Here is a 72,089-nt window from a genome sequence, read left to right as displayed (position 1 = left end):
TTTTTACCGACGCTTCATCAAAGATTTTTCAAAGGTCACTCGACCTATTACTCATCTCTTCGGAAAGGAAGTTCTATTCGTCTTTAATGAAGAATGTGTGCAAGCATTCAACTATTTGAAGGAACAGCTCACACATGCACCCATCATGATAGCTCCTGATTGGAGCCTACCATTCGAAATCATGTGTGATGCGAGCGACTTCGCAGTTGGAGCTGTACTCGGACAACGGAAAGATAAACACTTTCATCCAATCTATTACGCCAGCAAAACCTTGACCGGAGCTCAAGAGAATTATATCACCACGGAAAAGGAGCTACTAGCTGTAGTTTTCGCCTTCAACAAATTTCGTTCCTATCTTATCCTATCCAAAACTACGGTTTACACAGATCACTCAGCCCTTAAATATATATTCACTAAGCAAGACGCAAAACTAAGACTCCTATGATGGATCTTACTCCTTCAAGAATTCGATATTGAGATCAAGGATAAGAAAGGAGCAGAGAACATCACAGCAGACTATCTTAGTCGTTTGGAAAGTCCAGCGATGGAACAACTTGCTGAACAAGATATCAGAGATAAATTTCCGAAAGAACAACTTATGAGTTTAGGACAAGCTCACATAGGATCGCAATTCACTGATACTCCTTGGTACGCTGACATGGCCAACTACCTAGTTGCCGGAGTAGTACAAAAGGGAATGAGTACATCCCGAAGAAGGAAGTTCTTCAGGGATGCCAAGTACTACTACTGGGAAGATCTGTACCTGTTTAGAATTTGCCCTGATAAGATAATCAGGAGGTGCGCAGATGAAAAACAAGCAGCAGGGATTCTTCACCAATGTCAGCACAGACCAACTGGAGGTCATCATGGAGCAAACTTAACCGCAAGAAAAGTCTACGAATCAGGATTTTATTGGCCGTCTATATTTCGAGATGCGCAAGAACTTGTAAGGCGTTGTGACACATGCCAAAGGCAAGGTATTATCTCTATGAAGAATGGGATGCCTCGGACTAATATCCAAGCTTGCGAGATCTTCGATATATGGGGATTAGACTTTATGGGGCCATTCCCGAAGTCTAATGGGAAAGAATATGTCCTCGTAGCAATAGATTACGTCTCTAGATGGGTCGAAGCCCAAGAATTTCCAACCAATGATGCCAAGGTCGTCACCAACTTCCTGAAGAGACTCTTCTACTGATTTGGAGCTCCCCGCGCTATAATAAGTGATAGAGGCACACACTTCTGCAATTCCCAATTTATGAAGGTGATGCAACAATACGGAGTTACCGACAAAATGTCCACTGCCTATCATCCGCAGACTAACGGACAAGCAGAGGTCACCAACAGAGCACTCAAAAGAATTCTAGAACGTACCGTCGGCCATCATGGAAATAAATGGGCCGAGAAACTAGACGATGCTCTGCGGGCATTCTGAACTGCTTACAAGAATCCTCTAGGAACTACACCCTACCGCATGATCTATGGAAAAGCATATCACCTTTTGCTGGAACCAGAATATAAAGCTCTCTGGGCACTGAAGACCTGCAACTTCGACCCCTCAGTTACCGCCAAGCATCGGAAGATGCAAATGAATGAACTCACTGAATTAAGAGATCAGGCATACGAAATGTCATACATCTACAAGGAACGAACGAAGCTGACACATGATGAAAAATTGATTCCTACAAAGTTCGCTCCTGGAGATAAAGTTATGCTCTTTAATTCTCGATTCAAGAAGTTCGCTGGAAAATTCAGATCAAGATGGAGTGGCCCATACAAAGTTATTCATGCTTTTCCACACGGATCCATGGAATTAGAAGGACCTACTGGCAACTTCAACGTCAATGGCCACCGACTAAAAGCTTATCTAGAAGACCACGACAAGGAGGATCACCTCTTCTCCTTTGATCCATTCTGAAGATCTGACAGGAAAAGTCGAGCTGTAACGACTTGATAAACAAAGCGCTCTTGGGAGGCACCCCTTGCTTATCCTTTTATTTTAATTTTCAATTTCAAATTATTTTCAGTCTACAAATATATTATCTCTGTGCACTAACCCTAACTGCCATACTTGCGCTTAGTACTTACAAGTTTGTTGAATGTATTAAGGCAAAATTCTAAGCTCAGGAGCTTCTTATTACATTCCAGTTCGCAGGAGGAGGACTCCCCGAGTTTACCTATCGAAGAGCAGCACATATCAGTTTAGGCCATCCACAAGATAGTTAGGTCCTAGACGTATGATCCTTGAGAGTGTTGAGGAGGACATTAGTACGGCACCACCAGCCCCTCCAGTGCGACGCTCCCGATGTTTAGCCTCGTGACCAGCTGAGTTTCCAGTGCTACCAGAGAGACGTGAGCCGCAGACTGTGATTCATTATGGAGCCACCTTGAACGATCCAGATGTTACTTGGGCAGTACTTAGAGACCAGCATAGACTTTATCGAGCTTTCAGAGCATACCTTCATCGTGAAGGAATGCCCAAGAGTACTCTGGGCCCTTCGTCATTCAGGCTACCACGTCGTACCCTCCGACACGACAAGCTACCCCCAGACGCTCCACTCCAGTCTCAGTCCGTTCAGTCGCTGCAGCCGCCGTTTCGACTCATGCTGCTCCCATCACGCCGCCTGTACTAGCTGTTTTGCCAGCCCCAGTCATGGAGTCGGTCCCTAATCGTGAGCTACCTGAAGGCTACCACTTAGTGACAGTGCCTATCTCAGTAGAGCCACCCATGGTGCAGGTTTTTGAGATTACCGGGAGCATCCCCGATGAGGAGCCATTTCCAAGCCTATCACACCTGGAGTTGCCATCGAACCTTTGTCTAGACACACTTTTGAGTCCTGAGCTGGATGTAGGACAGCCGCTCGAATATTTGCCGACCCTTGAGGATGACGATGATCTCTTCGGACCTAATGGATACTTCGCAGACTCTGCTCAGCACATTTGCCAGGATAGTATTACGTAGACTACTTTACTTTATTTAATTTTAGTTTTATCTTTTTGAAGCATTGTATAAAAAGTTATATATCTAGTGGAAATGCTGCCTTTCTCTTTTTGTTCTTCATGCAGAATTTTTATCAAAGAGACTGGTCCTTTCCAGCACTGGGAGAACCTGACCGTAGGAAAGCACAACACTAGGAGAGTAACCTAACCGTAGGGAAGTATTTTTTCCTCAAATCTCTTTCAATTATCATGCACTAAAATATCTAAGTGTGGGGTCATCCCCGTACCAAACTCAGAGATTCTAGAAACACTGCCCTTAATTTATTAAATATTAAAATATTCTATTTCAGATAACATTAGGGACAATGTTCTTCTAAGTGTGGGGTATTGGGTAAAGGTTTAAAGGACGAGTAACCGTAAAACGCCAAGGTTTTGAAAAATTCTTTTGTATAAAAGTGACTAGCAAGGAATATTTAGGTAATTTTGAAAAATTCTTACCTCGTTTTACCAAAAGATTCTATAAAATTGCTAGAAATCAGTTTTTGAAACATTTACTAGAACGGAACGATTAATCGAAAAACTCATGATTTACGTCAAAAGATTTCTTTCGATAAAATATGTTAAAGGCTACGCATGACCAAGCACGACCCCTACTCCCAAAAAGTGAGGACTTTTGGACCCAAAGTATCTGTATGACCCATCAAATCTACAGTACTTTGTCAATTCAATTGATGAGCGTGCCGGTGTACGGTTGAAGTTAGAACTTGGTTCTGACATTCGTTTCAAGGCCAATGATTAGTAAGTGCCATACGTGGTGCAGGTGTGCTACTCCTTCCGAAATCATTCTGAATAGAAAAGATAAAAAGCCATCCATTTTCGTTTTCACTCCACACAATTTAAACCAACCAACTCACACAAAGAGTTGATGAATCAGAAAAATTCACCCCAAATTCACTAAAAAAAAAACACACTACCCATTCACTTTCATTTCCCCTTTCCACTTATCAAAAGATCCAGAGATTAAAGAAGAGATAGATCGATCAAATTCGCTTCAAAAGCACTTGTTAAAAGATTCCAAACCCCTGATTGTGTTTGATAGGTCAAGAACCTATTTTCGGTGAGTAATCACTTCCTCTCTGGGCACCAGGAACGAAAGGCAAAAGTTATGAAGAAAGGGTATGCCATGAAAAAAAAATATGATGATGACAGAGCAAAGTCTCTAAATAAAGGCAAGAAAAACCCGAGAAAGATGCCCAAGGAAGAATTACCGGAAGAGCCAAAGAAAAATTCTAGACAAAGTCTTAGCAAAATCTGCTTCTTCCAAAGAAACTCTTAACAGATCCCAAGCTGTTCTATATCCAAAAGTGGATACTCTGAAGAATCGAAATCTATCAATTCTCTCTAAATCCAAAGATCTGGATATCTTTCACCATTCAATAAAAATTCTCAACCAACCCTCCAACCCGTCTTCCTCTTAAAAGAATGCCTAGGAAGAAGATCAGTGCTGTCCTTACTTAACCGGTGGAGATATCGATGCGTTACCAAGCCTATGATGAGAACTGTTACACGACTGGCTTCTGAGCGACAATACAATTAGATTAGGGCACCCTAAACACTTGAGTGATATGAGTGATCTGCTAAGTGAGGAGCCTGGTCATGTATACTCTACATCTGAGAGTTGGAAAGTACGTCTTTTTCACTATGGACGCGATTGAAATCTAGCGACCAAATCATCGAAGTTCGAAACTTTTTCTAATACTTTCTAAAGATGTGACGACTTTTGATGAAGGCATAATAAAAGAATCCACGGGTGGGCGAGGAAGAATCTATTAGAAGAAACCTTATATTCCAGCTTTTTGCTTGAGGACAAGCAAAGCTAAGTGTGAGGTTATTGATATCGGCCAAAAAGTCACCTTTTTACCCCCGATATTGGGCCCTAAAACCCATAAAGTTCCAAACTTTATTGCAAAAATAATCTTTTTGTCGGTTGATTTTGTAGATTAAGTAATTACAAAGACGATGCAAAAAGAATCGAGTAAAATGGAGCTAAAACGAAGAATCTAGAGCGAAAACGGTGAATGACAAGAAATCAAATTACGATCCATTGAACCAGGCAGCCAAACGGCTTGCCAAACAACCTGCCAAATGGCTTTCCTAACTCACAAATGGCCTGCCAAACGCCCCAGATAAACGGCCCCTGCAAACGGCTTGGTCTGGCAAAAGGTCCCTACAAACGGCCTGCCAAACGGCTTGCCAAATGGCCTGCCAGCCGTTTGCAGGCAAATTTCAAGTCTATTTAAAGGGCTCTCTCCATCCATTTAAACACACACTCAATTTGTAATTCACTTTATATTTTCAAGCTTTTTAGTTAGTTTTTAGTAGTAGCTAGCTTAGCTTTTATTTTCCGGAGGATATCCCGGCAAGTTCCTGCGATCTCGGGTAGAATTGTTCAGCCTTTTCAGGTTTTTATCTGAAACGCTTGTCTTTTATATTAAACATGTATTCTTACCTTTTATGTTTAATAATGCGTTCCGATATTACCATGATAGCTTAATTACTCTGTATGTTGCCGTGATAGAAGTTTTGGGTTAGCGTAATTATGTTAATTTAGTACGGTTACTGTCGTAATATTGAACTAGTAAGTCTGATAGATTTGTATGCTAGCATCTTAAGGATTGACCAACCTAGGTTGTGATCAGGACTTGTCCACCTATATGAACTTAGCTACTTCATAGGATTAAGACCCCTGGTTATACTGTATCTGAAGATTCTATGAACTCGGTATGGCTGGAGTTCTCGAGAGGCATCTAGTGCGCTTTTAGGACACAGACCTTAGGAATTGAGACATGAATGACCTAGTATGCCTATTGACTGTTCCAAGGAGACCTCTTAGGAGCTTTTAAGATCTAGCTAGTGCCTTGACTGTATGACCCAAACCTATTGCATGTTCTTGTTTGATTGTTGCCCTAGGATTAAGTCATATCAACTGTTTAGGTATCTGTTAGGTTTCTATCTGCTTTACTGTCAGTGTATCGACTGTAATGCTGTATAATGTTTGATTTGGTTTGATCTCATTAGTATGATGAAATGGTTGTTAGTTTTCATTTAAGGTTTTGTCTACTTAACCCGACGGACTCCTTCCGTTAGTGATCAGTGTTCAATCAGCACGACACGTTGTTATTCAGTTAAATAAACTGATAACGAGGGTTAGGATTAGAACTCAACTCACTGATAAACCTAGTGCTTTACTAAGTATAACCTCCGAGGTATAGTTACATTTCAATTATATAACCACGTGACATACTTTTCACTGCTCAACGAGAACTCCGAGAGTCTAGAGATAAGTAGGTCTGTGTAATTGGCTCATCTAACCAGATCTACACCATTCCAATCATAGCTTTAATATCAACATAATTACCTTTCCCTAGCTCAAACTAATATCTTGGTCAACATTTCCCTGATCTGCATACTCCGGATATCCTTCCACTTTATTTACTTTTCCTATACTTAGGATCTTTTAGCTTAAACTAACTACTATCCTTTATCTAGGTAATTCAACTAAAAGACAATTACCCACTTGATCTTCAATTCGTTAATCCATTCAAAAACACGACTCTAGGTTAACTTTCACCTTCTACACCTTAGAAAATTAAAAGTAAATTTAGGCCCCACACAATATAAATTAAACAAAACCCCTGTGTGCTACCTTGATCAACCAAATCTGACGTCCTGCGTCCTAACGACACTGCACGAGTAAAACCGTCCATTTCGGCCGTATATTTGGAAGTACATCAAGAATGCAGTTGACTAGTTAGGGTATACACATTGTGCTTGCATAACGTCTCTGAGTGCTGCATTGGCTTCATCACACATGAGGTAGCAAAGACTAAGCCTAGCGTATACGGTTGGTGATTTCACCATATCCCAATCGGTATAATGTATGTTATAAAACAAAACTGATGAATTGAAATGCATAAAAATTCAAATGCAAAGGTAATAATTATGTGGCAAATGTAATGTGTTCAAAACTGTGTTCTGCGCTCTCGAATTATTATCGAAATGAAACTATAGTCAAATATATTCGTATTCAATACAAAATTTTAAAACAAAAACAATAATAGAGTTATGAATTGAGAAATATCAAAAAGTTCCACTAAATAATTGAGCTATTAAACCAAGATGTTACAAAATGTGTAAGGATTTGTGGCTAGTGGGGTGATATTAACCTCAAAAAGATTCTCAAGGTACCTAAATATAATGTTACAAAAATAACAAGTATCAAAATGGTATTTAAATATGCATAAAAATTTAAATGCAAAGGTAATAATTATCCTAAAATCTGAAAGTTCAAAATTCCCTTAATAAATATAGCAAAACGACTTTTTCGGCGTTGAAGCAATTTTTAATGGCAGGAACTCTTTAGGAAGTCTTGCTCGTAGTGCCTTTATCTAGTCATCGTGCGAAAATGGATCCAATCTTCCACCAAAATTGTTTTTTTATCACATGTGCCACATAATTCAACATAATTATGTGGCAAACGTAATGTGCTTAAAAATGTGTTCTGCGGCCATGAATTATTATCGAAACAAAACTATAGTAAAATATATTCACATTCAATAAGAAATTTTAAAACAAAAACAATAATAGAGTTATGAATTGAGAGATATCAAAACGTGCCACTATAATATTAAACTAATAAACCAAGATGTCACAAAACGAGTAAGTATTTGTGGCTAGTGGGGTGAAACTTACCTCAAAAAGATTCTCAATGTACCTATATACAATGTTACATAAATAACAAGTATCAAAATGGTATTTTAAATATGCATAAAAATACAAATGCAAATGTAATAATTATCGTAAAATCTGAAAGTTCAAAATTCTCCTTTTAAATATAGCAAAACAACTTTTTCGACGTTGAAACTATTTCGAATGGTAGGAACTCTTTACGAAGTTTTGCTCGTAGTGCCTTTCTCTAGTCATCGTGCGAAAATAGATCCAATCTTCCACTGAAATTGTTTTATGACATGTGCCACATAATTTAGCAATATTATGTGGCAAACGTAATGTTTTCAAAAATGTGTTCTGCGGCCATGTATTATTATTGAAATGAAACTATAATCAAATATATTCGCATTCAATACGAAATTTAAAAATAAAAACAATAATAGAGTTATGAATTGAGAGATATCAAAAAGTGCCACTAAATAATTGAACCATTAAACCAAGATGTCGAAAAACGTGTAAGGATTTGTTGCTAGTGGCGTGATATTAACCTCAAAATGATTCTCAATGTACCTTAATACAATATTACATAAATAACAAGTATCAAAATGGTATTAAATATGTATAAAAATTCAAATGCAAAGGTAATAATTATCGTAAAATCTGAAAGTTCAAAATTCACCTTTTAAATATAGCAAAACGACTTTTTTGACGTTGAAACCATTTCGAATGGCTGGAACTCTTTGGGAAGTCTTGCTCGTAGTAGATTTATCTAGTCATCGTGCGAAAATGGATCCAATCTTCCAACGAAATCATTTTATCACATGTGCCACATATGTGGCAAACGTAATGTGTTCAAAAATGTGTTCTGCGGCCATAAATTATTCTCGAAAATAACTATAGTCAAATATATTCGCATTTAATATGAAATTTTAAAACAAAAATAATAATAGAGTTATGAATTGAGAGATATCAAAAAGTGTAACTAAATAATTGAACAATTAATCCAAGATGTTCCAAAGCGTGTAAGGATTTGTGGCTAGTGGGGTGATACTAACCTCAAAAAGATTTTGAATGTACCTAAATAGAATGCTACCGAAATAACAAGTATCAAAATGTTATTTACATATGCATAAAAATACAAATGCAAATGTAATAATTATCGTAAAATCTGAAAATCAAAATTCACCTTTTAAAAAGAGCAAAATGACTTTTTTGGCATTGAAATTATTTCTAATTGTAGGAACTCTTTAGGATGTCTTGCTCGTAGTGCCTTTCTCTAGTCATTGTGCGAAAATAGATCCAATCTTCAACCGAAATTGTTTTATCACATGTGCCACATAATTTAGCATAATTATGTGACAAACGTAATGTGTTCAAATATGTGTTCTGCGACCATGTATTATTATCAAAATGAAACTATAGTGAAATATATTCGCATTTAATACGAAATTTTAAAATAAAAACAATAATAGAGTTATGAATTGAGAGATATCAAAAAGTGCCACTAAATAATTGAACCATTAAACCAAGATGTCGCAAAACGTGTAAGAATTTGTGGTTAGTGGGTGATATTAACCTCAAAACGATTCTCAGTGTGTCTAGATACAAAGTTACATAAATAACAAGTATCAAAATGATATTTAAATATGCATGAATATTCAAATGCAAAGGTATTATTTATCGTATAATCTGAAAGTTCAAAATTCACCTTTTAAATATAGCAAAACGACTTTTTCAGCGTTGAAACTATTTCAAATGGCAGGAACTCTTTAGAAAGTCTTGATCGTAGTGCCTTTCTCTAGCCATCGTGCGAAAATGTATCTAATTTTCAACCGAAATTGTTTTATCACATGTGCCACATAATTCATCGTAATTATGTGGCAAACGTAATGTGTTCAAAAATGTGTTCTGCAGCCTTAAATTATTATCAAAACGAAACTATAGTCAAATATATTCGCATTCAATACAAAATTTTAAAACAAAAACAATAATAGAGTTATGAATTGAGAGATATCAAAAAGTGCAACTAAATAATTGAACCATTAAACTAAGATGTCGTAAAACGTGAAAGGATTTGTTGTTAGTGGGGTGATACTAACCTCAAAAAGATTTTCAATGTACCTAAATACAATGCTATATAAATAACAAGTATCAAAATGTTATCTAAATATGCATAAAAATACAAATGAAAAGGTAATAATTATCGTAAAATCTGAAAGTTCAAAATTCACCTTTTAAAAATAGCAAAATAACTTTTTCGGCGTTCAAATTATTTCGAATGACAGGAACTCTTTAGAGTGTCTTGCGCGTAGTGCCTTTTGCTAGTCATCGTGCGCAAATGAATCCAATCTTCAACTGAAATTGTTTTATCACATGTGCCACATAATACATCATAATAATGTGGCAAACGTAATGTGTTCAAAAATGTGTTCTACGACCATGAATTATTATCGACACTAAACTTTAATCAAATATATTCGTATTCAAAACGAGATTTTAAAACAAAAACAATAATAGAGTTATGAATTGAGATATATCAAAAAGTGCCTTTAAATAATTGAACCATTAACCCAAGATGTCGGAAAACGTTTAAGGATTTGTGGCTAGTGGGGTGAAATTAACCTCCAAAAGATTCTCAATGTACCTAAATACAATGTAACATAAATAATAAGTATCAAAATGGTATTTAAATATGCATAAAAATTCAAATGCGAAGGTAATAATTGTCGTAAAATCTGAAAGTTCAAAATTCACCTGTTAAATATATCAAAACGAGTTTTTCGGCATTGAAAATATTTCGAATGGTTGGAACTCTTTAAGAAGTCTTGCTCGTAGTGCCTTTCTCTAGTCATCGTGCAAAAATGGATCCAATCTTCCACTGAAATTGTTTTATGACATGTGCCACATAATTCAGTATAATTATGTGGCAAACGTAATGTGTTCAAAAATGTGTTCCGTGGCCATGTATTATTATCGAAATGAAACCAGTCAAATATATTCGCATTTAATACGAAATTTTAAAACAAAAACTATAATAGAGTTATGAATTGAGAGATATCTGAGACGACCCGTCCTAATCCATAAGGACGAATACAATAACATATGGTTACATTGTGAGGTATTTGACCTCTATATGACAAATTTTACAAACATTGCATTCGTTTTTAAAAGATAAACTTTCATTACATCGAAAGTTGACAGGCATGCATACCATTTCATAATATCCAAACTATAATTGACCTAATCTGTCATTTATCTAATAATAATCTTTATTGAACTCAACGACTTGAATGCAACGTCTTTTGAAATATGCCATTAATGACTCCAAGTAATATCTCTAAAATGAGCAAATGCACAGCGGAAGATTTCTTTCAAACCTGAGAATAAACATGCTTTCAAGTGTCAACCAAAAGGTTGCTGAGTTCATTAGTTTATCGTAAACAATCATTTCCATAATTTTAATAGACCACAAGATTTCATTTATTCAACAATCATACACTCGTAAGTGTTTAAAATTCATTCATACGGATTGAACGCCTGGTAACCGACATTAACAAAATGCATCTAGAATATCCCCAAACATATAAACATCGAAGTACCAAAGCAGTTCAAATTCTCTGACTAGGGCGTGTCAAAGCCCATAGATCTATCTTTAGGATTCACGTTAATTGGTGGCAATTATAATAAACACCAATTCTTAGGCTACCAAGTTCAACAAGGGCGATATCCGGTATAACAATTCAACCATAGAATGTAGTTTCGATTACTTGTGTCTATTTCGTCAAACATTTATAAAAGTGCATGTATTCTCAGTCCCAAAAATATATATTGCAAAAGCATTTAAAAAGGGAGCAAATGAAACTCACAATACTGTATTTCATAGTAATATACATATGACGGCATTAAACAAGTGCAACGTTGGCCTCGGATTCACGAACCTATATTAATTATATATATTTATATGTTGGTCAATATCTGTCTAACAATTTAGGTCAAGTCATAGTGTATCACAATCCTAATGCTCGAGATCGATATGCAAGAGTCAATAAAAGTCAACTTGATCCAAAATGTCTTCCAAAATCTATACATGATTATTATATAATTTAAATATTGTCATTTTATATATATTTAAATATATTTAACAGATTTTTATTAAAGTAATTAATGTAAATCATTTATGAATAAAAATTTATATTAAGGTTTATATATAATAAAAATATACTTTTATATATCTTAAGTAATATAATTTAATAATTTCACTAAATATCATAAAAATATAGTGGTATGTAATATTAATGTAATTATATTACGTGTGATAAAAATATCTTTGTATCGCATATTTACTTGATAAAATAATATCGTTAATAACAATAATAAATAAAAGTTGTATTATCTTGTAATAATAATAATTATTATTATTCTACTAATAATAATAATAACAAATATTTACATTTACTAAAGATGATATTAATTATGATAAAATGATAATTCTAATCATGGTAATCTTAATAATAACGTTACTTTTAATATTAACTGTAATAAATAATAATATTTTATAAAAATAATAATTCTATTCAAAATGATAATTTTTATTATTAATAATACTAAAATGATAATAAAAAAATGATGTTTTATAATAACAATGATATTTCTGTTAAAAATGATAATTTTTAATAAAAGTGATAGTATTGACATTAATGATTCTTTTAATAATAATAATAATAAAAATAATGATTACGATATTTTTATTTAAATCAATATCTTACAATATCTTAAATTTCATTTGTTTAATAGCTCTTAATCCTCTTTTATATCGCATGTAATGATAATAATATCAATCATAATAATTAGATGTTACTTAATATTGGTTTTAATTATAATAATACTAATAATAATAATATTATGATAATATTAATGATAATACTAATAACTATTTTAATGATAAATAATAATACTAATTATAACCTTAACGATAATAACGATAGAATAATAATAAAAATAACAATTTTTAATGATAATACCATTTATTAATAACGATAATGATAATAATAATAATAATAATAATAATAATAATAATAATAATAATAATAATAATAATAATAATTTGATAGTAATTATAACGACGATAATAATGACGATAGTAATAATAATCATTTTAACAATAACACAAAAATTCAGTTGGCTATAACTTCTAATCTGTTTATCGAAACCATTCGAGTTCTAAATGAAAAGTTCTTAATTTTTCGCTAGCTTTCCAACAACATGCATATCATATACCCTATCTCAGTAGCATATGTATCTAATTCAGGATTCAATCTAAACTATCTAACGATATTATTAAACGTACAAGCATGCATAATCCTATATACTCGAGCACTAGTCAGGGATACACTAATAATGTATAAAAGTTGAGTTATGAGTGCTCAAGTATCAATATTGTGATTCAATATTGCAGGAAAGGTACGTAGACGCAACAGAGACAATAAACACTAGATTGACCTTTGACTCACGATCATAACCCCAAGCAATACCCATAACCTCCATAGCTATAACCCATAATTTCCTTAGCTTTAACCCGCTCGAAAACCAGTTTTGACAATAATGCGCTCATGACTTTGTCGTTGTATTTTATGTATAATACTAATACTAATAATAACGCTACTGAAAATAATAAAATCAATATTAATAAGATTAATATTAATAATAATATTAATAATATCTATTTATTTTTACGGAGTGGTAGAAGAAATGAATGAAAACTGAATCCCAGAAACTGAATTCGTTCGAAATATAAAGATGTTATCACCACCTACCCCTCATGCACTTGCATGAGTTTATGAGAGGGATCTCATGCGAGTGCATAAGTCCCATATACAGCTTACATATGTAAAATTTGAGCTACCGACACTTTTTATAAATAATATTTAATATATAATATATTTAATCTTTAGAATTAATTAAATATTATATTATATTCTCGTGCATAGTTGATTTGTAATTTTAGCTCCGATGAATTGTACGTTTACGCTTGACTTGCGTACCGGTTTCGGTTTTTCAAACGTCCTTTCGTACGCTTAGAAAACTTGTACTTTACGTTTCGCGACACGTACCTTTATCAATAATTAGACTTATATCACCAATAATTATACTAATTGAAATTTAACTTATTCATTTGAGTATTTTGGTCATTTGCTTCTTCAAATCAACGCCTCGTTATTCATCAAAATATATTTAATAATATTATTTTAAATCAAAACATTTTATGACTAAGTTAATATTATATTTTATCATTTTGTAAAATATATATATATTTTCATTTAGAAATATGAATTTATACATATTATATATATTTATCTACTAATATAATATTTAGTTTTTCAAAACTAATTATATTTCAAAGATCATTATATATAATTGTTTGAATAATAGAATTTACTATGTCGTATCACGTTTACGTTTTTAAAACATTATATATACAATTTATAATACTAAGCTTTAAATGAGGTTATTCAAATAAATTTACCTTATAACATGTTTTAATAATAAAGTTCTTATTAGACTGAAAACGTTTTAGTACGTTTAAAACTAGATCGAATAGATATCATAATTCTGTTTTCCAAAGCTAACTATAATTAAGAATCATTTTGTTAATGTTTAAAAATGATGGGAATCGTCATATCATAAAATGTTTTAGAAAAGTAAAATCATATATGACACATAACAAATTTCAAGTTTCTAAACCGTTGTTTGTTGGTGAAACATAAGATAAGGTTCAATGGTTAAAAATCATTTTATGTAAAACGTTGATTTACTTATCTTATTAATATCCAATATCTAAGTTGTTCACACTACCCGATCTTACTTTTTCTTTAAACAAATTGAAAGGTACAATAATTATCTCACTAAACCAAGAGGAAATTATTGTAAAGCATGATTTAAAAATCGAATAGGAATGTCCAATAATCCTTGTCTAGTTCCCGTTAATTGACACTTTTGTTCTTACTTGTAATTCACCTTACCAATTATTCCGAATACTATTAAAATGAAATGATCTCTTAAATCACAGTGGGCCTCACAACAGAGACTCGTAATCATACCATGTATCTGATAAATTAATCATTTGATAATATCTTTTAATTTTCGTCTATAAACATATATTGAAACTCATACGTTTATGTAAAGTGTTATTCATCAAATACTTTGTCAACGTTTTCAAGTCATATAGTAATTTTATTAGTTATTTTCATATTAACCAAACCGTTAAATGTTTTAATAATATTTCACAATTTAATAATCACACATATGTATATATTCATACATATCTATTTACACATATTTGTTCGTGAATCATCGAGAGCAATCGAAGGGTAAATGAATACATGAACACAGTTCAAAGTTTTTGAGATTTTAACATTACAGACTTTGCTTATCGTGTCGAAAATATATAAAGATAAGGTTTAAATTTGGTCGGAAATTTCCGGGTTGTCACAGTACTTACCCGTTAAAGAAATTTCGTCCCGAAATTTGATTGGGATGGTCATGGCTGACAATAAGTATGTTTTCATGATGCATACGAGCTGAAAATTAGAGTTTTATCATTAGCGAGTAATATGGATAAAACAACTCGATTATGTAAAGAGTACGAGTGAAGCTATCACAAAAAATGAAATGAGTAAAGTAAGTTTCGTCATATCTTTTGACGTAGATGGGTTGGTTTTCGGAGTTCGAGAGATTTGGAGAAAATCTTCATAATAGGATTTGATTCTTCGGTAATTAAGGAAATTAGGATCCGCTTTAAATGCGATCATCCGTTTTGATTGCTTTGTCGAATATTTTACTATAAATCCACCCCCTTCGTTTCCTTACAACTCACACCTTCTATTCTTTTCCCTCAACTCCTACTTTAAAGCATTCGTTAATATGCTCCATCCCGTTCTGATTCTTGATATTCTCCTAACTTTCATATCTGTCATTCTTCTTTTTCATCTGTCACCGGAAGAATCTATTTACTTCTACTATACTCTTGGTTTTATAGTGTTTTTAGTTCTTCCGTGTCTTTATATTGCTATATGCATCGATATATACGGCTTGTAATTTCTAGGTTGTTGTTGAGCTTTATATCTTCCCTTATATTTTAAAGTCCCTGCTTCTGTCTTCTATAATCATTGTCATCCACAGTTAATGTTTTCTACGATTTGCTGCGATTTATACTCCAATTTCTATTTCGGAGCTTCATTCTTTGTTTTCTCTTCTTGTCATTTAGTACCGCATGTATGGTCCAGAATTCGCAGATATGAATTTCGGAATGAACGTAGTTAATGTTCTAAGAAAGAAATCGTAATGGCATGATCTTGATTTGTCAAATTACCAGAATATCCCAGAAAAGACCGAATCATCAAGAAAAACATTTTCTTGATATGTTTAGAGGTTAAGTAGAATACAAGAGTCATGTAACATGGCACATGATGACGTTATGATCTGTGAATCATCACGTTCCATTTAGAAACTCAGCATGACTTACTTTAATATAATCACGTTGATCAAGTGTCATTATATTATACTAACTCATGCTTCAGTTCCCATCACTACTTCAAAAAACATTCTTATTTTAGACTCGAAGGTTTCAGAATTTAGAAATTGAAATAATTTCTTTTATGATGTAATGCAGATAGCGTGAAGAGGTAAATGATTTCAGATAAGAATATTTATAGAAATATCTTCAGAAATATGGAGGATATTTATAATGTAAGATACGATGATATCTTAGAATTTCTAATATCAGAGGATGATGAAGAATATTTTCCGCAGGGGTTTAGAGTCAGGAGCAAGGTATTCGTTAATGACTTCAGCAGATACTGAATCATTTGGATTCTTTGAAGACAAGTTTAGTCTTTGTGATTTACCCACAGCCTCCTTCATACTTTGGTCAATCCGTTTTCCAGTTCCAAACCTTCTCTTTTTTTGAGCTTTGCCAGCACACTATTCTTTATCATCAAACTTTTTACTGTTAAGGTCGTTTACAGTTTTTGCTGCTTCATCAGCATTTTTCAAAATTTCAAGATCTAGATCGTAGTTTAGGGTGTTTTTCAGAAACTTCAAATTCGAAATATGTAAGTCTAGGAAATAGAAGTTGTATATTCACATATAACTATTGGCGTAGACATGCTGCGAGATTTCAAAATATTGATTGCTAATTCCTGATGATTCGTATGGTAATTCTCGTTACAAGATGCAGATGGGTACATGATAAGGTTTCCAATGAATAGCCACAGTAATTTTTTTTCAGAGAGGCTTAAAGATCAATGAAGTTGTTGATAAGTTTACTGTTAATGTGGCGAGATATAAAAGGTTCTCCGGTAATGATGACGAAAAGGCAACATATATATCAAGGTTATAGTAAGGTTGTTTCGACTGAAAAGTTGAAGTTGACTTGTTGGAGCTGTGACAAAACTGTCTATTTTGAAAAGAGATTGAAAAGTTATTTTTAGCTAATAAATGCCAAAGGGTCTGACACGGATACGTGTTAAACTATGATTTTGATTTCAAGAGTTTTTCAGATACATAACTGTGGGTAACATGTGGTTGGATCATCATCTCGATTGTTCATTATTTGAAGTGTCTTCAGGAATTTCGAAGGGGTTGAACACCGATTGAAATCGTTAATATACATATGATGTTCTAGCACAGTTTTGAAGTCAAAGTATAGCTTTGAAAGATGTAGGAATCTAAGAGTGATGATTTCGATTATATCTCGAATTGAATTCTGAGATTTCAAAAATCAGAATATGTAATTAGATTTGCATGAGTATGGTTGTCTTGATTTCTATACACGAATGTATATTGTTGTGAAAGTATAGGGTATAGTGGATGATTGCTGAATCAGATTCGAAGAATGTAACATATTAATTGTGAATTTATATAACTCTCGAGTATTACCTACCCGTTAATTTTTTTTTTTCACAAATAACATTTTTGTACAAATGAATTTTATTACAGTCTCTACGAAAATATATATGTATGTATATTTTCTTCAGATGTAATGTAGATTTAATGAGTTAATATTAAATTAACTCATTTGTTTTTCGGCTGGAATTAGAAATGAATAATCTCTAAAACTTTAGAAATTTCATAATCTTCGCGTAAGTGAAATTATGAATTAATACTTCATTATTCATTTTTATTGATATTTATTTGGTGAATGTTGTTGGTGCTTGTGGAATTCTTGTGAACTTCTCAAGATATGAATGATGTCTTCTAGAAAGTTTCGAGTATATCGAAAGTATAAAAACAACCATGTAATACACTTAGTTTATTATGAAACGGAATTCATTGAGTTGAAACAGAGATCGTAGTTAACGATGGTTAAGTTGTTAAAGAAGCATGTACATCTTAGCATATTAGTAATATGAATTTAACCGAGTAGTATCTACCCTTATTTAATTCATACATAATAGTTTAGTACGAAAAGATTTATTTTGATCTCAAAATTCATATATATAAAATATACATATAATTTCTTCAGAGGGAATGAGTTAATACTTCCTAACTCGTTGATACAATATACGCGTTGTTGATTAGTGATGATGTCCACGGTGATTCTTGAACTGGCGGAGCTTGTGATGTTATAGATACTACTGATTCTGACAATGCTGACGGCACGGACTGTGCTGACGATGCTAACAGTACGATTGATGCTGCTGGTAAACAAGTCTAGCTTGTAATTCGTGCACCACCCTTGTCAGGGTTTCTATTCTTCCTTTTATCATCTCGATTCACACATCTGATTTATGGTTAAGGCTAAAATAAATAATCTCCAAGACTTTAGAGATTACATAATCACCGCGGAATGTTTCTCCAATAAAGTTATGAATTAATACTTCGTCCTTTATTTTTGTTGGTACTCCTTGGTATCTATGGTGCGTATGACGTTGATGCACGAGGTACAGATTGTGGTGTTGAGGTGTGGGATGCAGATGTTGTTGTTGGTGGTTATGATGGTACTGTTGGTGTTGATGATGGTGGTACTGGTTATGCTGCTGGTGCTACTGCTGGTGTTTGTAACCTTTGCACCATATTCTCCAAAGCCACTACCCGAGCGCGAAGCTCGTTGACTTCTTCTATTACACCGGGGTGATTGTCGGTTCGGACGAGCGGATAAATAAAATCTAGAATTTGATGTAATATATAATCGTGACGAGATACTCTAGAAATGAGAGAGAAATTGGTGTTTCAGACAGGTTCGCCGGTAAGTGCTTCAGGTTCTTCGCCAAGAGGACAATGTGGTGGATGGAAAGGATCGCCTTCTTCTTGTCTCCAATGATTAAGGAGGCTACGAACCCATCCCCAATTCATCTAGAATAGATGATGGCTAGTTGGTTGATCCATTCCAGTCACACTGCTTTCGGAGTTTGAGTGGGATTCCATTTCGGAATCTGAGGGACGTGAACTAATGACGAATTCCATTTCGTACGATTGAATAAATGATTTTTCGAAATGAAATGATTTTTCAGCTATCGGGTGGTATTCTAATTACATAAAATATCTATATATATATATAGAGCAAAAGATTTCGTAGATTACGGAGGAATTTACGGAATATGTCAGGCAAAGTTACAGTAACAGATACGCTAAGATGTGGATTAGCAGATACGCTAAGATATGAATTTTGTCTATACACTATTCATGCAATCAATGCAGTAAGATGTGTCTAGACTAAGAATGATAAGTAGATAATTTCCTAAGGGTGATAAGCAAATAATTTTCGACTAGAAATGATAAGCAAAACTTTTTGTTATGCCGACACGGTCGAAGTCCAGACTTACTAATGCATCTTAACGACTATCAGTTAGACACACTAATGCAAGACCTGGTTCGCTAAGACCACCGCTCTGATACCACATGAGACAACCCGTCCTAATCCATAAGGACGAATACAATAACATATGGTTACATTGCGAGGTATTTGACCTCTATATGATAAATTTTAAAAACATTGCATTCGTTTTTAAAAGCAAACTTTCATTACATCGAAAGTTGACAGGCATGCATACCATTTCATAATATCCAAACTATAATTGACCTAATCTGTCATTTATCTAATAATAATCTTTATTGAACTCAACGACTTGAATGCAACGTCTTTTGAAATATGCCATTAATGACTACAAGTAATATCTCTAAAATGAGCAAATGCACAGCGGAAAATTTCTTTCAAACCTGAGAATAAACATGCTTTCAAGTGTCAGCCAAAAGGTTGGTGAGTTCATTAGTTTATCGTAAACAATCATTTCCATAATTTTAATAGACCACAAGATTGTATTTATTCAACAATCATACACTCGTAAGTGTTTAAAATTCATTCATATGGATTGAACACCTGGTAACCGACATTAACAAAATACATCTAGAATATCCCCAAACATATAAACATCGAAGTACTTAAGCAGTTCAAATTCTCTGACTGGGGCGTGTCAAAGCCCATAGATATATCTTTAGGATTCGCGTCAATTGGTGGCAATTATAATAAACACCAATTCTTAGGCTACCAAATTCAACAAGGGCGATATCCAGTATAACAATTCAACCATAGAATGTAGTTTCGATTACTTGTGTCTATTTCGTCAAACATTTATAAAAGTGCATGTATTCTCAGTCCCAAAAATATATATTGCAAAAGCATTTAAAAAGGGAGCAAATGAAACTCACAATACTGTATTTCGTAGTAAAATACATATGACGGCATTGAACAAGTGCAAGGTTGGCCTCGGATTCACGAACCTATATTAATTATATATATTTATATTTTGGTCAATATCTGTCTAATAATTTAGGTCAAGTCATAGTGTATCACAATCCTAATGCTCGAGATCGATATGCAAGAGTAAATAAAAGTCAACTTGATCCAAAATGTCTTCCAAAATCTATACATGATTATTATATAATTTAAATATTGTCATTTTATATATATTTAAATATATTTAACAGATTTTTATTAAAGTAATTAATGTAAATCATTTATTAATAAAAATTTATATTAAAGTTTATATATAATAAAAATATACTTTTATATATCTTAAGTAATATAATTCAATAATTTCACTTAATATCATAAAAATATAGTGGTATGTAATATTAATGTAATTATATTACGTGTGGTAAAAATATCTTTGTATCGCATATTTACTTGATAAAATAATATCATTAATAACAATAATAAATAAAAGTTGTATTATCTTGTAATAATAATAATTATTATTATTCTACTAATAATAATAATAACAAATATTTACATTTACTAAAGATGATATTAATTATGATAAAATGATAATTCTAATCATGGTAATCTTAATAATAACGTTACTTTTAATATTAACTGTAATAAATAATAATATTTTATAAAAATAATAATTCTATTCAAAATGATAATTTTTATTATTAATAATACTAAAATGATAATAATAAAAAAATGATGTTTTATAATAACAATGTTTCTATTAAAAATGATAATTTTTAATAAAAGTGATAGTTTTTGAAATGTCCCGTTCTTATTGATTAAAAACGTTCCATATTAATTGATTTCGTTGCGAGGTTTTGACCTCTATATGAGACGTTTTTCAAAGACTGCATTCATTTTTAAACAAACCATAACCTTTATTTCATCAATAAAGGTTTAAAAAGCTTTACGTAGATTATCAAATAATGATAATCTAAAATATCCTGTTTACACACGACCATTACATAATGGTTTACAATACAAATATGTTACAACAAAATAAGTTTCTTGAATGCAGTTTTTACACAATATCATACAAGCATGGACTCCAAATCTTGTCCTTATTTAAGTATGCTACAGCGGAAGCTCTTAATAATCACCTGAGAATAAACATGCTTAAAACGTCAACAAAAATGTTGGTGAGTTATAGGTTTAACCTATATATATCAAATCGTAACAATAGACCACAAGATTTCATATTTCAATACACATCCCATACATAGAGATAAAAATCATTCATATGGATTGAACACCTGGTAACCGACAATAACAAGATGCATATATAAGAATATCCCCATCATTCCGGGACACCCTTCGGATATGATATAAATTTCGAAGTACTAAAGCATCCGGTACTTTGGATGGGGTTTATTAGGCCCAATAGATCTATCTTTAGGATTCGCGTCAATTAGGGTGTCTGTTCCCTAATTCTTAGATTACCAGACTTAATAAAAAGGGGCATATTCGATTTCGATAATTCAACCATAGAATGTAGTTTCACGTACTTGTGTCTATTTTGTAAATCATTTATAAAACCTGCATGTATTCTCATCCCAAAAATATTAGATTTTAAAAGTGGGACTATAACTCACTTTCACAGATTTTTACTTCGTCGGGAAGTAAGACTTGGCCACTGGTTGATTCACGAACCTATAACAATATATACATATATATCAAAGTATGTTCAAAATATATTTACAACACTTTTAATATATTTTGATGTTTTAAGTTTATTAAGTCAGCTGTCCTCGTTAGTAACCTACAACTAGTTGTCCACAGTTAGATGTACAGAAATAAATCGATAAATATTATCTTGAATCAATCCACGACCCAGTGTATACGTATCTCAGTATTGATCACAACTCAAACTATATATATTTTGGAATCAACCTCAACCCTGTATAGCTAACTCCAACATTCACATATAGAGTGTCTATGGTTGTTCCGAAATATATATAGATGTGTCGACATGATAGGTCGAAACATTGTATACGTGTCTATGGTATCTCAATATTACATAATATACAATACAAGTTGATTAAGTTATGGTTGGAATAGATTTGTTACCAATTTTCACGTAGCTAAAATGAGAAAAATTATCCAATCTTGTTTTACCCATAACTTCTTCATTTTAAATCCGTTTTGAGTGAATCAAATTGATATGGTTTCATATTGAACTCTATTTTATGAATCTAAACAGAAAAGTATAGGTTTATAGTCGGAAAAATAAGTTACAAGTCGTTTTTGTAAAGGTAGTCATTTCAGTCGAAAGAACGACGTCTAGATGACCATTTTAGGAAACATACTTCCACTTTGAGTTTAATCATAATTTTTGGATATAGTTTCATGTTCATAATAAAAATCATTTTCTCAGAATAACAACTTTAAAATCAAAGTTTATCATAGTTTTTAATTAACTAACCCAAAACAGCCCGCGGTGTTACTACGACGGCGTAAATCCGGTTTTACGGTGTTTTTCGTGTTTCCAGGTTTTAAATTATTAAGTTAGCATATCATATAGATATAGAACATGTGTTTAGTTGATTTTAAAAGTCAAGTTAGAAGGATTAACTTTTGTTTGCGAACAAGTTTAGAATTAACTAAACTATGTTCTAGTGATTACAAGTTTAAACCTTCGAATAAGATAGCTTTATATGTATGAATTGAATGATGTTATGAACATCATTACTACCTTAAGTTCCTTGGATGAACCTACTGTAAAAGAGAAAAATGGATCTAGCTTCAATGGATCCTTGGATGGCTCAAAGTTCTTGAAGCAAAATCATGACACGAAAACAAGTTCAAGTAAGATCATCACTTGAAATAAGATTGTTATAGTTATAGAAATTGAACCAAAGTTTGAATATGATTATTACCTTGTATTAGAATGATAACCTACTATAAGAAACAAAGATTTCTTGAGGTTGGATGATCACCTTACAAGATTGGAAGTGAGCTAGCAAACTTGAAAGTATTCTTGATTTTATGAAACTAGAACTTTTGGAATTTATGAAGAACACTTAGAACTTGAAGATAGAACTTGAGAGAGTTCAATTAGATGAAGAAAATTGAAGAATGAAAGTGTTTGTAGGTGTTTTTGGTCGTTGGTGTATGGATTAGATATAAAGGATATGTAATTTTGTTTTCATGTAAATAAGTCATGAATGATTACTCATATTTTTGTAATCTTATGAGATATTTCATGCTAGTTGCCAAATGATGGTTCCCACATGTGTTAGGTGACTCACATAGGCTGCTAAGAGCTGATCATTGTAGTGTATATATCAATAGTACATACATCTAAAAGCTGTGTATTGTACGAGTACGAATACGGGTGTATACGAGTAGAATTGTTGATGAAACTGAACGAGAATGTAATTGTAAGCATTTTTGTTAAGTAGAAGTATTTTGATAAGTGTATTGAAGTCTTTCAAAAGTGTATAAATACATATTAAAACACTACATGTATATACATTTTAACTGAGTCGTTAAGTCATCGTTAGTCGTTACATGTAAGTGTTGTTTTGAAACCTTTAGGTTAACGATCTTGTTAAATGTTGTTAACCCAATGTTTATAATATCAAAAGAGATTTTAAATTATTATATTATCATGATATTATGATGTACGAATATCTCTTAATATGATATATATACATTAAATGTCGTTACAACGATAAACGTTGCATATATGTCTCGTTTCAAAATCATTAAGTTAGTAGTCTTGTTTTTACATATGTAGTTCATTGTTAATATAATTAATGATATGTTTACTTATTATAATATCATGTTAACTATATATATAACCATATATATGTCATCATATAGTTTTTTTTTTTTTTTTTACAAGTTTTAACGTTCGTGAATCACCGGTCAACTTGGGTGGTCAATTGTCTATATGAAACCTATTTCAATTAATCAAGTCTTAACAAGTTTGATTGCTTAACATGTTGGAAACATTTAATCATGTAAACATCAATCTCAATTAATATATATAAACATGGAAAAGTTCGGGTCACTACAGTTTTGACATTAATGATTCTTTTAATAATAATAATAAAAATAATGAAAACGATATTTTTATTTAAATCAATATCTTACAATATCTTAAATTTCATCATGATACTCATACTCATTATTTCCTAATCGATTTGTTTAATAGCTCTTAATCCTCTTTTATATCGCATTCATAGTAATGATAATAATATCAATCATAATAATTAGATGTTACTTAATATTGGTTTTAATTATACTAATACTAATAATAATAATAATAATAATATGATAATATTAATGATAATACTAATAACTATTTTAATGATAAATAATAATACTAATTATAACCTTAACGATAATAACGATAGTAATAATAATAAAAAGAACAATTTTTAATGATAATACCTTTTATTAATAACGATAATGATAATAATAATAATAATAATAATAATAATAATAATAATAATAATAATAATAATAATAATAATAATAATAATAATAATAATAATAATAATAATAATTTGATAGTAATTATAACGACGATAATAACGACGATAGTAATAATAATCATTTTAACAATAATACAAAAATTCAGTTGGCTATAACTTCTAATCTGTTTATCGAAACCATTCGAGTTCTAAATGAAAAGTTCTTAATTTTTTGCTAGCTTTCCAACAACATGCATATCATATACCCTATCTCAGTAGCATATGTATCTAATTCAGGATTCAATCTAAACTATCTAACGATATTATTAAACGTACAAGCATGCATAATCCTATATACTCGAGCACTAGTCAGGGATACACTAATAATGTATAAAAGTTGAGTTATGAGTGCTCACGTATCAATATTGTGATTCAATATTGCAGGAAAGGTACGTAGACGCAACGGAGATGATAAACACTAGATTAACCTTTGACTCACGATCATAACCCCAGGCATTACCCATAACCTCCATAGCTATAACCCATAATTTCCTTAGCTTTAACCCGCTCGAAAACCAGTTTTGACAATAATGCGCTCATGACTTCGTCGTAGTATTTTATGTATAATACTAATACTAATAATAACGCTACTAAAAATAATAAAATCAATATTAATAAGATTAATATTAATAATAATAATAATAATAATAATAATAATAATATTACTAATATCTATTTATTTTTACGGAGTGTTAGAAGAAAAGAATTAAAACTGAATCCCAGAAACTGAATTCGTTCGAAATATAAAGATGTTATCACCACCTACCCCTCATGCACTTGCATGATTTTGTGAGAGGGATCTCATGCGAGTGCATGAGTCCCATATACAGCTTACATATGTAACATTTGAGCTACCGACACTTTTTATAAATAATATTTAATATATAATATATTTAATCTTTAGATTAATTAAATATCATAGTTGATTTGTAATTTTAGCTCTGATGAATTGTACGTTGACGCTCGACTTACGTACCGGTTCCGGTTTTTTGAACGTCCTTTCGTACGCTTAGAAAACTTGTACTTTACGTTTCGCGACACGTACCTTTATCAATAATTAGACTTATATCACCAATAATTATACTAATTGAAATGTAACTTATTCATTTGAGTGTTTTGGTCATTTGCTTCTTTAAATCAACTCCTTGTTATTCATCAAAATATATTTAATAATATTATTTTAAATCAAAACATTTTATGACTAAGTTAATATTATATTTTATCATTTTGTAAAATATATATATATTTTCATTTAGAAATATGAATTTATACATATTATATATATTTATCTACTAATATAATATTTAGTTTTTCAAAACTAATTATATTTCAAAGATCATTATATATAATTGTTTGAATAATAGAATTTACTATGTCATATCATGTTTACGTTTTTAAAACACTATATATACAATTTATAATACTAAGCTTTAAATGAGGTTATTCAAATAAATTTACCTTATAACATGTTTTAATAATAAAGTTCTTATTAGACTGAAAACGTTTTAGTACGTTTAAAACTAGATCGAATAGATATCATAATTCTGTTTTCCAAAGCTAACTATAATTAAGAATCATTTTGTTAATGTTTAAAAATGATGGGAATCGTCATATCATAAAATGTTTTAGAAAAGTAAAATCATATATGACACATAACAAATTTCAAGTTTCTAAACCGTTGTTTGTTGGTGAAACATAAGATAAGGTTCAATGGTTAAAAATCATTTTATGTAAAACGTTGATTTACTTATCTTATCAATATCCAACATCTAAGTTGTTCACACTACCCGATCTTACTTTTTCTTTAAACAAATTGAAAGGTAAAATAATTATCTCACTAAACCACGAGGAAATTATTGTAAAGCATGATTTGAAAATCGAATAGGAATGTCCAATAATCCTTGTCTAGTTCCATTAATTGACACTTTTGTTCTTACTTGTAATTCACCTTACCAATTATTCCGAATACTGTTAAAATGAAATGATCTCTTAAATCACAGTGGACCTCACAACAGAGACTCGTAATCATACCATGTATCTGATAAATTAATCATTCGATAATATCTTTTAATTTTCGTCTATAAACATATATTGAAACTCATACGTTTATGTAAAGTGTTATTCATCAAATACTTTGTCAACGTTTTCAAGTTATATAGTAATTTTATTAGTTATTTTCATATTAACCAAACCGTTAAATGTTTTAATAATATTTCGCAATTTAATAATCACACATATGTATATATTCATACATATCTATTTACACATAATTGTTCGTGATTAATGGAGAGCAGTCGAAGGGTAAATGAATACATGAACACAATTCAAAGTTTTTGAGATTTCAACATTACAGACTTTGCTTATCGTGTTGGAAATACATAAAGATAAGGTTTAAATTTGGTCGGAAATTTCCGGGTTGTCACAATATCAAAAAGTGCCACTAAATAATTGAACCAATAAACCAAGATGCTGCAAAACGTTTAAGGATTTGTGTCTATTGGGGTGATATTAACCTCAAAAAGATTCTCAATGTACCTAAATACAATGTTACATAAATAACAAGTATCAAAATGGTATTTAAAGATGCATAAAAATATAAATGCAAAGGTAATGATTATTGTAAAATCAGAAAGTTCAAAATTGACCTTTTAAAAATAGCAAAACGGATTTTTCGGTGTCAAAACTATTTCGAATGGAAGGAACTTTTTAGGAAGTCTTGCTCGTAGTGCCTTTCTCTAGTCATCATGCAAAAATAGATCCAATCTTCAACCGAAATTGTTTTATCACATGTGCCACATTATTCAGCATAATTATGTGGCAACCGTAATGTGTTCAAAAATGTGTTTTGCAGCCATGAATTATTATCAAAACGATAGTAAAATATATTTGCATTCGATACAAAATTTTAAAACAAAAACAATAATAGTGTTATGAATTGAGAGATATCAAAAAGTGCCACTAAATAATTGAACATTAGACCAAGATGTCGCAAAACGTGTAAGTATTTGTGGCTAGTGGTAAGATATTAACCTCAAAAAGATTTTCAATGTACCAAAATAAAAATGTTACGTAAATAACAGTTATCAAAATGGTATTTAATATGTATAAAAATTAAAATGCTAAGGTAATAATTATTCTAAAATCTGAAAGTTCAAAATTCACCTTTTAAATATAGCAAAATGACTTTTTCGACGTTGAAACTATTTTGAATGGCAAGAACTCTTTAGGAAGTCTTGCTCGTAGTGCCTTTCTCTGGTCATCGTGCGAAAATGGATCCAATCTTCCAATGAAATTGTTTTATGACATGTGCCACATAATTCAGCATAATTATGTGACAAACGTAACGTGTTCAAAAATGTGTTCTGCGGCCATGTATTATTATTGAAATGAAACTATAGTCAAATATATTCGCATTCAATACGAAATTTTAAAACGAAAACAATAATAGAATTATGTTTTGAGAGGCATCAAAAAGTGCCACTAAATAATTGAACCATTAAACCAAGATGTCGTAAAACGTGTAAAGATTTGTGTCTAGTGGGGTGATATTAACCTCAAAAAGATTCCCAGTGTACCTAAATACAATGTTACATAAATAAAAAGTATCAAAATGATATTTAAATATGCATAAAAATACAAATGCAAAGGTAATGATTATTGTAAAATTAGAAAGTTCAAAATTGACCTTTTAAAAATAGCAAAATGAACTTTTCAGCTTCAAAACTATTTTGAATGGAAGGAACTTTTAGGAAGTCTTGCTCGTAGTGCCTTTTTCTAGGCATAATGCGAAAATGGATCTAATCTTCAATCGAAATTGTTGTATCACATGTGCCACATAATTCCGCATAATTATATGGCAACCGTAATGTGTTCAAAAATGTGTTTTGCTGCCATGAATTATTATCGAAACGAAACTATAGTAAAATATATTTGCATTTGATACGAAATTTTAAAACAAAAACAATAATAGAGTTTTGAATTGAGAGATATCAAAAAGTGCCACTAAATAATTGAACCATTAAACCAAGATGTCGCAAAACGTGTAAGTATTTGTGGCTAGTGGGGTGATATTAACCTCAAAAAGATTCTCAATGTACCAAAATAAAATGTTACATAAATAAGCATTATCAAAATGGTATTAAATATGGATAAAAATTAAAATGCAAAGGTAATAATTATCGTAAAATCTGAAAGTTCAAAATTCACCTTTTAAATATAGCAAAACGACTTTTTCGATGTTGAAACTATTTTGAATGGCAGGAACTCTTTAGGAAGTCTTTCTCGTAGTGCCTTTCTCTAGTCATTGTGCGAAAATGGATCCAATCTTCAACTGCAATTGTTTTATCACATGTGCCACATAATTCAGCATAATTATGTGATAACCGTAATGTGTTTAAAAATGTGTTTTGCGCCCATGAATTATTATCGAAATGAAACTATGGTAAAATATATTTGCATTCGATACGAAATTTTAAAACAAAAAGAATAATAGAATTATGAATTGAGAGATATTAAAAAGTGCCACTAAATAATTGAACTATTAAACCAAGATGTCGCAAAACGTGTAAGGATTTGTGGTTAGTGGGGTGATATTAACCTTAAAAAAATTCTCAATGTACCTTAATACAATGTTACATAAATAACAAGTATCAAAATGGTATTTAAATATGCATAAAAATTCAAATGCAAATGTAATAATTATTGTAAAATCTGAAAATTCAAAATTCACCTTTCAAATATAGCAAAACGACTTTTTTTGCGTTGAAATTATTTTGAATGGCAGGAACTCTTTAGGAAGTCTTTCTTGTAGTGCCTTTCTCTAGTCATCGTACGAAAATAGATCCAATCTTCCACCAAAATTGTTTTGTCACAGGTGCCACATAATTCAGCATAATTATGTGGCAACCGTAATGTGTTCAAAAATGTGTTTTACGCCCATGAATTATTATCGAAACGAAACTATAGTAAAATATATTTGCATTCGATACGAAATTTAAAAAAAAACAATAATAGAATTATGAATTGAGATATATCAAAAAGTGCAACTAAATAATTGAACTATTAAACCAAGATGTCGCAAAACGTGTAAGGATTTGTGGCTAGTTGGTGATACTAACCTCGAAAAGATTTTCAATGTATCTAAATAGAATGCTACATAAATAACAAGTATCAAAATGTTATATAAATATGCATAAAAATACAAATGCAAAGGTAATAATTATCGTAAAATCTGAAAGTTCAAAATTCACATTTTAAAAATAGCAAAATGACTTTTTCGGCGTTGAAATTATTTCGAATGGCAGGAACTCTTTATGATGTCTTGCTCATAGTGCCTTTCTCTACTCATCGTGCGAAAATGGATCCAATCTTCAACTGAAATTATTTTATCACACGTGCCACATAATTCAGCATAATTATGTGGCAAACGTAATGTGTTCAAAAATGTGTTCTGTGGCCATGAATTATTATCGAAACGAAACTATAGTCAAATTTATTCACATTCAATACGAAATTTTAGAACAAAAACAATAATAGAGTTATGAATTGAGAGATATCAAAAAGTGCAACTAAATAATTGAACCATTAAATCAAGATGTCGCAAAACGTTTAAGGATTTGTAGCTAGTGGGGTGATATTAACCTCGAAAAGATTTTCAATGTACCTAAATAGAATGCTACTTAAATAACAAGTATCAAAATGTTATATAAATATGCATAAACATACAAATGCAAAGGTAATAATTATCGTAAAATTTGAAAGTTCAAAATTCACATATTGTAAAAATAGCAAAAATGCAGCGATGAAATTATTTCGAATGGCAGGAACTCTTTAGGATGTCTTGCTCGTAGTGCCTTTCTTTAGTCATCGTGCGAAAATGGATCCAATCTTCAACCGAAATTGTTTTATCACACATGCCACATAATTCAGCATAATTATGTGGTAAACGTAATGTGTTCAAAAATATGTTTTGCGGCCATGAATTATTATCGACACGACACTTTAGTGAAATATATATTCGCATTCAATTCGAAATTTTAAAACAAAAACAATAATAGCGTTATGAGTTTAGAGATATCAAAAAGTGCCACTAAATAATTGAACCATTAAATAAGATGTAGCAAAACGTGTAAGGATTTGTGGCTAGTAGGGTGATATTAACCTTAAAAAGATTCTCAAAATGCGTAAATAATTTTTTTTACATAAATAACAAGTATCAAAATAGTATTTAAATATGCATAAAAATTCAAATGCAAAGGTAATAATTATCGTAAAATCTGAAAGTTCAAAATTCACCTTTTAAATATAGCAAATGACTTTTTCGGTGTTGAAACTATTTCGAATGGCAGGAACTCTTTAGGGAGTCTTGCTCGTAGTGCCTATCTCTAGTCATCATGTGAAAATGGAACCAATCTTCCACCGAAATTTTTTTATGACATGTGCCACATAATTCAACATAATTATGTGGCAAACGTAATGTGTTCAAAAATTTGTTCTGTGGCCATGTATTATTATCGAAACGAAACTATAGTCAAATATATTCGCATTCAATACGAAATTTTAAAACAAAAACAATAATAGAGTTATGAATTGAGAGATATCAAAAATTAGCACTAAATAATTGAACCATTAAACCAAGATGTTGCAAAACGTGTAAGGATTTGTGGCTAGTGGGTGATATTAACCTCAAAAAAATTCTCAATGTACCTCAATACAATGTTTTATAAATAATAAGTACCAAAATGGTATTTAAATATACATAAAAATACAAATGCAAAGGTAATAATTTTCGTAAAATTAGAAAGTTCAAAATTAACCTTTTAAAAATAGCAAATCGACTTTTTCGGTGTCAAAACTATTTCGAATACTATTTCGAATGGCAGGAATTTTTAGAAAGTCTCGCTCGTAGTGCCTTTCTCAAGTAATCGTACGAAAATGGATCCAATCTTCAACCGAAATTGTTTTATCACATGTGCCACATAATTCAGCATAATTATGTGGCAATCATAATGTGTTCAAAAATGTGTTTTGCGACCATTAATTATTATTAAAACGAAACTATTATCAAATATATTCGCATTCACTACGAATTTTAAAAACAAAAACAATAACAGAGTTATGAATTGAAAGATATCAAAAAGTGTCACTAAATAATTGAACCTTTAAACCAAGATGTCGCAAAACGTGTAAGGATTTGTGGCTAGTGGAGTGATATTAACCTCAAAAAGATTCTCAGCGTACCTAAATACAATGTTACATAAATAATAAGTATCAAAATGGTATTTAAATATGCATAAAAATACAAATGCAAAGGTAATGATTATTGTAAAATCAGAAAGTTTAAAATTGACCTTTTAAAAATAGCAAAACGAATATTTCGGTGTCAAAACTATTTCGAATGGCAGGAACTTTTTAGAAAGTCTTGCTCGTAGTGCCTTTCTCTAGTCATCGTGTGAAAATGGATCCAATATTTAACCGAAATTGTTTTATCACATGTGCCACACAATTCAGCATAATAATATGGCAACCGTAATGTGTTCAAAAATGTGTTTTGTGGCCATGAATTATTATCGAAATGAAACTATTGTAAAATAAATTTTCATTCAATATGATATTTTAAAACAAAACAATAATAGAGTTATGAATTGATAGATATCAAAAAGTGCTACTAAATAATTGAACAATTGAACAAAGATGTCGGAAAACATGCAAGGATTTGTGGCTAGTGGGGTGAAATTAACCTCAAAAAGATTCTCAATGTACCTAAATATAATGTTACATAAATAACAAGTATCCAAATGGTATTTAAATATACATAAAAATTCAAATACAAAGGTAATAATTATTGTAAAATCTGAAAGTTCAAAATTCACCTTTTAAATATAGCAAAACAACTTTTTCGACGTTGAAACGATTTCGAATGGCAGGAACTCTTTAGGAAGTCTTGCTCGTAGTGCCTTTCTCTAGTCATTGTGTGAAAATGGATCCAGTCTTTCACTGAAATTGTTTTATGACATGTGCCACATAATTCAGTATAATTATGTGACAAACGTAATGTGTTCAAAAATGTATTCTGCGGCCATGTATTATTATCGAAATGAAATTATAGTCAAATATATTCGCATTCAATACGAAATTTTAAAACAAAAACAATAACAGAGTTATGAATTGAGAGACATCAAAAAGTGCCACTAAATAATTGAACCATTAAACCAAAATGTCGCAAAACGTGTAAGGATTTGTGTCTATTGGGGTGATATTAACCTCAAAAAGATTCCCAGCGTACCGAAATACAATGTTACATAAGTAACAAGTATCAAAATGATATTTAAATATGCATAAAAATACAAATGCAAAGGTAATGATTATTGTAAAATTAGAAAGTTTAAAATTGACCTTTTAAAAATAGCAAAACAAAATTTTCGGCGTCATAACTATTTCGATTGGAAGGAAATTTTTAGGAAGTCTTGCTCGTAGTGCCTTTTTCTTGTCATCATGCGAAAATGGATCCAATCTTCAATCGAAATTGTTTTATCACAGGTGCCACATAATTCAGCATAATTATGTGGCAATCGTAATGTGTAAAAAAATGAGTTTTGCGGCCATGAATTATTATCGAAAAGAAACTATATTAAAATATACTTGCATTTGATACGAAATTTTAAAACAAAAAAATAATAGATTTATGAATTAAGAGATATCAAAAAGTGCCAGTAAATAATTGAACATTAAACCAAGATGTCGCAAAACGTGTAAGTATTTGTGGCTAGTGGGATGATATCAACCTCAAAAAGATTTTCAATGTACCAAAATAAAATGTTACGTAAATAACAATTATCAAAATGGTATTAAATATGTATAAAAATTAAAATACAAAGGCAATAATTATCGTAAAATCTGAAAGTTCAAAATTCACCTTTTAAATATAGCAAAAGGACTTTTTTGACGTTGAAACTATTTCGAATGGCAGGAACTCTTTAGGAAGTCTTGCTCGTAGTACCTTTCTCTAGTTATCGTACGAAAATGGATCTAATCTTACAATGAAATTGTTTTATGACATGTGCCACATAATTCAGCATAATTATGTGACAAACGTAATGTATTCAAAAATGTATTCTGTGGCCACGTATTATTATCAAAATGAAACTATAGTCAAATATATTCGCATTCAATACGAAATTTTAAAACAAAAACAATAATAGAGTTATGAATTGAGAGACATCAAAAAGTGCCACTAAATAATTGAACCATTAAACCAAGATGTCGCAAAACGTGTAAGGATTTGTGTCTAGTGGGGTGATATTAACCTCAAAAAGATTCCGAGTGTACCTAAATACAATGTTATATAAATAACAAGTATCAAAGGGATATTTAAATATGCATAAAAATACAAATTCAAAGGTAATGATTGTTGTAAAATTAGAAAGTTCAAAATTGACCTTTTAAAAATAGCAAAATGAATTTTTTAGCGTCAAAATTATTTCGAATGGAAGGAACCTTTTAGGAAGTCTTGCTCGTAGTGCCTTTTTCTAGTCATAATGCGAAAACGGATCAAATCTTCAATCAAAATTATTTTATCACATGTTCCACATAATTCAGCATAATTATGTGGCAACCGTAACGTGTTCAAAAATGTGTTTTGAGCCCATGAATTATTATCGAAACAAAACTATAGTAAAATATATTTGCATTCGATTTGAAATTTTAAAACAAAAACAATAATAGAATTATGAATTGAGAGATATCAAAAAGTGCAACTAAATAATTGAACCACTAAACTAAGATGTCGCAAAATGTGTAAGGATTTGTGGCTAGTGGGGTAATACTAACCTCGAAAAGATTTTCAATGTACCTAAATAGAATGCTACATAAATAACAAGTATCAAAATGTTATATAAATATTCATAAAAATACAAATGCGAAGGTAATAATTATCCTAAAATCTGAAAGTTTAAAATTCACATTTTAAAAATAGCAAAATGACTTTTTCGGCGTTGAAATTATTTCGAATAGCAGGAACTCTTTAGGATGTCTTGCTCGTAGTGCCTTTCTCTAGTCATCGTGCGAAAACGAATCCAATCATCAACTGAAATTGTTTTATCACACGTGCCACATAATTTAGCATAAATATGTGGCAAACGTAATGTGTTTAAAAATATGATCTGCGGCCATGAATTATTATCGACACGAAACTTTAGTGAAATATATATTCGCATTCAATTCGAAATTTTAAAATAAAAACAATAATAGACTTATGAATTGAGAGATATCAAAAAGTGCCACTAAATAATTGAACCATTAAGCCAAGATGTCGCAAAACATGTAAGTATTTGTGGCTAGTCGGGTGATATTAACCTCAAAAAGATTCTCAATGTACCTAAATAAAATGTTACATAAATAACAATTCTCAAAATGGTATTAAATATGTATAAAAATTAAAATGCAAAGGTAATAATTATCGCAAACTCTGAAATTTCAAAATTCACCTTTTAAATATAGCAAAACGACTTTTTCGGTGTTGAAACTATTTAGAATGGCAGGAACTCTTTAGGAAGTCTTGCTTATTTTGCCTTTCTCTTGTCATCGTGCGAAAATGGATCCAATCTTCCACCGAAATTAATATATCACATGTGCCACATATCATCATAATTATGTGGCAAATGTAATGTGTTCAAAAATGTGTTCTGCGGCCTTGAATTATTGATAATGCTAAAAACGAACATATATTTCATTGCATTATTCCTCAAGAAAGACAAGCTTTTAGTTGCAATTGTTCTATTTACAAGTGATATTCGTTTAAATAATAAAAGGTGAAGACAAAAGACAGATTCGACGAATTGAAGATGCAAACGACCAAAAAGCTCAAAAGTACAAAAAACAATCAAAGAGGTTTCAATTATTGATAAGAAACGTCTCGAAATTACAATAGTACAAGATTCAAAACGCAAAGTACAAGATATTAAATTGTACGCAAGGACATTCAAAAATCCGGAACCGGGACCAGAGTCAACTCTCAACGCTCGACGCAACGGACTAAAAATTACAAGTCAACTATGCACATGAATATAATATAATATATAAATAATTCTTAAAAATTATATATATATTATATTAATATTTAAAACCGTCGGCAGACTAAGATCCAATTTGGAGTGAGCTGGAATATTAAACTCCGCGACTCGCGGAGTTTGAAGGCAAAAAGGGTCGCGAGTCGCGGAGCCCCAAATTCTGAAACTCCCTATAAAAGCAAACGAATTCTAATCGCAAAAACCAACATATATATCCATCCTCTCTATATCTATATGTAAATATTTATATTTATATTTTAATTTTAATTTTAATTTTAATTTTAATTTTAATCCTAATAATAAGGGTATGTTAGCGAATATTGTAAGGGTGTAAGTCGAAATTCTGTCCGTGTAACGCTACACTATTTTTAATCATTGTAAGTTATGTTCAACCTTTTTAATTTAATGTCTCGTAGCTAAGTTATTATTATTCTTATTTAATCCGAAGTAATCATGATGTTGGGCTAATTACTAAAATTGGGTAATTGGGCTTTGTACCATAATTGGGGTTTGGACAAAAGAACGACACTTGTGAAAATTAGACTATGGGCTATTAATGGGCTTTATATTTGTTTAACTAAATGATAGTTTGTTAATGTTAATATAAAGATTTACAATTGGGCGTCCCTATAAATTACCATATACACTCGATCGGACACGATGGGCGGGGTATTTATTTGTACGAATAATCGTTCATTTAACCGGACACGGGAATGGATTAATAGCCACTAGAATAATTAAAACAGGGGTGAAATTATGTACAAGGACACTTGGTATAATTGATAACAAAATATTAAAACCTTGGGTTACACTCAGTCAACATCCTGGTGTAATTATTAAACAAAGTATTAAAATCTTGTTACAGTTTAAGTCCCCAATTAGTTGGAATATTTAACTTCGGGTATAAGGATAATTTGACGAGGACACTCGCACTTTATATTTATGACTGATGGACTGTTATGGACAAAAACCAGACGGACATATTAAATAATCCAGGACAAAGGACAATTAACCCATGGGCATAAAACTAAAATCAACACGTCAACCATCATGATTACGGAAGTTTAAATAAGCATAATTCTTTTATTTCATATTTAATTTCCTTTATTTTATATTTAATTGCACTTCTAATTATCGCATTTTTTATTGTTATTGGATTTAATTGCACTTTTAATTATTGTACTTTTTAATTATCGCAAGTTTATTTTATCGCACTTTTATTATTCGCAATTTCATTATCGTTATTTACTTTACGCTTTAATTTAAGTCTTGTATTTATTTTTAATATTTTACATTTGGTTTTAACTGCGACTAAAGTTTTAAAATCGACAAACCGGTCATTAAACGGTAAAAACCCCCCTTTATAATAATAATATTACTTATATATATATATATTTGTATTTTTATAAAAGTAAACTAATATAGCGTTAAGCTTTGTTTAAAGATTTTCCCTGTGGAACGAACCGGACTTACTAAAAACTACACTACTGTACGATTAGGTACACTGCCTATAAGTGTTGTAGTAAGGTTTAAGTATATCCATTCTATAAATAAATAAATATCTTGTGTAAAATTGTATCGTATTTAATAGTATTTTTTGCTAAAATTTAATAGCTATTTTATATACACCTCGCATAACATCAAGTATTTTTGGCGCCGCTGCCGGGGAATAAATCTAGCTTAAAAGCCGGAAGCAACGCTAATAAAAAAAAAAGTTATTTTTAGTTTACTTTTATAAAAATACGTTTTTGTAAAAAATTTACGTTTTTTTTTATTATTCGAAAATATAAAAACAAAAATAAAAATATAAGTATTTTTAAGATTTTGTTAAATATTTAATTTTTATAAAGTTTCTTTATTTTTATATAAGTTTTATTTAAGTATTTTGTTTTTATTTAAAACATATAAAAAAAAAACGTCAAATTTAAAACTGTACCAGAGTTGAATTTTGGAACCCCGCGACTCGCGGGGTTTGCTGCTTGGAATACCGCAACTCGCGGAGCTACCCTACACCGACAGAAACCCTAATCTGCATTTAATTACGGGTAATTATTAATTATTATTATTATTAACCCTAGTTAATTATTATTATTATAATTAGTTTTACTTTTTATTTAATTTATATTTTAGTTAAAATAGTTTAATTAAATTGTAAAATTAATAGTTTTAATAAATAAATAATATAAAAATAATATTTTTATAAAAATTTGTAACTTTTTACAACTTTTTGTATATTTTTATATTTTGTTCCTTTTTAATCGTTTTAGCGTAATATTTGTATTTTTAGCTCATATTTAGTTTTAAACTTAGTTTTTGCCATAGTTATTTTTACTTCTAGATTTTTAGGCTTTGCCGTAGAATTCCTTAAGTGCTTTTTCTTTAGACTAAGATTTAGGTGCTTTAGAATTTTGCGATGCCTTTTTAAGTTTTAGTTTCTTTTTAAGTTATTTCTATTTGGGATTTAGTTTTTCCTGTAAGCTTTAATATTTTTAGACGACTTTTACCTATGTATCTATTATCATTCCAATTAGTAATCTCAATTTGCGATTATAATTTTAAGTTAGTTGTAGTAATAAGGTTAGGTTAGTCAAGTGTTTTTAAGTTTTATAAGTTTATTTTATTTTTCCGTCACCTTTTATTTTTCAACCATTTTTATTTTTCTACCTTTTTTCCGACGCGCTCTTTTTCTTTCTTATTTCTCGCTATTCTAGTTTTAGGACATAGATTTTTATTCTACTTCTTATCTAATTTTCTTAAAATTACGAAAATTTATTTTAAGTGGTTAAATTGATAGACATCAAAATTTTCTGGTTCGTAGTAATAGTTGGATTTGTACGTGGACCGGGTTATTGGAGCCAAACAGTCCTCAATTATATTGAGACCAAACGAATCCTGCCCCTCTGCTGCATCTTTTGGCTATTCAAAACGTGGGCAAAATCAGAAAAGTCTATTGATTGGATAACTTATTATAATTTTTCTTTCCTTTTAAAAACTAATAGGATATTCAGTGAATGCACCGAGCAAGACGTTCACCACCTTTTGTACGTTCACCACCTGTAACTAGATCAAGACATTTAGCAAATATTACCACCGTTGATTTTTCTTTAGAATCGTCATCCAGTCTACCGAGTACTCCAGTTCAAATTTCCGATAATCCATTTTTTGAACCCGACCTCACAATTGAGAATCCGGAGAATATTCAGGAACGATTCGTAGATCCTGAACCATTAAATTTTCCTCCGGAACCACCAATCATTCAAACAGAGATTGTTGAGGAACGAACCATTAAATCAGAATCCTCTAGTGATTCCGATTCAACAAATTCAATTATGGAGAATCTGGATCCTTTAAGTATGGAAGACCGAATGAGAGCTAAACGCACTGGCCAAGGTCACGCAATTACTCATCCAGACATTAATGCGCCAGATTATGAAATCAAAGGATAAATTCTACACATGGTGACTAATCAATGCCAATTTAGTAGTGCGCCGAAGGAAGATCCAAATGAACATCTACGTACCTTTAATAGGATCTGCACACTATTTAAAATCCGAGAAGTGGAGGATGAACAGATATATCTCATGTTATTTCCCTGAACTTTAAAGGGAGAAGCCACAGATTGGTTGGAATCGTTACCTGAAGGGGCGATTGATACATGGGACGTTTTAGTTGAAAAATTTCTTAAACAATTCTTTCCAGCATCTAAAGCCGTAAGACTTCAAGCAGAAATTGTTACGTTTACACAGAAGCCAAATGAAACTCTATATGAGGCGTGGACTAGATTTGGAAAGTTGTTAAGAGGATGTCCGCAACATGGTTTAGACACCTGTCAAATAGTACAAATATTCTACCAAGGATGCGACATCACTACAAGGAAAGACATAGATATAGCAGCTGGTGGTTCTATTATGAAGAAAACCGAAACTGATGCTTACAAAATTATTGATAACACTGCTTCACACTCACATGAGTGGCACCAAGAAAAAGATATCGTTAGATCATCTAAAGCAGCTAGAGCCGATTCTAGCCATGACTTAGATTCCATTTCCGCAAAGATAGATGCTGTGGAGAGACGAATGGAAAAGATGACTAAAGATATTCACTCAATACGAATTAGTTGTGATCAGTGTGGAGGACCACATTTGACAAAAGATTGTCTCAGTATTGGATTAACAATGGAACAAAGAGAGAATATTTCATACATAAACCAAAGGCCTGGAAATAATTATCAGAATAATTATCAACCGCCAAGACCGATTTACAATCAAAACCAGAATTATAACCGAAATATTCCATACAACAACCAACAAGGTCCTAGCAATCAACAAGTATCCAATAATAATTACAATCAGCAAAGACCTAATTTTCAAAACAAACCACCACAACAAACCGATGATAAAAAGCCGAATTTAGAAGATATGATGACGAAGCTAGTTGAAACTCAAACGCAGTTTTTCACATCTCAGAAACAAACTAATGAACAAAATGCTCAAGCATTTAGAAATCAACAAGCTTCTATTCAAAATCTGGAACACGAAGTAAGTAACCTAGCAAGGTTAATAGGTGAAAGAAAACCGGGAAGTCTACCTAGTGATACAAATGCTAACCCCCGGAATGAAACAGCTAAAGCCATTGCCACAAGAAGTGGTACAACACTTAAAACACCTGAAATACCTGTAACTTCTGATGAAGCTATCCCTACTCCACAAGAACCCCAACCTAATCAAGATAAGGAAAAAGAACCGGTAGTTGAGAAGGTTAATGAAGATAACACAGTTAAGGCTAAACCTTATGTTAAACCATATAAAACCACCACTTCCTTACCCGAGTAAAATGAAGAAAGAGAAACTTGAAGCCGAGCAATCCAAATTCTTGGATATGTTTAAACAGATAAATGTAAATCTTCCTTTCATTGATGTGATTTCAGGAATGCCTAGATATGCTAAATTCTTGAAAGATCTAATCTCAAATAGAAAGAAAATGGAAGAACTCTCGGCTGTTACCATGAATGCTAATTGTTCAGCAGTGCTGTTGAATAAGAAACCAGAAAAACTATCTGATCCAGGAAGTTTCACAATTCCATGTTTTCTGAGTAGTCTTAGTTCAATAGAAGCATTGGCAGACTTAGGTGCTAGTATAAATCTAATGCCGTATTCACTATACGCTAAACTAGACCTTGGAGAATTGAAACCAACTAGAATAAGCATACAACTAGCCGATAGATCAATAAAATATCCTAGAGGGATAATGGAGAACATGCTAGTTAAAGTTGGTACTTTAGTATTTCCAGTAGATTTTGTTGTTCTGGACATGGAAGAAGATTCTCAAGTTCCTCTCATATTAGGAAGACCATTCTTAAACACGGCTAAAGCAATGATAGACGTGTTCGGTAAGAAATTGACCCTAAGTATAGAGGATGAGAGTGTTACCTTTTCAGTTGATAGAGCAATGCAACAACCACAATCTGCAGATGATACATGTTATTATATTCAAACTATAGATGCACATGCAGAATTATTAGAAGAATTTCCAGAATTACAAGGAACGGGAGAATGTTCTTTAGGAGAAGGTAATGAACCAATTGATGAAGATGAAATGTTAGCTACACTTATAGCTAATGGATATGAACCAACAACAGAAGAAATTCAAATGCTAAAAGAAGAAGACAGATATCGATACAAATCATCGATAGAAGAACCTCCGAAATTAGAGTTAAAGCCACTTCCAAACCATTTGGAATACGCTTATTTACATGGTGAATCTGAATTACCTGTAATAATATCGTCTTCTCTTACTGGAAATGAGAAATCACAACTCATTTCTGTGTTGAAAGCTCATAAACCAGCCATTGCATGGAAGATTCATGATATTAAAGGAATAAGTCCTTCGTATTGCATACATAAAATCCTTATAGAAGAAGGTCATAAAACGTATGTGCAACGCCAAAGAAGACTAAATCCTAATATGCAAGATGTAGTTAAGAAAGAAATTATTAAACTGCTAGATGCAGGTCTAATTTATCCAATCTCTGATAGTCCATGGGTAAGCCAAGTACAATGCGTGCCTAAGAAGGGTGGCATGACTGTCATTACAAATGAGAAAAATGAGCTTATTCCTACTAGGACTGTAACAGGATGGCGTGTATGTATTGATTATAGAAAATTAAATGACGCTACCAGAAAAGATCACTTTCCCTTACCTTTCATTGATCAAATGTTGGAAAAATTAGCCGGAAATAGTTACTATTGTTTTCTAGATGGATTTTTCGGATATTTTCAAATTCCAATAGCACCCGAGGACCAAGAGAAAACCACATTCACGTGCCCTTATGGTACTTTTGCTTACAAACGCATGCCATTTGGACTTTGTAACGCCCCTGCAACCTTTCAAAGGTGTATGATGGCGATTTTTCACGACATGATAGAAGAATGCATGGAAGTTTTCATGGATGACTTTTCAGTCTTCGGTGATACATTTGAATCATGTCTAGTTAATCTGGAACGAATGCTTATTAGATGCGAACAATCAAATCTAGTACTTAATTGGGAGAAATGCCATTTCATGGTTAAAGAAGGCATCGTTCTTGGACATAAAATTTCAAAAGAAGGAATTGAAGTGGATAGAGCTAAAGTAGATGTAATTGCTAAACTTCCACATCCCACCAATGTTAGAGGAGTTAGGAGTTTTCTAGGGCATGCCGGTTTTTACCGACGTTTCATAAAAGATTTTTCTAAAATTGCCACTCCTATGAATAAACTCCTAGAAAAGGATGCTCCATTCATCTTTTCAGATGAATGTATCAAATCTTTTAATATTCTTAAAGAGAAACTTACTAATGCGCCTATCATGATAACACCAAATTGGAATCTACCATTTGAACTAATGTGCGATGCAAGTGATTTTGCAATGGGAGCCGTTTTAGGACAAAGGATTGAAAAACGATTTCAACCTATATATTATGCTAGTAAGACGTTACAAGGAGCACAAACGAACTATACAACTACTGAAAAATAACTCCTTGCTATTGTCTTTGCTTTTGACAAATTTCGATCATATCTCGTTCTAGCAAAAACGGTGGTCTATACCGACCATTCTACTCTTAGATACCTATTTTCAAAACAAGATGCTAAACCAAGATTAATCCGTTGGATCTTACTCTTACAAGAGTTTGATATTGAAATCCGAGATAAAAGAGGAGTAGAAAATCTCGCCGCTGATCATCTTTCTCGTCTTGAAAATCCCGAATTAGAAGTTCTAAATGAATCGGCCATACAAGACAACTTTCCTGATGAATATCTATTGAAGATAGATTATAAAGAAATTCCATGGTTTACAGACTATGCAAACTACTTAGTTTGTGGATTCCTTGAAAAAGGATTATCGTACCAAAGATGAAAGAAATTCTTCAGTGATATAAAACACTATTTTTGGGAAGATCCACATCTGTTTAAAAGTTGTCCCAATGGAATAATACGCCGATGTGTATTTGGAGATGAATCTAGTAAAATTTTAAACCATTGTCACACAGGACCAACAGGAGGGCATTATGGGCCTCAACTAACAGCAAGAAAAGTTTATGATGCTGGATTCTATTGGCCTACAATTTACAAAGACGCACACCTTCTTTGCAAATCCTGTGATGCTTGTCAAAGGGCCGAAAAAATAAGTCAACGTGATGAAATGCCACAAAATGTCATACAAGTATGTGAAGTATTTGACATTTGGGGTATTGACTTTATGGGTCCATTTCCAAAATCTCATAATAATCTATATATACTCGTAGCCATTGATTATGTATCTAAATGGGCGGAAGCACAAGCTCTCCCAACTAACGATGCACGAGTTGTAGTCAACTTTTTAAAACGTCTTTTTGCAAGGTTTGGAACACCGAAAGCTTTAATAAGTGATCGGGGTACTCATTTCTGTAATAATCAACTTGAGAAAGTTCTTAAAAGATATGGAGTAACTCATAAAATCTCCACCGCATATCATCCACAAACAAGTGGACAAGTTGAAAATACAAACCGAGCTTTAAAACGTATTCTAGAGAAAACCGTAGGATCAAATCCGAAGGAATGGTCCATTAAATTGGAGGATGCACTCTGGGCTTTTAGAACAGCCTACAAAACTCCAATTGGAACCACACCTTTTAGACTTGTTTATGGAAAAGCATGTCATCTTCCATTAGAAATTGAACACAAAGCATTTTGGGCTTTGAAGACATGTAATCTTGATTTACATGAAGCCGGACGTCTACGATTAAGTCAACTAAACGAATTAGAAGAATTAAGACATGAAGCATACGATAATTCGTTAATCTATAAAGAAAGAACGAAGAAATGGCATGATAAAAGAATCAGAAGTTCAAAAGAATTTAAGGAAGGAGACAGAGTTCTTCTTTTCAATTCACGATTCAAGCTATTTCCTGGAAAATTGAAATCAAGATGGTCTGGACCATTCATAGTTAAAAGAGTTTTTCCATACGGAACGATAGAATTAATAAATTCAAATGGGATTGAATTTAAAGTTAATGGTCACAGAGTTAAACACTACATAGATAGTCCGATGGAAGTCGACAACGAAGTTAATCACAATTTCGACACCACAGCTAACTAAGTGTGGGGAGAATCAAGTCTTTAAAGGATAATATGTATTTCTGTTAGAGTTAGATTGTCTGTTTTCGTGTAGTTCTCGAAAATGGAACCCGAATGGTCTTTCCCTAGCAGACCCTAAAGAACTAGTCTTTTCCCCCCATTCTGAATTTTATTTTTTTTTAGGTTTTTACAAAATGAAGACTGCCTGTGAACTAAACCATGGTCTAATGCTACACGCTTTGATCACTAAACGTAATAATGACACACTACCGAGTGAAATAGTATCAGTAATCAGAGAAAGATTGGACGGAGTTAGAAAAGAATCCAGATGCGAAGATAATAAGTTACAATTTGGTAAAGGAAAATCAAAATCCGCAGCGAAAAGAAGAGCACGACACCTAGAAAGATGTATCAAATGCGGAAAATGGTCACATGGAGGTAAATGTTCAAATAATCAAACCTATTCAAATACCGAATTTGTTACTTTATGCAGAGACGGACCGTTCGTATGTTTAGAAGAAAAAACACTGAATGCTCGAGGTTACGCCTATGTAGCCATGGAAAACCAATTAAACCGACTATCTTATGAATGTGATAGATCATATAACTAAGAAATCTATTTCACGGGTAAGTCTGTACAGTCTTTATTTTTATTTTTATTTTTAACCTTTTGATAATAAACGCTAATTTGTTCGCTATAAAGTATTAAATTGGTATTGAATAAAATTAGGTTTGGCGACCAAAATTATTGATATCATTCAAAAATTTATTACATCACTGCGAAATTTAACGTTTATTCTTAAGGTATAAATATCTTTAATCAATCAACCCAAAATATTTCAAAAATTCGTCATGAGTTAAATTAGGTCTTGGAACCGAAATTACTTTACCGAAAAGAGGGGCGTATATTTTTGATAATATTTGATTGATTAAAGTGGGATAAAAAGCCAAAAAGATTTTTAATTTTATTTTTATCATGTTTTTAAAATTAATATATAAATCTTAAATTAATATTGTAAACTTTGTAAAATCAATATATTTAAAATTGTAAATATTTGAAAAATTAATATAAGTTTGGTGTGAATTTATAATATGAATTTTTAAATTAAGTTTGTTGCGAATTTTTAATTTTTAAAATATGAATTTTTAATTTTATGCATTTCAAATTTTAAGTTTGGTGTGAATTTATAATATGAATTTTTAAATTAAGTTTGGTGCGAATTTTTAATTTTTAAAATATGAATTTTTAATTTTATGCATTTCAATTTTTAAGTTTGGTGTGAATTTTTAATATTAATTTTGAATTTTATATTTAAATTGTGTGAATTTAAAAACAAAAATTTACTTTATCTCATTAAGTTAAAAATATGATTTTTAAAATTCGTCGTAAGTTGAAGACTAGGTCTTTGAACCGAAATTGCTTTACCCGAGGGAGGGACGAGAACTTTTATTATCATTATTTTTAATCTTATTGAATTAAAGTATGCCAAAAACATTAAAAAACCCAATAATCTTAGCTTTTAAAACAATCGCTACAAAAAGACAAATTTTAAAATTTTGTCGAAGGACGGACTAGGACATCGATCCGAAACGACCTCGTCCTAAATAACAAGGGAAACAAAATTTTAAAATTAATTACTTAATTGTTTTAATTAGTATAAGATGTTATAAAAAAAAAAAAAAAAAAAAAAACTCCGCGAGTCGCGGAGTTTGAAGGGTAATATACCACGACTCGCGGAGTTCTAAAAATACCGAAAAAAAAATAAAAGGGGCAGAACTGATCAGTCCCCAACCCACACCACACATACAGCGAAAATACTGCGCCAAAAAACCCGAAAAACACCCCCAAAATCACAATTTTTAACCGTTAATCATCAAATCTTTTACTAAAATCATGTTGAGAAGGATGCTATCAAAGAATTACTCAAGAAAAACGGTAAATTTCTACACCTAAACACCATTTAATCCGAAAATTAGTGTTCTTGAGCAATTTTTCCCCCAATTTGATTTTGATGCTTTTTAGTGTAATTATGCTTAAATTGTTTATGTATTATACTTGTATAACCTAGATTGATGCTATTTAACATGATTAGAAGCCTTAAACTTCAAATTTTGAGTAATCTAGGGTTTGTGTTCTTGAGCAATTTGGGGCTTTTTGATATAAACAGGTTATGGCCAATTTTTGTCATGAATTGTTGCTAAATTAAGTAGTGTAACATGTTCAGGTAGTTAAATGATCCAAACTTTGAGCCTAAACATGATTTTGAGAATTAAAGTGGACTTTTTCAAGTCTAAAATTCATGAACTTGATTTTTGAGAGATAATGCCATTTGAAACTTGTTTAATTGCTAGTAATGATTATTTTAACATGTTATTTGAGTTGAATGCTTATGAACTTGGCGAACATTTTCGTATATGCTTATTTGAAAAAGTGTAGATTTGATAAAAATATGAAAATGAGCTTAAGTTTGATATAAATTGATCATGTCATTGTAATTATTTTGATTGATGATTTTGCTGACACTAATGCATATTTGGATGCACAAAAATTGATGTGTTTTGCAGACTGAAAGGGGTGAATCTTCATCCCAAGCTCGCAATGCTCCTGTTGAGAATGCGGAACAACAGGAGGTGGATAACTACTACAAGCAAGATATACCTCATCCAGTCATGACATTTTCTGATATGCACTTGGAAGATTTGCACCCGAACCTGAGATTTGACAGACTTTGGATAGATTATCCAAAATACGAAAGTGGTTTGCATACTCTTCATTCTAAAGTTGTTGAGGTACCTAGGGTCATAGAATGGGGACCATTAGAAGCTGTAGAATTGGCCGGGCCAATTAGGGAATTACTTGCACAGAGGTATGGTAATTCTACTTTTAATGACTGGGTACGTTTATTCACCATGCGTAGACCTGTATATTGAAAGGACCCGTCCTAATCCATCCGGACGAAGTCCATATTGATTACAAACGATTCCCAATAGTTGATTACATCGCGAGGTACTGGACCTCTATATGATACATTTTACAAACATTGCATTCGTTTATAAAAGACAAACTTTCATTTACATCGACAGTTAACAGCACGCATATCATTTTTATAATATATCCATATATAATTGACTTAATAATAATCTTGATGAACTCAACGACTCGAATGCAAAGTACCTGAGAATAAACATGCTTTAAAGTGTCAACCAAAAGGTTGGTGAGTTCATTAGTTTAACATAAATAATCATTTCCATCATTTTAATAGACCACAAGATTTCATATTTCCATTTCTCATAATCATATGTCCCATGCATAGAGACAAAAATATCATTCATATGGATTGAACACCTGGTAACCGACATTCACAATATGTATATAAGAATATCCCCATCATTGATCCTCCTTCGGACATGATATAAATTTCGAAGTACTAAAGCATCCGGTACTTTGGATGGGGCTTGTTGGGCCCGATAGATCTATCTTTAGAGTTCGCGTCAATTAGGGTTTCTGTTCCCTAATTCTTAGATTACCAGACTATAAAGGGGCATATTCAGTTTCGATCATTCAACCATAGAACGTAATTTTGATTACTTGTGTCTATTCCGTAAAACAGTTATAAAAGTTGCGCATGTATTCTCAGCCCAAAAATATAAAGGGTAAAAAGGCAAATGAAACTCACAATAATGTATTTTGTAGTAAAAATACATATGACGACATTGAACAAAGCAGGGTTGGCCTCTGATTCACGAACCTATATCATTTGTATATATATATTAAAACATATAATAGTATTTGAACGAATTTATATTATCTTCAATTATATATTATATATATTTAATTTGTGTATAACTTAAAAGTGATTAATATTTATATAGTTATATATATATATATATATATATATATATATATATATATATATATATATATATATATATATATATCTGATTAGTATTTTATGCCTATCTTGTAATATATGATTATTTATATAAAGATTGTTATTATGATTAATTTATACATATATGTAATATTACTTTTAAGTATATTTTATATACCTAGTAATATTAATAATAGTAATAATAATGACACTAGTAGTAAAAAGGATAATATTAATTATATAGTTGTAATGACAACAAAATAACAAATTTTGTGAAAATTGGTAATAATATTAACGATTCTATTAATAATAATATTAATGTTAGTATTAATAATAAATCTTATAATAATGATAATAACAGTAATTTTTAAGTAAAATGAAAAGTTTATTGGTAATGGTAAATAATAACTTTTATAATAATACATAATACTTAATGATAAGCAATTATTAATAACAATTCTTATATTAATCGTAGTCACGGTCTTCATATTTACTTTCTAAACTAACAACTAAGGCTGTTATAACAAATTCGTAACCATAATCATGATAATACTTATGTTAATACATAATGTTTATTAATAATAATAATAAACAAAAATATAATTTTATGATAAAGAGAGTTATACCCTCCAAAACGTCATCAATCCTAATCGTCATTCATCATCACCGTCGTCCATGATCATCACGACCTTCATTATTGTCATCGTCATACTCGATTCATAATAAAAAAAATAATATTAATAATAGTTATGATAAAATAATAATAATAATAATAATAATAATAATAATAATAATAATAATAATAATAATAATAATAATAATAATAATAATAATGATAAAACATATACCATTATCATTATCATTTTCAAGCTTTAATATCATTATCATCACATCCCCACAGCATCATCATCATCATCGTATCTCAGCATCATCATCATCATCATATCTTGGCATCATCATCATCATCATATCTCGGCATCATCATCATATCTCGACATCACCATCATCATCATATCTCGGCATCATCATAATCATGTATCATTCATCTCACCATCTTCATTATATCGCGAGATCACCATCATCACCATTGAATGATCATCATATCTCATCCATCATCATCACGACATCAACAATATCATTAAACATCGTAATTCATTATTTGGATCATTATTTCACCATATAACAGAATTACCATCATCTTACTCGTTTCACTATTCATCGTCTCTTTCACTCGTCATCACTACATCCTGATCAACTAACTATCACGATCATCGAATCATCATTCTCATCATCATCGTCTTCGCGTGTCTTCCACCATATTAACATATCGTAAACATCATCAAACATCACATTATCTTGTATCACTTCACAACATTATCATACAATATCATCTTAATCAACAACACAGAAACAAGTTTCATGTAACTTTACTTGTCTGGGTTGAATGAAAACAAACGAGAAAGAAGAAAAAGGAAAAAAAAAATGGGTGTTGCATTTATGAGTGGTAACCGGTGGTAGTTACGGAGGTGAGGTGACGGGTATGGTGGTTTAAGGTGGTGGTGTTCTGGTGGTGGCGAGTTTGGTGGCGGCGAGTCTGGTGGCTAGTCTCTCTTCTGCTCTCTTACGGTGTACACATACATATACATATATTACATATATATAGATATATATTATGTATTATATATAATATTTAATAATAATAATAATAATAATAATAATAATAATAATAATAATAATAAAATAAAATGGAATGATTAAAGTACTATAGAGTATGCAGAAACATTTTCCACTGCCGACAGTTATCGAGGATAGGTATATCGTGTTCATTGCTAAACAGTGAACGCATAAAAATGTTCCTAAAAATCCCAAATTTTTAGGTTGACTATATTTAATTATTTCACTCATTACCTGTTTGAAACCTGATCAAAAAGGTTCGAAAATTATTTATTTTCTGTTCCGATTTATATGTACGGAGTACTAATATTTAAACTTAAAAAGGTAAAAATACTTTTAATAAATCTAAAATCTTCGTAATCGATTTACAGTTCAACTTTTATTTTAATTCTTCATAAACATATACTCTATTTATATTAAAACTAACAAAACGTCAACCGAGTGTTACTGAAGTTTACTGACTAAGCTCGAAATCATTTATTTTTAATATATTCCCTTTCTATATACAAATAGTTTTAAAATAGCAAGTTTAATTACTAAAACAAATATATTTAATATAGCTATATATATTTACAAGTAAAATTTATATACATAACTACATATATGTATATATATAATATTAGTTTTTATTACATCGTATATTATTTTATATATTTATTTCCAACAATTAAATGTATATGCTAGTTTATTAATGTTCATGTTATTATATATTATACATATATTTATATATGCACATATTTATATATATCCACATATTTATATATATCCACATATTTACAAGCAATGGTTCGTGAATCACCGGGAACAGTTGAAGGTCAAATGATATCATGTAACCAGTTTAAATAATTTTCGAGACTCAATATTACAGACTTTGCTTATCGTGTCGAATTATGTAAAGATTAAGTTTAAATTTAGTCGAAAATTCCCGGGTCATCACAGTACCTACCCGTTAAAGAAATTTCGTCCCGAAATTTGAGTGAGGTGGTCATGGTTAACAATAAAAATGTTTTCATGACGAAAATGAGTTGATAAATAGAGTTTTATCATCATTGAGTAATATGGATAAAAATAACTCGATTATTCAAAGAGTACGAATGAAGCTATCACCCAAGAGTGAAATAGGAAAAAATAAAGATTCATCTTAACTTTTGACAGAGTCAGGGTTGAATTTCGGAATTCAAGGGATTTAAAGAAAATTTTCGAAATCTAAAAGATTTGATTCTTCGGCGAGTAAGGAAATTAAGATCTCTATAATTAATGCGGAAATCTGCCTTGATTTCTTTGTCTGGTATATTCACTATAATTGAAGTTCTTCCGTTCCATTACTTTCACCATTCCTATACTTTCTTCCTCTATTCCTACTTCTAAAATATTGTGGAAATGCTCCATCCAGTTCTGATTCTTGATATTTTCCTATCTATGTATCTGTCATCCTTCTTTTCAATCTTCCATCAGAAAATTTGTTTACTTCTACTATTGCCTGGGGGGACACTATTCTTAATTATACCGTATCTTTATATTGTTATTCGTATTTATATCCACGGTTTGTAACTTCTGTGTTGTTATTGGATTTTATATCTTCCTTTATATTTCAATGTCCCTGCTTCTGTCTCTTATAATTATTGTCATCCACAGTTAATGGGCTCTCTTATTTGCTGCGATTTATACCCCCTTTCTATTTCGGACCTTCATGCTTTTGTTTACTTTTCGCAAGTAACGGTCCAGAATTCATAGGTATGGAGTTTCGAATTATCATAATATACAAGGTAGACAATTTGTTTTGTCAAATTATCTGAATCACTGAGAATAGAACTATCAAGAATATATTTTCTTGATATGTTCAGAAGTTAAGTAGAATGAAAGAGTTATGTAACATGGCACATGATGACGTTATAATCTGTGAATCATCCTGTTCCATTTAGAAACTCAGTATGACTTACTGTAATATAATCACGTTAATCAAGTGTCATTATATTATACTAACTCATGCATCAATTTCCCAACATTACTTCAATAACATTCATATTTTAAGCCCGAAAGTTTACATAATATAGAAACTAACAGTTTCTATATGATGTAACACTTATAGCACTAATAGATTAATGATTCAGATAAGATTAATTATGAAAATATTTCCAGAAATATGGTGGATATTTATAATGATAGATACGATGATATCTTGGAATTTCTAATATCGAAGGATGATGAAGAAGATTTATCCTTAAGGGTTTAGATTCTGAAGCATGGTGTTGGCTAAAGATTTCATCAGATATAGAATCATCAGGATTTTATGTACAAGTTTAGTCCTTTTGATTTGTTCAGAGTCTCCTACTGTTTTTCATTATCAAATTTTCTATCGGGCGTTCCCAACAAACCATTCTTTATCATCAAACTTTTAACCGTTTAGACCATCTACAATTTTTCTGTTTCCTCTGCATTTAATGCTACGATATCTGAATCATCGGTTATCATTCCGAAGTGGTTTCAAGAGAATTGTGTTTTTAGATGATTAAACGCTGATGGTAATATGGTGGAATATGAAAAGTTCCCTGGTAACAATAAAAGAGCACGCGTATATATCAACGTTATAATAAGGTTGTTTCGTACGAAAAGTCGAAGTTGTCTTGCTGGAGCTGTGACAAATTTGGCTATTTCGAAGAAGAACTGCAAGGTTATTTTGGGTAATAATAACACTAAAGAAATTAGCACAGTTATGTGTTAAACATTTACTCAGTTTCCGTGTGTTTTTCAAGTGCATAACTAAATGCATCAATCTTTTTCCCCCGTAGATGAAGTGCGGTTGATTCATCTTCTCGATTGAGGTATTTTCAAGGATCATGAAAGGTTTGAACGCGGATTATAATTGTCAGGATACAGATGAGGTTTAAGATGAAATCAAGTTTCAAACTTGAAGAATTATTTAGTTTCATATGTTATAATCAGTATTTTAATTCACTTTAATTGTCCAATATTATTAGTCCACAGTCGATAGTCCACAGCTAGCAATTCAATAATTCATACATAGTTTAATATATAATATTCGAATTAATTAATACGTATCGTGACCCGTATTCGTCTCAGACTCGATCACAACTCAAAGTATATATATTATTATAGAATCAACCTCGACCCTGTATAGAGAACTCGATCATTACTGCATATAGAGTGTCTATGGTGGTTCCAAATAATATATATAGATGCGTCGATATGATATGTCAAAACCTTGTATACGTGTCCCGATATTTAAAGTGCGTAAAATAAATAACAGAAATTAAATAATGATAAATAAAGTGCGTAAAGTAAATAACAGAAATTAAATGACGATAAGTAAAATTGCGAGAATGTAAATTGCGATAATTAAATTGCGATAAATAAACTGCTATAAATAAAAATATAATCAGTTAGCTAGGATCTTGTTAGCGTGGTTTCTTAACAAAATTTCATGTTGTTAATTAGTCTGTTTCTAATCAATTTTTATTGTGTTTATTATTTCTTCATTATGCCACTTGTTGGATTCTGATAAGTCAAAATCCAAATATGAAATTGAATTTGAATGGAAATGGTTATTCTGTGGTGAACGGATTCGTATATCGGTAGTTATAAGTAGGATAGTAAATGACTATTGAATCAGATTCGAAGAATGTACACTGTAACTTATTAATGTGAAATCTAAATATTCCTCGAGTATTACCTACCGGTTAAAATATTTTTACCATTAACAGTTTGTACGAAAGAATTTTTAATCACAATCTTTATGAAAATATATTTACATATATATTTTCTTCAGATGTAATTATGGATTTAATGAGTCAATGTGATATTAAACTCATCAGATTTACGATTAGAACTATGATACATAATCTCTAAAATATTAGAGTTTACATAATCGTCATGTCGAACGAAGATAAATGATGTAGAATGATTTGTGGAACGATAATTATACTCGAGGTACAGAATGAGATGTTGAGGCATGGATTGTTGAAACTTGGGTTGTTGGTGGTACTGGTGCCATTGGTGCTAAGGCTGGTGATGTTACTGGTGTTGGTGATACTGTTGATGATTGCAAATTGTATACCGTGCTCTCTAAAGTTAATACTCGAGCTCGGAGTTCTCTAACTTCTTCTACTAACCCGAGCTGTTTATCAATGTGAGGTAGAGGTCGGATATCTTCTCCAGTTCCATTAATGGTCGTTTCAAGACGAAAAATTCTTGCAAATAGGGTATAAACGGTATTGCGAACGGGTTCGCCGGTGAGCGGGTCAAGTACTCCAAGGTTAGGTAGTAGATTTGATTCATGATATGGAGTACCTTCTTCCTTTCTCCATAGGGTGAGTATGTCACGAACCCATCCCCATTTTCTCCAGTAATCACGGTAGTTGATTGGTTGGTGTGCTCCTGTCACGCTGTCTTCAGAGTCAGAGGAACTTGGTCGATTTGTAGAGGCCATCTTAAACGATCTCAGGAAAGATTTTTGGTATGAAGAGTTTAGTGGCATCAATTGATAGTTAGATGGTATTCTCAATGCATAATTTGCATAGATATATATAGTACCAGGATCCCTTAAATTAAGGAGAAATTTACGAGAGATATCAGGCAAGGTCTACAGTAACAGATACACTAAGATATGAATTATCAGATACGCTAAGATATGAATTTTGTCTATACACTATTCATGCAGTCAATGCAGTAAAATGTGTCTAGACTAAGAATAATGAGTAGGTAATTTCCTAAGGATGATAAGCTGATGTTTTCCGATAAAAATGATAAGCAAAACTTTTTACATGCAGACACGGTTGAAGTCCAGACTCACTAATGCATCTTAACGACTATCAGTTAGGCACGCTAATGCAAGACCTGGTTCGCTAAGACCACCGCTCTGATACCAACTGAAAGGACCCGTCCTAATCCATCCAGACGAAGTCTATATTGATTACAAACGATTCCCAATAGTTGATTACATCGCGAGGTACTGGACCTCTATATGATACATTTTACAAACATTGCATTCGTTTATAAAAGACAAACTTTCATTTACATCGACATTTAACAGCACGCATATCATTTTTATAATATAACCATCTATAATTGACTTAATAATAATCTTGATGAACTCAACGACTCAAATGCAACGTCTTTTGAAATATGTAATGAATGACTCCAAGTAATATCTCTAAAATGAGCAAATGCACAGCGGAAGATTTCTTTCGTACCTGAGAATAAACATGCTTTAAAGTGTCAACCAAAAGGTTGGTGAGTTCATTAGTTTAACATAAATAATCATTTCCATCATTTTAATAGACCACAAGATTTCATATTTCCATTTCTCATAATCATATGTCCCATGCATAGAGACAAAAATATCATTCATATGGATTGAACACCTGGTAACCGACATTCACAATATGTATATAAGAATATCCCCATCATTCCGGGATCCTCCTTCGGACATGATATAAATTTCGAAGTACTAAAGCATCCGGTACTTTGGATGGGGCTTGTTGGGCCCGATAGATCTATCTTTAGAGTTTGCGTCAATTAGGGTTTCTGTTCCCTAATTCTTAGATTACCAGACTATAAAGGGGCATATTCAGTTTCGATCATTCAACTATAGAACGTAATTTTGATTACTTGTGTCTATTCCGTAAAACAGTTATAAAAGTTGCGCATGTATTCTCAGCCCAAAAATATAAAGGGTAAAAAGGCAAATGAAACTCACAATAATGTATTTTGTAGTAAAAATACATATGACGACATTGAACAAAGCAGGGTTGGCCTCGGATTCACGAACCTATATCATTTGTATATATATATTAAAACATATAATAGTATTTGAACGAATTTATATTATCTTCAATTATATATTATATATATTTAATTTGTGTATAACTTAAAAGTGATTAATATTTATATAGTTATATTAATATATATATATATATATATATATATATATATATATATATATATATATATATATATCTGATTAGTATTTTATGCCTATCTTGTTATATATGATTATTTATATAAAGATTGTTATTATGATTAATTTATACATATATGTAATATTACTTTTAAGTATATTTTATATACCTAGTAATATTAATAATAGTAATAATAATGACACTAGTAGTAAAAAGGATAATATTAATTATATAGTTGTAATGACAACAAAATAACAATTTTTGTGAAAATTGGTAATAATATTAACGATTCTATTAATAATAATATTAATGTTAGTGTTAATAATAAATCGTATAATAATGATAATAACAGTAATTTTTAAGTAAAATGAAAATTTTATTGGTAATGGTAATGAAAAATAATAACTTTTATAATAATACATAGTACTTAATGATACGCAATTATTAATAACAATTCTTATATTAATCGTAGTCACAGTCTTCATATTTACTTTCTAAACTAACAACTAAGGCTGTTATAACAAATTCGTAACCATAATCATGATAATACTTATGTTAATACATAATGTTTATTAATAATAATAATAAACAAAAATATAATTTTATGATAAAGAGAGTTATACCCTCCTAAACGTCATCAATCCTAATCGTCATTCATCATCACCGTCGTCCATGATCATCACGACCTTCATTATTGTCATCGTCATACTCGATTCATAATAAAAAATAATATTAATAATAGTTATGATAAAATAATAATAATAATAATAATAATAATAATAATAATAATAATAATAATAATAATAATAATAATAATAATAATAATAACAATAATAATAATAATAATAATAATAATAATAATAATAATAATAATAATAATAATGATAAAACATATACCATTATCATTATCATTTTCAAGCTTTAATATCATTATCATCACATCCCCACGGCATCATCATCATCATCGTATCTCGGCATCATCATCATCATCATATCTTGGCATCATCATCATCATCATATCTCGGCATCATCATCATATCTCGGCATCACCATCATCATCATATCTCGTCATCATCATCATCATGTATCATTCATCTCACCATCTTCATTATATCGCGAGATCACCATCATCACCATTGAATGATCATCATATCTCATCCATCATTATCATGACATCAACAATATCATTAAACATCGTAATTCATTATTTGGATCATTATTTCACCATATAACAGAATTACCATCATCTTACTTGTTTCACTATTCATCATCTCTTTCACTCGTCATCACCACATCCTGATCAACTAACTATCACGATCATCGAATCATCATTCTCATCATCATCGTCTTCGCGTGTCTTCCACCATATTAACATATCGTAAACATCATCAAACATCACGTTATCTTGTATCACTTCACAACATTATCATACAATATCATCTTAATCAACAACACAGAAACAAGTTTCATGTAACTTTACTTGTCTGGGTTGAATGAAAACAAACGAGAAAGAAGAAAAAGGGAAAAAAATGGGTGTTGCATTTATGGGTGGTAACCGGTGGTAGTTACGGAGGTGAGGTGACGGGTATGGTGGTTTAAGGTGGTGGTGTTCTGGTGGCGGCGAGTTTGGTGGCGGCGAGTCTGGTGGCTAGTCTCTCTTCTGCTCTCTTACGGTGTACACATACATATACATATATTACATATATATAGATATATATTATGTATTATATATAATATTTAATATTAATAATAATAATAAAAAAAAAATAAAATAGAATGATTAAAGTACTATAGAGTATGCAGAAACATTTTCCACTGCCGACAGTTATCGAGGATAGGTATATCGTGTTCATTGCTAAACAGTTAACGCATAAAAATGTTCCTAAAAATCCAAAATTTTTAGGTTGACTATATTTAATTATTTCACTCATTACCTGTTTGAAACCTGATCAAAAAGGTTCGAAAATTATTTATTTTCTGTTCCGATTTATAGGTACGGAGTACTAATATTTAAACTTAAAAAGGTAAAAATACTTTTAATAAATCTAAAATCTTCGTAATCGATTTACAGTTCAACTTTTATTTTAATTCTTCATAAACATATACTCTATTTATATTAAAACTAACAAAACGTCAACCGAGTGTTACTGAAGTTTACTGACTAAGCTCGAAATCATTTATTTTTAATATATTCCCTTTCTATATACAAATAGTTTTAAAATAGCAAGTTTAATTACTAAAACAAATATATTTAATATAGCTATATATATTTACAAGTAAAATTTATATACATAACTACATATATGTATATATATAATATTAGTTTTTATTACATCGTATATTATTTTATATATTTATTTCCAACAATTAAATGTATATGCTAGTTTATTAATGTTCATGTTATTATATATTATACATATATTTATATATGCACATATTTATATATATCCACATATTTATATATATCCACATATTTACAAGCAATGGTTCGTGAATCACCGGGAACAGTTGAAGGTCAAATGATATCATGTAACCAGTTTAAATAATTTTCGAGACTCAATATTACAGACTTTGCTTATCGTGTTGAATTATGTAAAGATTAAGTTTAAATTTAGTCGAAAATTCCCGGGTCATCACATATATAAAGTATGGTGTGAAGAATTGTTGTGTAGTATAGAATTAAATGATCGGGTAGCTAGTTTAACCGATCGATCTTTTATTAGATTTTTGTTAGGAGGTCCGATGCGCCACATGTCTTTACTAGACATGGCTCAGGCTTTACGTATATATACGCCTGAGGAGTTAGCATCTGCCGATTGTAGAGGGTTGATACTAAATGGTAGAAAGATAGATGAAAATTTTGATACACATGGTGTATGGAGTCAAATGACAAGCCATCACCAATTCAAAGGGGGAAATTACTCTTATTTGGATATAGATAGAGCTGAATTAAGAGTGATTCATAGGTTTTTAGCTAATTCGATTACACAAAGAGGTAAGAACAAAGAAAAGGTAAATGAATAGGATTTGTTTTACCATATGTGTAATCGAGACCCACAAAGCGCTGTAAGTATACCTTATTGTGTGGGTTATTATTTATCAGCTATGGTTAGGGGGATGAGACCGCATAGCATAATAGGAGGTGGTATTTGAAATGTCCCGTTCTTATTGATTAAAAACGTTCCATATTAATTGATTTCGTTGCGAGGTTTTGACCTCTATATGAGACGTTTTTCAAAGACTGCATTCATTTTTAAAACAAACCATAACCTTTATTTCATAAATAAAGGTTTGAAAAGCTTTACGTAGATTATCAAATAATGATAATCTAAAATATCCTGTTTACACACGACCATTACATAATGGTTTACAATACAAATATGTTACATCGAAATCAGTTTCTTGAATGCAGTTTTTACACAATATCATACAAACATGGACTCCAAATCTTGTCCTTATTTTAGTATGCAACAGCGGAAGCTCTTAATATTCACCTGAGAATAAACATGCTTTAAACGTCAACAAAAATGTTGGTAAGTTATAGGTTTAACCTATATATATCAAATCGTAACAATAGACCACAAGATTTCATATTTCAATACACATCCCATACATAGAGATAAAAATCATTCATATGGTGAACACCTGGTAACCGACATTAACAAGATGCATATATAAGAATATCCCCATCATTCCGGGACACCCTTCGGATATGATCTAAATTTCGAAGTACTAAAGCATCCGGTACTTTGGATGGGGTTTGTTAGGCCCAATAGATCTATCTTTAGGATTCGCGTCAATTAGGGTGTCTGTTCCCTAATTCTTAGATTACCAGACTTAATAAAAAGGGGCATATTCGATTTCGATAATTCAACCATAGAATGTAGTTTCACGTACTTGTGTCCATTTTGTAAATCATTTATAAAACCTGCATGTATTCTCATCCCAAAAATATTAGATTTTAAAAGTGGGACTATAACTCACTTTCACAGATTTTTACTTCGTCGGGAAGTAAGACTTGGCCACTGGTTGATTCACGAACCTATAACAATATATACATATATATCAAAGTATGTTCAAAATATATTTACAAGACTTTTAATATATTTTGATGTTTTAAGTTTATTAAGTCAGCTGTCCTCGTTAGTAACCTACAACTAGTTGTCCACAGTTAGATGTACAGAAATAAATCGATAAATATTATCTTGAATCAATCCACGACCTAGTGTATACGTATCTCAGTATTGATCACAACTCAAACTATATATATTTTGGAATCAACCTCAACCCTGTATAGCTAACTCCAACATTCACATATAGAGTGTCTATGGTTGTTCCGAAATATATATAGATGTGTCGACATGATAGGTCGAAACATTGTATACGTGTCTATGGTATCTCAAGATTACATAATATACAATACAAGTTGATTAAGTTATGGTTGGAATAGATTTGTTACCAATTTTCACGTAGCTAAAATGAGAAAAATTATCCAATCTTGTTTTACCCATAACTTCTTCATTTTAAATCCGTTTTGAGTGAATCAAATTGCTATGGTTTCATATTGAACTCTATTTTATGAATCTAAACAGAAAAAGTATAGGTTTATAGTCGGAAAAATAAGTTACAAGTCGTTTTTGTAAAGGTAGTCATTTCAGTCGAAAGAACGACGTCTAGATGACCATTTTAGAAAACATACTTCCACTTTGAGTTTAACCATAATTTTTGGATATAGTTTCATGTTCATAATAAAAATCATTTTCTCAGAATAACAACTTTTAAATCAAAGTTTATCATAGTTTTTAATTAACTAACCCAAAACAGCCCGCGGTGTTACTACGACGGCGTAAATCCGGTTTTACGGTGTTTTTCGTGTTTCCAGGTTTTAAATCATTAAGTTAGCATATCATATAGATATAGAACATGTGTTTAGTTGATTTTAAAAGTCAAGTTAGAAGGATTAACTTTTGTTTGCGAACAAGTTTAGAATTAACTAAACTATGTTCTAGTGATTACAAGTTTAAACCTTCGAATAAGATAGCTTTATATGTATGAATCGAATGATGTTATGAACATCATTACTACCTTAAGTTCCTTGGATAAACCTACTGGAAAATAGAAAAAATGGATCTAGCTTCAACGGATCCTTGGATGGCTCGAAGTTCTTGAAGCAGAATCATGACACGAAAACAAGTTCAAGTAAGATCATCACTTGAAATAAGATTGTTATAGTTATAGAAATTGAACCAAAGTTTGAATATGATTATTACCTTGTATTAGAATGATAACCTACTGTAAGAAATAAAGATTTCTTGAGGTTGGATGATCACCTTACAAGATTGGAAGTGAGCTAGCAAACTTGAAAGTATTCTTGATTTTATGTAACTAGAACTTGTAGAATATATGAAGAACACTTAGAACTTGAAGATAGAACTTGAGAGAGATTAATTAGATGAAGAAAATTGAAGAATGAAAGTGTTTGTAGGTGTTTTTGGTCGTTGGTGTATGGATTAGATATAAAGGATATGTAATTTTGTTTTCATGTAAATAAGTCATGAATGATTACTCATATTTTTGTAATTTTATGAGATATTTCATGCTAGTTGCCAAATGATGGTTCCCACATGTGTTAGGTGACTCACATGGGCTGCTAAGAGCTGATCATTAGAGTGTATATACCAATAGTACATACATCTAAAAGCTGTGTATTGTACGAGTACGAATACGGGTGCATACGAGTAGAATTGTTGATGAAACTGAATGAGGATGTAATTGTAAGCATTTTTGTTAAGTAGAAGTATTTTGATAAGTGTATTGAAGTCTTTCAAAAGTGTATAAATACATATTAAAACACTACATGTATATACATTTTAACTGAGTCGTTAAGTCATCGTTAGTCGTTACATGTAAGTGTTGTTTTGAAACCTTTAGGTTAACGATCTTGTTAAATGTTGTTAACCCAATGTTTATAATATCAAATGAAATTTTAAATTATTATATTATCATGATATTATGATATATTAATATATCTTAATATGATATATATTCATTTAAATGTCGTTACAACGATAATCGTTACATATATGTCTCGTTTCGAAATCCTTAAGTTAGTAGTCTTGTTTATATGTATGTAACTCATTGTTAATATACTTATGGAGATACTTACTTATCATAATCTCATGTTAACCATATGTATATCCATATATATATTGTCATGTCGTTTTTACAAGTTTTAACGTTCGTGAATCGCCGGTCAACTTGGGTGGTCAATTGTCTATATGAAACATATTTCAATTAATCAAGTCTTAACAAGTTTAATTGCTTAACATGTTGGAAACATTTAATCATGTAAATATCAATCTCAATTAATATATATAAACATGGAAAACTTCGGGTCACTACAGTACCTACCCGTTAAATAAATTTCGTCCCGAAATTTTAAGCTGTTGAAGGTGTTGACGAATATTCTGGAAATAGATGCGGGTATTTCTTCTTCATCTGATCTTCACGCTCCCAGGTGAACTCGGGTCCTCTACGAGCATTCCATTGAACCTTAACAATTGGTATCTTGTTTTGCTTAAGTCTTTTAACCTCACGATCCATTATTTCGACGGGTTCTTCGATGAATTGAAGTTTTTCGTTGATTTGGATTTCATCTAACGGAATAGTGAGATCTTCTTTAGCAAAACATTTCTTCAAATTCGAGACATGGAAAGTGTTATGTACAGCCGCGAGTTGTTGAGGTAACTCAAGTCGGTAAGCTACTGGTCCGACACGATCAATAATCTTGAATGGTCCAATATACCTTGGATTTAATTTCCCTCGTTTACCAAATCGAACATCGCCTTTCCAAGGTGCAACTTTAAGCATGGCCATCTCTCCAATTTCAAATTCTATATCTTTTCTTTTAATGTCAGCGTAGCTCTTTTGTCGACTTTGGGCGGTTTTCAACCGTTGTTGAATTTGGATGATCTTCTCGGTAGTTTTTTGTATAATCTCCGGACCCGTAATCTGTCTATCCCCCACTTCACTCCAACAAATCAGAGACCTGCACTTTCTACCATAAAGTGCTTCAAACGGCGCCATCTCAATGCTTGAATGGTAGCTGTTGTTGTAGGAAAATTCTGCTAACGGTAGATGTCGATCCCAACTGTTTCCGAAATCAATAACACTTGCTCATAGCATGTCTTCAAGCGTTTGTATCGTCCTTTCGCTCTGCCCATCAGTTTGTGGATGATAGGCAGTACTCATGTCTAGACGAGTTCCTAATGCTTGCTGTAATGTCTGCCAGAATCTTGAAATAAATCTGCCATCCCTATCAGAGATAATAGAGATTGGTATTCCATGTCTGGAGATGACTTCCTTCAAATACAGTCGTGCTAACTTCTCCATCTTGTCATCTTCTCTTATTGGCAAGAAGTGTGCTGATTTGGTGAGACGATCAACTATTACCCAAATAGTATCAAAACCACTTGCAGTCCTTGGCAATTTAGTGATGAAATCCATGGTAATGTTTTCCCATTTCCATTCCGGGATTTCGGGTTGTTGAAGTAGACCTGATAGTTTCTGATGCTCAGCTTTGACCTTAGAACACGTCAAACATTCTCCTACGTATTTAGCAACATCGGCTTTCATACCCGGCCACCAAAAATGTTTCTTGAGATCCTTGTACATCTTCCCCGTTCCAGGATGTATTGAGTATCTGGTTTTATGAGCTTCTCTAAGTACCATTTCTCTCATATCTCCAAATTTTGGTACCCAAATCCTTTCAGCCCTATACCGGGTTCCGTCTTCCCGAATATTAAGATGCTTCTCCGATCCTTTGGGTATTTCATCCTTTAAATTTCCCTCTTTTAAAACTCCTTGTTGCGCCTCCTTTATTTGAGTAGTAAGGTTATTATGAATCATTATATTCATAGATTTTACTCGAATGGGTTCTCTGTCCTTCCTGCTCAAGGCATCGGCTACCACATTTGCCTTCCCCGGGTGGTAACGAATCTCAAAGTCGTAATCATTCAATAATTCAATCCACCTACGCTGCCTCATATTCAGTTGTTTCTGATTAAATATGTGTTGAAGACTTTTGTGGTCGGTATATATAATACTTTTGACCCCATATAAGTAGTGCCTCCAAGTCTTTAATGCAAACACAACCGCGCCTAATTCCAAGTCATGCGTCGTATAATTTTGTTCGTGAATCTTCAATTGTCTAGACGCATAAGCAATCACCTTCGTTCGTTGCATTAATACACAACCGAGACCTTGCTTTGATGCATCACAATAAATCACAAAATCATCATTCCCTTCAGGCAATGACAATATAGGTGCCGTAGTTAGCTTTTTCTTCAATAACTGAAACGCTTTCTCTTGTTCATCATTCCATTCAAATTTCTTCCCTTTATGCGTTAATGCAGTCAAGGGTTTTGCTATTCTGGAAAAGTCTTGGATGAACCTTCTGTAGTAACCAGCTAGTCCTAAAAACTGGCGTATGTGTTTCGGAGTTTTCGGGGTTTCCCACTTTTCAACAGTTTCTATCTTTGCCGGATCCACCTTAATACCTTCTTTATTCACTATGTGACCGAGGAATTGAACTTCTTCTAACCAAAATGCACACTTTGAAAACTTAGCGTACAATTTTTCCTTCCTCAATACTTCTAACACCTTTCTCAAATGTTCACCGTGTTCTTGGTCATTCTTTGAGTAAATAAGTATGTCATCAATGAAAACAATGACAAACTTGTCAAGGTATGGTCCACACACTCGGTTCATAAGGTTCATGAACACAGCTGGTGCATTAGTTAAACCAAACGGCATGACCATAAACTCGTAATGACCGTAACGTGTTCTGAAAGCAGTCTTTGGAATATCATCTTCTTTCACCCGCATTTGATGATACCCGGAACGTAAGTCAATCTTTGAATAAATAGACGAGCCTTGTAGTTGATCAAATAAGTCGTCGATTCTCGGTAGTGGGTAGCGGTTCTTGATGGTAAGTTTGTTCAACTCTCGGTAGTCGATACACAACCTGAATGTACCATCTTTCTTCTTGACAAACAAAACAGGAGCTCCCCACGGTGATGTGCTTGGTCGAATGAAACCACGCTCTAAAAGTTCTTGTAATTGGCTTTGCAGTTCTTTCATCTCGCTGGGTGCGAGTCTGTAAGGAGCACGAGCTATTGGTGCAGCTCCTGGTACAAGATCTATTTGAAATTCAACGGATCGATGTGGGGGTAATCCCGGTAATTCTTTCGGAAATACATCGGGAAATTCTTTTGCAATGGGAACATCATTGATGCTCTTTTCTTCAGTTTGTACTTTCTCGACGTGTGCTAGAACAGCATAGCAACCTTTTCTTATTAGTTTTTGTGCCTTCAAATTACTAATAAGATGTAGCTTCGTGTTGCCCTTTTCTCCGTACACCATTAAGGGTTTTCCTTTTTCTCGTATAATGCGAATTGCATTTTTGTAACAAACGATCTCTGCTTTCACTTCTTTCAACCAGTCCATACCGATTATCACATCAAAACTCCCTAACTCTACTGGTATCAAATCAATCTTAAATGTTTCGCTAACCAGTTTAATTTCTCGATTCCGACATATATAATCTGCTGAAATTAATTTACCATTTCCTAATTCGAGTAAAAATTTACTATCCAAAGGCGTCAATGGACAACTTAATTTAGCACAAAAATCTCTACTCATATAGCTTCTATCCGCACCCGAATCAAATAAAACGTAAGCAGATTTATTGTCAATAAGAAACGTACCCGTAACAAGCTCCGGGTCTTCTTGTGCCTCTGCCGCATTAAAATTGAAAACTCTTCCGCGGCCTTGTCCATTCGTGTTCTCCTGGTTCGGGCAATTTCTAATAATGTGGCCCGGTTTTCCACATTTATAACAAACTACATTGGCATAACTTGCTCCGACACCACTTGCTCCACCATTACTCGTTCCGACACCATTTGTTCCTTTCGTTCTATTAACCCCTGGTCCGTAGACCTCACACTTCGCCGCGCTATGACCATTTCTTTTACACTTGTTGCAAAATTTGGTGCAGAACCCCGAGTGATACTTTTCACACCTTTGGCATAGCTGCTTCTGATTGTTGTTGTTGTTGCGGTTATTATTGTTGTTGAGATGATTGTTGTAGTTGCTGTTGCTGTTGCTGTTGTTGTTGTTGTTGTTGTTGTTGTTGTTGTGGTTGTGGTTGTTGTTGGGCCGTTTGTTGTAGTTGCGATTTATATTGCGATTGTTGGGATAATTGTTGCGATTGCTGTTGTTGTTGTATTGGTGATTCTTATCACCGTTTTCCTCCCACTTTCTTTTGACTTGCTTCACATTGGCCTCTTCAGCAGTCTGTTCTTTAATTCTTTCTTCAATCTGGTTCACTAGTTTGTGAGCCATTCTACATGCCTGTTGTATGGAGGCGGGCTCGTGTGAACTTATATCTTCTTGGATTCTTTCCGGTAATCCTTTCACAAACGCGTCGATCTTCTCTTCCTCATCTTCGAATGCTCCCGGACACAATAGGCACAATTCTGTGAATTGTCTTTCGTACGTGGTAATATCAAATCCTTGGGTTCGTAACCCTCTAAGTTCTGTCTTGAGCTTATTGACCTCGGTTCTGGGACGGTACTTCTCGTTCATCAAGTGCTTGAATGCTGACCACGGTAGTGCGTACGCATCGTCTTGTCCCACTTGCTCTAGATAGGTATTCCACCATGTTAACGCAGAACCTGTGAAGGTATGCGTAGCGTACTTCACTTTGTCCTCTTCAGTACACTTACTTATGGCAAACACCGATTCGACCTTCTCGGTCCACCGTTTCAATCCGATCGGTCCTTCGGTTCCATCAAATTCCAAAGGTTTGTAGGCAGTGAATTCTTTGTAGGTGCATCCTACACGATTTCCTGTACTGCTAGATCCAAGGTTATTGTTGGTATGTAGCGCAGCCTGTACTGCGGCTATGTTTGAAGCTAGAAAAGTACGGAATTCCTCTTCATTCATATTCACGGTGTGTCGAGTAGTCGGTGCCATTTCCTTCAAAATATTCAAATGGAACAAGTTAATCATACAGAATATTAAGAGTAGTTAATAGTATTTCGTAGCATAATATGAACTCATTTATAAAAGCTTTTTCTTCATATTAGCGTTTTATAAGTTTAAATTCGGGTAGTACCTACCCGTTAAGTTCATACTTAGTAGCTAATATACAATTCAACTACTACAATTCTATATGAAAAACTGATTATAATAATATTTCGCGTTCAAATTTTTATACAATATTTTACTAACTTACAATACCGCTTACTTTACATAAAGCATGAAATATAGCACGCAATAACTTTGATACAAGATAGTTGTGAAGATAATTCTAGCTAGTACACAAGTCGTTCAGCAAAGGCAATAAAGACACGTAATTCATACGTCCAGAAACAAGTCATGCATTCTGGTTTTACTAGGATTACTTCCCATCCTTGGTCTTGTGGAACATAACCGTTATGGCCGTTGATAAGACAGCGTGTTGTAACATCGTCAAAAGGACGAGAGTTACGTAATGTCCAACAGTCCCGTAACAATCTAAAAACCTCATTTCTTACCCCAATTACCGACTCCGTCACTTGTGGAAACGTTTTGTTTAATAGTTGTAGCCCGATGTTCTTGTTCTCACTTTGGTGAGAAGCGAACATTACTAATCCGTAAGCATAACATGCTTCTTTATGTTGCATGTTAGCCGCTTTTTCTAAATCACGAAGTCCAATATTCGGATATATTGAGTCAAAATAATTTCTTAACCCGTTGCGTAAAATAGCATTTGGGTTCCCCGCAATATATGCGTCAAAGTAAACACATCGTAACTTATGGGTTCCCCAATGTGATATCCCCCATCTTTCAAACGAAAGTCTCTTATAAACCAAGACATTCTTGGAACGTTCTTCGAATGTCTTACAAACTGATCTCGCCTTAAATAGTTGTGCCGAAGAATTCTGACCGACTCTAGACAAGATTTCATCAATCATGTCTCCGGGTAGGTCTCTTAAAATATTGGGTTGTCTATCCATTTTGTGTTTTTAAACTGTAAAATAGACAAGAGTTAGATTCATAAAAAAATACTTATTAATACAAGCAATTTTTACATATATCATAAAGCATAAGCACACTATATTACATATATTACACCACACGAATACAACTATCTTATTCCGACTCGCTCGTTTCTTCTTCTTCGGTTTTGGTTCGTTTTGCCAAGTTTCTAGGGATATATGATGTTCCCCTAATACTAACTGTCGTTGTCCACATTGGTTTAGAAAAACCTGGTGGTTTAGAGGTTCCCGGGTCATTGTTACAACTTAAGGACTTCAGGGGTTGACGATACATATAAAGTTCATCGGGGTTGGAATTAGATTTCTCTATTTTTATGCCCTTTCCCTTATTATTTTCTTTTGCCTTTTTAAATTCAGTTGGGGTAATTTCTATAACATCATTGGAATTCTCGTCGGAATCCGATTCATCGGAGAATTGGTAATCCTCCCAATATTTTGCTTCCTTGGCGGAAACACCATTGACCATAATTAACCTTGGTCGGTTGGTTGAGGATTTTCTTTTACTTAACCGTTTTATTATTTCCCCCACCGGTTCTATTTCTTCATCCGGTTCCGATTCTTCTTCCGGTTCCGATTCTTCTTCCGGTTCCGACTCTTCTTCCGGTTCCTCTTCGGGAACTTGTGAATCAGTCCATGAATAATTCCAATTTACATTTGACTCTTCATTATTATTAGGTGAGTCAATGGGACTTGTTCTAGAGGTAGACATCTATCACATAATGTCAAACACGTTAAGAGATTAATATATCACATAATATTCATATGTTAAAAATATATAGTTTCCAACAAAAATGTTAAGCAATCATTTTTAAAGAAAACACGGTCGAAGTCCAGACTCACTAATGCATCCTAACAAACTCGATAAGACACACTAATGCAAATTTTCTGGTTCTCTAAGACCAACGCTCGGATACCAACTGAAATGTCCCGTTCTTATTGATTAAAAACGTTCCATATTAATTGATTTCGTTGCGAGGTTTTGACCTCTATATGAGACGTTTTTCAAAGACTGCATTCATTTTTAAAACAAACCATAACCTTTATTTCATAAATAAAGGTTTAAAAAGCTTTACGTAGATTATCAAATAATGATAATCTAAAATATCCTGTTTACACACGACCATTACATAATGGTTTACAATACAAATATGTTACATCGAAATCAGTTTCTTGAATGCAGTTTTTACACAATATCATACAAACATGGACTCCAAATCTTGTCCTTATTTTAGTATGCAACAGCGGAAGCTCTTAATATTCACCTGAGAATAAACATGCTTTAAACGTCAACAAAAATGTTGGTAAGTTATAGGTTTAACCTATATATATCAAATCGTAACAATAGACCACAAGATTTCATATTTCAATACACATCCCATACATAGAGATAAAAATCATTCATATGGTGAACACCTGGTAACCGACATTAACAAGATGCATATATAAGAATATCCCCATCATTCCGGGACACCCTTCGGATATGATCTAAATTTCGAAGTACTAAAGCATCCGGTACTTTGGATGGGGTTTGTTAGGCCCAATAGATCTATCTTTAGGATTCGCGTCAATTAGGGTGTCTGTTCCCTAATTCTTAGATTACCAGACTTAATAAAAAGGGGCATATTCGATTTCGATAATTCAACCATAGAATGTAGTTTCACGTACTTGTGTCCATTTTGTAAATCATTTATAAAACCTGCATGTATTCTCATCCCAAAAATATTAGATTTTAAAAGTGGGACTATAACTCACTTTCACAGATTTTTACTTCGTCGGGAAGTAAGACTTGGCCACTGGTTGATTCACGAACCTATAACAATATATACATATATATCAAAGTATGTTCAAAATATATTTACAACACTTTTAATATATTTTGATGTTTTAAGTTTATTAAGTCAGCTGTCCTCGTTAGTAACCTACAACTAGTTGTCCACAGTTAGATGTACAGAAATAAATCGATAAATATTATCTTGAATCAATCCACGACCTAGTGTATACGTATCTCAGTATTGATCACAACTCAAACTATATATATTTTGGAATCAACCTCAACCCTGTATAGCTAACTCCAACATTCACATATAGAGTGTCTATGGTTGTTCCGAAATATATATAGATGTGTCGACATGATAGGTCGAAACATTGTATACGTGTCTATGGTATCTCAAGATTACATAATATACAATACAAGTTGATTAAGTTATGGTTGGAATAGATTTGTTACCAATTTTCACGTAGCTAAAATGAGAAAAATTATCCAATCTTGTTTTACCCATAACTTCTTCATTTTAAATCCGTTTTGAGTGAATCAAATTGCTATGGTTTCATATTGAACTCTATTTTATGAATCTAAACAGAAAAAGTATAGGTTTATAGTCGGAAAAATAAGTTACAAGTCGTTTTTGTAAAGGTAGTCATTTCAGTCGAAAGAACGACGTCTAGATGACCATTTTAGAAAACATACTTCCACTTTGAGTTTAACCATAATTTTTGGATATAGTTTCATGTTCATAATAAAAATCATTTTCTCAGAATAACAACTTTTAAATCAAAGTTTATCATAGTTTTTAATTAACTAACCCAAAACAGCCCGCGGTGTTACTACGACGGCGTAAATTCGGTTTTACTGTGTTTTTCGTGTTTCCAGGTTTTAAATCATTAAGTTAGCATATCATATAGATATAGAACATGTGTTTAGTTGATTTTAAAAGTCAAGTTAGAAGGATTAACTTTTGTTTGCGAACAAGTTTTGAATTAACTAAACTATGTTCTAGTGATTACAAGTTTAAACCTTCGAATAAGATAGCTTTATATGTATGAATCGAATGATGTTATGAACATCATTACTACCTTAAGTTCCTTGGATAAACCTACTGGAAAAGAGAAAAAATGGATCTAGCTTCAACGGATCCTTGGATGGCTCGAAGTTCTTGAAGCAGAATCATGACACGAAAACAAGTTCAAGTAAGATCATCACTTGAAATAAGATTGTTATAGTTATAGAAATTGAACCAAAGTTTGAATATGATTATTACCTTGTATTAGAATGATAACCTACTGTAAGAAATAAAGATTTCTTGAGGTTGGATGATCACCTTACAAGATTGGAAGTGAGCTAGCAAACTTGAAAGTATTCTTGATTTTATGTAACTAGAACTTGTAGAATATATGAAGAACACTTAGAACTTGAAGATAGAACTTGAGAGAGATTAATTAGATGAAGAAAATTGAAGAATGAAAGTGTTTGTAGGTGTTTTTGGTCGTTGGTGTATGGATTAGATATAAAGGATATGTAATTTTGTTTTCATGTAAATAAGTCATGAATGATTACTCATATTTTTGTAATTTTATGAGATATTTCATGCTAGTTGCCAAATGATGGTTCCCACATGTGTTAGGTGACTCACATGGGCTGCTAAGAGCTGATCATTAGAGTGTATATACCAATAGTACATACATCTAAAAGTTGTGTATTGTACGAGCACGAATACGGGTGCATACGAGTAGAATTGTTGATGAAACTGAATGAGGATGTAATTGTAAGCATTTTTGTTAAGTAGAAGTATTTTGATAAGTGTATTGAAGTCTTTCAAAAGTTTATAAATACATATTAAAACACTACATGTATATACATTTTAACTGAGTCGTTAAGTCATCGTTAGTCGTTACATGTAAGTGTTGTTTTGAAACCTTTAGGTTAATGATCTTGTTAAATGTTGTTAACCCAATGTTTATAATATCAAATGAAATTTTAAATTATTATATTATCATGATATTATGATATATTAATATATCTTAATATGATATATATTCATTTAAATGTCGTTACAACGATAATCGTTACATATATGTCTCGTTTCGAAATCCTTAAGTTAGTAGTCTTGTTTATATGTATGTAACTCATTGTTAATATACTTATGGAGATACTTACTTATCA

The sequence above is a fragment of the Rutidosis leptorrhynchoides genome, chromosome 9 (assembly GCF_046630445.1).
Source record: "Rutidosis leptorrhynchoides isolate AG116_Rl617_1_P2 chromosome 9, CSIRO_AGI_Rlap_v1, whole genome shotgun sequence".
Lineage (NCBI taxonomy): Eukaryota > Viridiplantae > Streptophyta > Magnoliopsida > Asterales > Asteraceae > Rutidosis > Rutidosis leptorrhynchoides.
This window is presented reverse-complemented; position numbering follows the sequence as displayed.